The sequence below is a fragment of the Salmo salar genome, chromosome 18 (genome assembly GCF_965601325.2).
Source record: "Salmo salar chromosome 18, fSalSal1, whole genome shotgun sequence".
In the NCBI taxonomy this organism is placed as follows: Eukaryota; Metazoa; Chordata; class Actinopteri; order Salmoniformes; family Salmonidae; genus Salmo; species Salmo salar.
This window is the reverse complement of record NC_138308.1, coordinates 11,868,843-11,940,931: the sequence shown is the minus strand read 5'-3', so window position 1 is coordinate 11,940,931 and position 72,089 is coordinate 11,868,843. Positions and strand designations below refer to the sequence as shown.

Here is a 72,089-nt window from a genome sequence, read left to right as displayed (position 1 = left end):
CCTTGTAGACCGTCTCGGCGTTGTTGGTAATCAAGCCTACCACTGTAGTGTCGTCTGCAAACTTGATGATTGAGTTGGAGGCGTGCATGGCCACGCAGTCATGGGTGAACAGGGAGTACAGGAGAGGGCTGAGAACGCACCCTTGTGGGGTCCCAGTGTTGAGGATCAGCGGGGTGGAGATGTTGTTACCTACCCTCACCACCTGGGGGCGGCCAGTCAGAAAGTCCAGGACCCAGTTGCACAGAGCGGGGTCGAGACCCAGGGTCTCAAGCTTAATGACTTCATGAGTTTGGAGAGTGCTATGGTGTTAAATGCTGAGCTGTAATCAATGAACAGCATTCTTACATAGATATTCCTCTTGTCCAGATGGGTTAGGGCAGTGTGCAGTGTGATTGCGATTGCGTTGTCTGTGGACCTATTGGGGCGGTAAGCAAATTGGAGTGGGTCTAGGGTGTCAGGTAGGGTGGAGGTGATATGATCCTTGACTAGTCCCTCAAAGCACTTCATGATGACAGAAACGAGTGCTATGGGGCGATAGTCATTTAGCTCAGTTACCTTAGCTTTCTTGGGAACAGGAACAATGGTGGCCCTCTTGAAGCATGTGGGAACAGCAGACTGGGATAGGGATTGATTAAATATGTCCGTAAACACTCCGTGATTGACTGTAGACCCTGCCACATACATCTCGTGTCTGAGCCGTTGAATTGCTACTCTACTTTGTCTCTATACTGACGCTTAGCTTGTTTGACTGCCTTGTGGAGGGAATAGCTACACTGTTTGTATTCGCTCATGTTTCTGGTCGCCTTGCCATGATTAAAATCCACGGTTTCTGATTGGTTTCTGATTGGGGAAGGTTTTAATAGTCACCGTGGGTACAACATCACCGATGCACTTGCTAATAAACTCGCTTACCGAATCAGCGTATACATCAATGTGGTTGTCTGAGGCTATCCGGAACATATCCCAGTCCACGTGATCGAAGCAATCTTGAAGCGTGGAATCAGATTGGTCGGACCAGCGTTGAACAGACCTGAGCATGGGTGCTTCCTGTTTTAGTTTCTGTCTATAGGCTGGGAGCAACAAAATGGAGTTGTGGTCAGATTTGCCGAAAGGAGGGCGAGGGAGGGTTTGTATGCGTCGCGGAAGTTAGAGTAGCAATGATCCAGAATCCTGCCAGCCCGGGTCGTGAATTCGATATGCTGATAAAATTTAGGGAGCCTTATTTTCCGATTAGATTTGTTAAAATCCCCAGCTACAATAAATGCAGCCTCAAGATATGTGATTTCCAGTTTACATAGAGTCCAATGAAGTTCTTTCAGTGCCGTTGAGGTGTCTGCTTGGGGGGGATATACACGACTGTGATTATAATCGAAGATAATTCTCTTGGTAGATAACACGGTTGGCACTCCTGTCTCTCTCTAGGTCGCAAATGGAACAACTCAGCCTCAGTATAATCTGGCTCAAACCAAAATGGCTCAACACTACCATTCTGAAAATAAGTCAGGTCTCCAATTTCCTCTTCGTTTTTCGATCTGACATTCTTTACTCAAATTATTATTGTTTACATCCTTCAACCACGCCCACCTCGGAAGTCCCGACCTAGATCCCTACTCGCGACACGCATTCCTCTGCTTCCTAGATTTCATTACGAAAATAACAATATATATTAGTAAAAATCTGCCTACTGAAATAAGTTAGCTGAAAAATTGTGCAGAGAAAGTCATTAGAAGGACTATTGCGGTCATGGGAGGTCAGAACGGAGTGTTTGGGAGGTATTTATGATGGACTTTAACGTTGCATGGCGTTTCTATGGGGAAGGCGGGGGTAGAATCAGCTTATTACCTACGTCTAAATACTCAAGCAATGGACCTAAAAACTGCCTGGGGTGCTGACAAACGACCAGGAAAGTGTTATAAAGGGCCCAGAAGTGTTTTTGGGTGAACTTCCCCTTTAAGTTTGCATGAACATTTGATATACCGTGTGGCATGGCCCAGTGAAAATGACCCCCCAGTAGAGAACACATGACTATTATTGGGCTGTCTAGTGTACTGGTGTATTACACCCATATAACTTTTAACTGGGGACAGTAAGGACCATGTGGACAGACAGACAGACAGACAGTTAGGCAGGCAGACAGACAGAGCTCTACACTATGGTCTGGTTCAGAAACATCCCATATCCCATACTGCCTAGGCACTTCATGTATAGATATGAAATTATTGGATAGGTCTATGCAATAGCCTATGGAAACAATTTAAATTAATCTCAGAAGCCAGGTAAGGTGGACCTACAACCATATTGCTTATTCCTATCGAATCGTTTCAGAACTACACAAGTGCTTAAGGTGAGGGGCCTATAGGGGTTGTTTCTGGCTGGGGCCTGTGTCTCCCTCAGAGAGGGGTATCAGAGTGCCTTCAGTGAGTGACTGGGAGGAATGCAGGTGGCCCTGGGAGCCAATAAACCGGGCTGCAGGAAAGAGGACACCACCAGGGGAGTCTGGACAGGAGAGGCATCCAGACAACAGCTCTGTAAATCCTCCAGCCCTGAAGCCCTGTCCTGCCAACAGCTGAGCCTCAAAACCCCAGCACCGGCAGGCCGCCACACGCCACTCTCCCGTAGCGACTTTCATTTTCTTCCCTTTTTTTGCTCTCCATCTTTTTCTCATTTACCCCCATTCCTCACTAACACTATCCAGCTAATTCTCGTTGAAAATAACGTGAACGAGATTCTAAGTAGTTATTTTAAGAGCTCAGAGGTGGTCTGTGTCTCAACATCTCAGCGCCGGTAGCCATGGTTACAGCACCTGTTCTAATGGAAACAGTTTAGAGCAGCTTTCCTTTTCCTGTCTCCCGTCTTCATACCACGCCCAGTCATCCGATGGCCGCCAAGCATCCAGAGTATTGATGCTTTATCCAAATCTCCCACCATGGTATGACCCAATGGCCTATGTGACAAGACCCCCATTTCTCATTGACAATGGAGATGGAGAACACATGTACACTCATTCACATAGGCACACGTTTGCACATGTATCTGCGAGCATGCATGACCACTCATATTCTATTTCACAACCATTACAATGCAGATTAGGCCGCTTGCCTTCTATGCACACATCATGGCTTTATTCGCTTTATTCAGATATTTTATTCCCTCCACACGGACACAAATGTTACACATGAATCAAGCCTATACTGTATGGACTGTTTTAACATGGTTCGGTCCTGAATTGTGAAGATATCTGGGTAGGTTTGTTGGGTTTGAGTGAAGTCATTTGACAAGAATGGGCAATATCTTTTCCTTAAGAGCTGACGCATTGGGATCTATAAATAAGTAATTACTTTCAGAATGTAGCCTAAAGCATGCATGCTACTCCTCCCACCACGAAGGCAGAATAACACATCACACACAACATTGAGTATATCACGTTTGATACAGTATATAATATGATGTGCAATGTTTTATCACGCTGTGAGTTGTTTGAAGGAAGGGCAGAGACAGTCATACATTTTAGAAAATGCCGATATCTCACTATGAGGATAAATTGCATATCCCGGCTGTGCATTATATCACAAGTGTTGAAATAGTTAAACTGACAAGCAAACCTCCTATAGTGAGAGAATGTGTGTGTACGTGTATGTCAGCGTGCATGCGTATGCTCGCATGCGTGCACGTGAGTCCATCTGGAGCCAGACTCTCCTCTCGTGGCCTCGTGTCAGTCAGTCGATTAATGGGCAAAAGCTACAGGTAACTGACAAAGTAAAGGAAACACTTGAGTAAATGAGGGATACAAAGTATATTGAAAGCAGGTGCTTCCACACAGGTCTGGTTCAAGAGTTAATTAAGCAATTAACATCCCATCATGCTTAGGGTCATGTATAAAAATGCCCAGTTGCCCATTATTTTGGCTACCATGGCTAGATGATCTCAGTGATTTTGAAAGAGGGGTCTCAAAAGGAGAACAGGGAGTTTAAAGTGTGTGTGTGTGTGTGTGTGTGTGTGTGTGTGTGTGTGTGTGTGTGTGTGTGTGTGTGTGTGTGTGTGTGTGTGTGTGTGTGTGTGTGTGTGTGTGTGTGTGTGTGTGTGTGTGTGTGTGTGTGTGTGTGTGTCTCAGTCAGTCAGATCTCAACCCAATTGAACACTTATGGGAGATTCTGGAGCTGCGCCTGAGACAGCGTTTTCCAACACCATCAACAACACCAAATTATGGAATTTCTTGTGCAAGAATGAGTTCAAGAAAATAGTTCAAGACACTTGTAGAACTTTATGTTGGTGTTTCCTTTATTTTGGCAGTTACCTGTAGCAGAGTTTGTGGAGATTTCCCACCATGCCAACCCCCACACCCTAACAGCTGGACTGGGGACAAAAACCTTACAGCTGGGAGGGGAAGAGTAATGTGTCAACACAGCTTAACACCAGACAAAACATAGAGACCAGGGAACATAAAAAAACAAAAAACAGAAGAGTTTGACAAGAAATTTGTGGGCATGTTATGGGTATTCAGAGGGGTTATGGTAAAAAAAAGCTGTACTGTATGTGAATGGGAACATTGCAGCCATTAATAGACTGTATGCAACCATCTGTAACAAGGACTGTTAATATATTAGCCATGTGACCCACTTGAGCCCAGAAAAGCAGCCGCCCTGTCATACACTTTTATAAAAAAAAAAGTGCTATCTAGAACTTAAAAGGAGAACCCTTTGAAGAAACATGTTTGGTTCCAGGTAGAACCCTTTAGGTTCCAAGTAGAACCCTTTTGAGTTCCATATAGCACCATTTCCACAGAGAGTTCTACATGGAACCCCAAAGAGTTCTACCTGGAACCAAAAACGGTTATCCTACGGGGACAGCCGAAGAACTCTTTTGGAACCCTTTTTTCTAATAGTGTACATAGATGACCAGAGAGCTCAGAGTGTAAGTACATGTCCATATTTCATACTATGAGCTTTTTCCTTTTTCATAATATTTAAAAATGTTCACATTAGGTGTTGCCAGAGTAGACTGGGATGTGTGTCCTCCATGGAGTTTATTTCCTTCTCGTCTCTCTCATTCTCTATCTGGCTCAGTCTCAGTCTCTTATTCCCCCTCCTCTCTCTCTTTCTCTTGCTCTCCCCCTGACTCCTTGCCTGGCTACCCAACCACACTGATCCGGCCAAACGCCATGCCACACCCTGTGTAGCAAACGATAGAGCAGGGAAGAGTTCCATTTGAGTCGTCGGGCAACCAGTTCCTCTCCTCTCTCTTTGTCTCCTCCAACTCTCTCTCTCTCGCTCCCTGCCCCCAGTCTCTCTCCTATCTCTCCCCTGACTCTCTGTCTCCCGCTGACCCCCAGTCTCTCTCCCCTGACTCTCTCCCACTGACCCCCAGTCTCTCTCCTCTCTCTCCCCTGACTCTCTCCCACTGACCCCCAGTCTCTCTCCCATGACGCTCTCTGTCTCCACCTGACTCCCAGTCCCAGTCCCTCTTCCACTGATTCCTATTCCCCCCTCTCTCTCTCTTTCCCTCTCTCCCTGACTCTCAGTCCCTCTCCTCTCTCTATGTGACTCAGTCCCTCGCCTCTCTCTATCCCTGACTTTCTCTCTGTCCACCGCTGACTCCCAGGTGACCCTGGACCTGCAGGTCTGGAGCCAGGCCGCCGTGGACCTGGGCCCCACTGAGGCCATGATGTCACCCCCAATGGAGAACAGGCAGCGCTGGAAAAGCAATGTAAAAAAAGCAGTCCAGTGGAATAATTATATGAGAGAGTGAATCAGTAAATAGCTTTTGGTTTGGGAAACTCAGCAAGAGAGCGAGCTTTGCCATATGCTAAATGAAAACAGGACTAGGAAAAAAAAACTCTGAGAAGTTTCTTGTGGGGACTAGATGTTTTTTATTTATTTTTTTAAGAGCAAAGCCTATCACCCTGTGTCATGGTCAACTGGGAAAATATCCATCCATTTCCTTCCTCTTTTCTTTAACTTCTCCATCCCCCTTCATCAACCACCCCACATCTCCTTCTCTCTCTCTCTCCTTCATGAGAGCAGTTGGCTGGTATGCTCGCAGCTCTTTCCTCACACTTTTTAATGGATATCTTCCCAATCAGGTTTTTATTGCAGGAAATTTCAGCACACCACATTGCGTGAGCCTGGAGGAGCGCGCCGTTCTTAGCTCCATGCCGTTGAGTGCCAGGGTGCCTTGGCTTGCTAAGGGGGAAGGGGAGGAGGAGTGGGATGGGATATGTGCCAACGATACATTTCTGGAGGATTTGATTTATTTATTTTCTTCTCAACAATATTGAAGTCAGAGAGAACACTTGCTGAACCATTGAGAAAAACAAAACAAATAAAGCCGGTCACAAGAACACAGACGGATTAAGTATTTTATTTCCCCTGTCAGAGGATTGGTAATCTCTTGTGGACAGACGCACATATCATAAATTGTATTGTAGACTGTGGGATGCCACAACTAACGACAACGTATTTTTTTCCGATGCGCAGTTTTTTTTGTCACTGATCACTTGGACGAATCACGATTTTGCAGGTGTTGGCATCTTTCAAATTTTGGAAGGGGAAATTTGGCCCCTAGATTTACTCGCAATTTACAAAGAGAGGGAGTGGAGCTACCGCCTGCTTCTGCTCCTCTTTCGATAGGTCGCATTCCACTGCTTAGACATTGCCAGATCTTACAAAACATGGATGGGTATTTTACCCATCAGTTTACCACATCATATGTTATAGCAATCTGTCAGTCGATGACACAGTTGATGACGTGAAACGCACCCATTGGTTGATGCATGTAACATCTAAGCAGTGGAACACGACCAGAATCTTTTCGTACACGTCTCCCCCAGAACTGAAACGAGCATCTGACGCAATTATGTTCGATTTTAGTTCTGGGTTTTGGAGATAAAGTGATTGGTAGCACCATGGCTTCCTTTAATGGGATTCCTCACGACGATATTCCCCAGACTCTGGTTTTCTTTGTATGCAATCCAGCTGTTCTACCTGAAGGCTTCCTTCTCACCTCTCTCCCTTTAATCTTTCCTTTTCACCAACCTCCCGGCCAGGCTTTTCTCTGAAATAAGGCCAGTGGGAGGTTTGTGGTTTAATTGCAATAATATTTGCTGTACTCCGCAGCCTCCCCAGTCCTATTCTCGGGCATTATTTTTAGCTTAAGCCCAGACTTCTGTCATTTCCTGTTTGAGGTTCAGGCCCTTGCACACTTGGTTCAGCCCACAAGTATACACACAGCATCTGAGCTGAGGCTTTGACGCTAACACCATTCTCGACACCGAACATTATGTTTTAAAACACTTTTTTTTTTTTTATTGTCACATACACTGGATAGTTGTAGTGAAACGTGTTGTTTTACCGGGTCAGCCATAGGGTTAAGTGCCTTACTCAAGGGCTACATCAACACATTTTTCACCTCGTCGGCTCGGGTATTCAAACCAGCAACCTTTCGGTTACTGGCCCAACTCCCTAACCACCAAAACACCATATTTCGCCAGGAAAATATTAGCACAACACCACCTATCACATTCCATTCAATTAGCAATGATCCATCATTGGTTCATTTGGAGAGTGAGAAGCACATGGGAATGTGTCTCATCTCATTTTCTGGCTCTTCTTTCACAATTCCAGTAACAGAGGAATCTTTACGGACAGAGCAATTCCCCAACTTCTGGCTCTGTTCCATGTAAAGATATAAGCCCAACTCCCTGTGCGATAAATCATTGGGCAACATGAACATTGTGGTCCTAAATAACAACAGCACAACACATTTACTAGCGTTTTGGAACAGCTTATTTAGTACTACACAAACGAGCATAGAGCCTAATATAAGGTTATGTCGACAAGCCAAGGTGACGTGGGGCATGACGACTTAATGGATGTGTAAGTGGTTAGGGTGTGTTCTGCTTTACTTATGAATGTCCTTATTTATGTCCTTATTTACTGGTGGACCTCTTAAGGGGTTACATATCATACTCAAACCAACAGATTTGAAAGGAGCTTAAACTCCCATGAAAAGTGTTGAAATGGTGGCAAGTCCTGTAATGACAGCTGCGTGAGTCACAGGAGTCCCCTGGGAGGTTAGATGGGGAGAGGAGGAGAGACGCTGTGGTCAAGCCCCGGCCCCCCTCACTGCACTGGAGAACAGAGGATGAAAAGGCTCATGGGCACTCTGTGGTTTCCCTCTCTGATTCATCCTTCTGGGAACATGCTGTGGGAAAGGAAACTGCAGAGAGCCTTTTCTCTCTCTCCTTAGTCTCATTCAGACTCTACCTGCCATCGCTGTCTGCCTGCAGTGAATGCAGGAAACTACACCCCCTGGCTTAATTTTATGGTTTCCATTATTCTTTTGAATTTGTAGAATGAAATGTGTTGTTTGAGTGTTCACACAGCAAATCATCCACAAATCTGGGCATCTCCACCGCACAGCCCATGCAGCTCCACCACAAGGCTCACACTGCTCCACCACACAGCCCATGCAGCTCCACCACAAGGCTCACACTGCTCATGTGGTAGTTCCACCACACAACCCACTGTTCCACCACAAAGCCCATTTAGCTCCAGCTCAGGGACCCACACTGCTCCACCGCAGGGCCTTGGCTTTCTCAGGAAAGAGAGATGAAATATAATGGTGGTATGTTAAGTCTGCAACACAAGAGAGGGAGCGAGGAGGATCGAATTTGTCTGAAGTCCATAAAGACATATATAGAGTGAGATCCTGATACCAGTATTCTAAGTGAGAACACACCGGGGCCATCAAGAGGCAGGGAAGCTTGGGGTGAGAGTTAGCAGAGCTCCTGGGCTTAGGGTTTACAGGAAGGCCAGCCAAGCAACAATGATACATTAGGCTACACTTGGAGAGAGGGAGAGGCAGAAAAAAAAGACAGCGAGAGAGAGGACAAAAAATGTAAAAGAGAGAGCAAAAAAAAGAGAGCAAAAAAAGAGAGCTGGAGAGATGCAGTTTGTGGTAGGGTAACTGAACCCTGCAATTAGTATGCATTTTAAATCAAATCAAATCGTTATTTGTCACATGCGCCAATTACAACAGGTGTAGACCTTACAGTGAAACGCTTACTTACAAGCCCTTAACCAACAATGCAGTTACGAAAATACCAAAAAATGAAAATAAAAAAATAAAAATGTAAGACATAAGAATAACAAATAATTAAAGAGCAGCAGTAAATAACAATAGCGGGCCATCTACAGAGGGCACCGGTGTCGAGGTAAGTGAGGTAATATGTACATATAGGTAGAGTTATAACAGTGACTATGCATAGATAATAAGAGAGAGAGCATCAGCGTTCCAGAGGGGGGGGGGGGGGCAATGCAAATAGTCTGGGTAGCCATTTGATTAGGTGTTCAGGAGTCGTACCGCTTGCTGTGCGGCAGCAGAGAGAACAGTCTATGACTAGGGTGGCTGGAGTCTTTGACAATTTTTAGGGCCTTCCTCTGACACCGCCTGGTATAGAGGTCCTGGATGGCAGGAAGCTTGGCCCCAGTGATGTACTGGGCCGTACGCACTACCCTCTGTAGTGCCTTTCAGTCGGAGGCCAAGCAGTTGCCATACCAGGCAGTGATGCAACCCGTCAGAATGCTCTTGATGGTGCAGCTGTAAAACCTTTTGAGGATCTGAGGACCCATGCCAAATCTTTTCAGTCTCCTGAGGGGGAATAGATTTTGTCGTGCCCTCTTCACAACTGTCTTGTGCGCTTGGACCATGTTAGTTTGTTGGTATGTGGACACCAAGGAACATGAAGCTCTCAACCTGCTCCACTACAGCCCCGTTGATGAGAATGGGGGCGTGCTCAGTCCTCCTTTTCCTGTAGTCCTCAATCATCTCCTTTGTCTTGATCACATTGAAGGAGAGTTTGTTGTCCTTGTACCACACGGTCAGGTCTCTGACCTCCCTATAGGCTGTCTCATCGTTGTCGGTGATCAGGCCTACCACTGTTGTGTCATCAGCAAACTTAATGATGGTGTTGGAGTCGTGCCTGGCCGTGCAATCATGAGTGAACAGGGAGTACAGGAGGGGACTGAGAACGTGCCCCTGAGGGGCCCCCGTGTTGAGGATCAGCGTGGCGGTTGTGTTGTTACCTACCCTTACCACCTGGAGACAACCCTTCAGGAAGTCCAGGATCCAGTTGCAGAGGGAGGTGTTTAGTCCCAGGGCACTATGGTGTTGAATGCTGAGCTGTAGTCAATGAATAGCATTCTCACATAGGTGTTCCTTTTCTCCATGTGTGAAAGGGCAGTGTGAAGTGCAATAAGATTGCATAATCTGTGGATCTGGTAGTGCGGTATGCAAATTGGAGTGGGTCTAGGGTTTCTTGGATAATGGTGTTGATGTGAGCCATGACCAGCCTTTCAAAGCATTTCATGGCTACAGACGTGAGTGCTACGGGTCGGTAGTCATTTAGGCAGGTTACCTTAGTGTTCTTGGGCACAGGGATTATGGTGGTCGGCTTGAAACATGTCAAATCAAATCAAATGTATTTGTCACATACACATGGTTAGCAGGTGTTAATGCAAGTGTAGCGAAATGCTTGTGCTTCTAGTTCCGACCATGCAGTAATATCTAACAAGTAATATAACCTAACAATTTCACAACAACTACCTTATACACACAAGTGTAAAGGAATTAATAAGAATATGTACATAAAAATATATAAATGAGTGATGGCCGAACGGCATAGGCAAGATGCAGTAGATGGTATAGAGTACAGTATACACATATGAGATGAGTAATGTAGGGTATGTAAACATTATATAAAGTGGCATTGTTTAAAGTGGCTAGTGATACATTACATCAAGATGGCAAGATGCAGTAGATGGTATAGAGTACAGTATATACATATGAGATGAGTAATGTAGGGTACGTAAACATTGTATAATATAAAGTGGCTAGTGATAAATTGATTACATCAATTTTTCCATTATTAAAGTGGCTGGAGTTGAGTCAGTATGTTGGTATGTTGGTAGCAGCCACTCAATGGTATGTTGGTAGCAGCCACTCAATGTTAGTGATGGCTGTTTAACAGTCTGATGGCCTTGAGATGTTGGTATTAGACTCAGACAGGGAGAGGTTGAAAATGTCAGTGAAGACACTTGCCAGTTGGTCAGAGCATGCTCGGAGTACACTTCTTGGTAATCCGTCTGGCCCTACGGCCTTGTGAATGTTGACCTGTTTGAAGGTCTTACTCACATCGGCTGCGGAGAGCATGATCACACAGTCGTCCGGAACAGCCGATACTCTCATGCATGTGTCAGTGCTACTTGCCTCAAAGCGAGCATAGAAGTAATTTAGCTCGTCTGGTCACTGGGCAGCTGCCTCCCATTGTAGACTGCAACAGTTTGCAAGCCCTGCCACATCTGACGAGCGTCAGAGCCGGTGTAGTACGATTCGATCTTAGTCCTGTATTGATGCTTTGCCTGTTTGATGGTTCATCGCAGGGCATAGCGGGATTTCTTATAAGCTTCTGGGTTAGAGTCCCACTCCTTGAAAGCGGCAGCTCTACCCTTTAGCTCAGTGCGAATTGCCTGCAATCCATGGCTTCTGGTCGGGGTATGTACATACAGTCACTGTGGGGGGGACGTCCTCGATGCACTTATTGATAAAGCCAGTGACTGATGTGGTGTACTCCTCAATGCCATCGGAAGAATCCCGGAACATGTTCCAGTCTGTGATAGCAAAACAGTCCTGTAGCTTAGCATCTGCTTCAACTGACCACTTTTTTATTGACCAAGTCACTGGTGCTTCCTGCTTTAATTTTTGCTTGTAAGCAGGAATCAGGAGGATAGAATTATGGTCAGATTTGCCAAATGGAGGGCGAGGGAGAGCTTTGTACGCATCTCTGTGTGTGGAGTAAAGGTGGTCTAGATTTGTTTTCCCTCTGGTTGCACATTTAACATGCCGGTAGAAATGAGGTAAAACTGATTTAAGTTTTCCTGCATTAAAGTCCCCAACCACTAGTAGCGCCTCCTCTGGATGAGTGTTTTTCTGTTTGCTTCTGGCGGTATACCGCTCAATGAGTGCAGTTTTAGTTCCAGCATCGGCCGGTGGTGGTATGTAGACGGCTACGAAAAACACAGATGAAAACTCTCTAGGTAGATAGAGTATCTCATGATAAGCTGTAGACCACACTATCTCAGGTGAGGCAAACCTTGAGACTTCCTTAGATGTCGTGCACCAGCTGTTGTTTACATATATGCATAGACCCCTGCCCCGTGTCTTACCAGAGGCTGCTGTTCTGTCATGCCGATGGAGTGTATAACCTGCCAGCTGTATGTTCTTAATGTCGTCGTTCAGCCACGACTCTATGAAACATAAGATATTACCGTTTTTAATGTCCCGTTGGTAGGATATACGTGCTTTCAGTTCATCCCATTTATTTTCCAGCGATTGAATGTTAGCTAGCAGGACAGAGGGCAAGGGCAGATTAGCCACTCGTCCGTCGCCTGATTTGATTTAACCTTTATATAACTAGGCAAGTCAGTTAAGAACAAATTCTTATTTTACAATGATGGCCCACCCAGAGGAATTAACAGAAGGACATGCCCACTAACATTTTCCAGTGTATCTGCCAGAAGGGGGAGGTCAGTACAGATGCTCACTGTTAACATGTGGTCTGTCTTTTCTTGGGAAGACAGGGGAGGGAGAGGGGGTTGGGTGTTGGTGACGAAGATGGAAGGGGGAAATGTGGGAAAGAGGTGAGGAAGGAGCTAGCTGGGTGTTCACTCACTGACTTGGCAGGGTGAGCGAGGGGGAGAGAATCAGATTTTGGTTCCCAGATATTGGACAGGTGGGAACTTTTTTACTGGGGTAGGTGTGAGGAGGTTGGGGATCACTTTGCTCTCAAGAACCCAAGGTGGCATTCTGCCAAATCCTTAGGGTCCTCAGCCATAAGTAGCACCCACAGCTGGGACCATGTGAACTATAACCTTGACGCTTGGTTTTAACGATTAGAAACGTATTAATGCTTGCTTGCGATACGGTTTTGGAAACATCTAGCATTCTACTTTCACATCACATAAACATTATTCCACAAATACAAAATATACACTTACTGTACACTGTTTTAAACACTTTTACAACATTTTTATGGCATGAATCAATCAAATGTATTTATAAAGCCCTTTATACATCAGCAGATGTAGAAACTCAGCCAAAAACCCCAAAGAGCAAGCAATGCAGATGTAGAAGTATGGTGGCTAGGAAAAACTCCCTAGCAAGGCAGGAACCTTGGGAGAAATACTGTATGGCCGTGTGGGAACCCTAACCCTAACCTTATAATGATGTGTGTAGTAATTGAACCTTTTGTTTTTTGAAAATTATTTCTCAATGATACGAATGCGAAGGTCCTTATGCTTCCAAAACTGTACTGCAAGCGATGTGTTTAAACGTTCAGACCGAGCGTCAGGACTCTTAACAAACCCCCCTGTGAATAGCTAGCGTCTATGAATAGGCTAGGGATCACTAAGCGAAGTTATTACATACAGTAGCTCGATTTACTAAAGAATGGTTAAAAAGATAAAGAGCATTAGGATTCAATTAGGGGAAAATCAAGATAGTGCTCAAATCTAAGTACCAAAGAAAGACAAAGTTGTTGAATATCTTTCGCCACTAACACTTTTCGAATTACATTTGGATGTGTAGGCTACTAACCCTGTAGTCCCTGCACAGTCTTCTTTCTCCAGATGACGGTGTCGATTCAATAGGTCTGTTGTTCTGGGATCAGGCCACAGGGCTTTAGGTTTTCTCAGAGAGGAGAGGCACAGCTTCTGGCCCTGCCCCCTCAGCCCAGCCACTGGGAGGAGGTGATCTCTGGAGGAGGTCTAAAATACTGTCTGGGGATTTATTTCTGGTATGAAATATGGATGGGAGCCTATGTGCATGTGTGTGTGTGCGGCTGGATGAAGTCAGCGGGAGGTCACAGGTTACTTTGCCGCCACAGACTTGGAGGCTGTCCAATGTTGGAGAGACTGGCACGCAGCAGGATCTCTCTCCCTTTTCCCTACTGTTCTTTCCTTCCTAGTACTGTTGGCCTGGTTGCGTGCAGATGCCATGTGAGAGCCACGTGGTGTGTATCTCTATTGAGTGCTGGACTTGTGAAGAAATGTGGAGCTGTGAGCTTGACAAGTGAAATACATTTTAAAACGTAAGTGGTTCAGGAGCGAGGGAGGAGTTAGATCAACAAGCAGGCATTTGATTATGACATCTATTTGGCATTAATGGAAGCACAGTTAATCTCTCAGAATTAGATATCTCAGTGCCATTCTACAAAGTTGATAAGAATGTGTACTTAGAAAGGCACTAGAGCATGGCTCTTTAACACTGTTTTCTGGAGAGCTACCCTCCTGTAAGTTGGGAGTAAAAACCTACAAGTCATATGCTACGCAAAATGTATGGGTCTTTTTCTAACAGTGAAATGCTTACTTGTGGGTCTTTTTTCCAACAATTCAGAGTTAAATATATATATCTTTTGATATATACAGTACCAGTTTGGACACACCTACTTATTCAATGTTTTTCCTTTATTTTTACTATTTTCTACATTGTAGAATAATAGTGAAGACATCAAAACTATGAAATAACACATATGGAATCATGTAGTAACCAAAACAGTGGGATACAATCAAAATATATTTAATATGAGATTCTTCAAAGTATCCACCCTTTGCTTTGATGACAGCTTTGCACACTCTTGGCATTCTCTCAACCAGCTTCATGGGGTAGTCACCTGGAATGCATTTCAATTAACAGGTGTGCCTTGTTAAAATTTAATTTGTGACCAAGTTACAGTTACGACTTAAATCGGCTTGCTAATCTATGGCAAGACATGAACATAGATGTCTATCAATGATCAACAACTGACTTGACAGAGCGTGAATAATTGTTTTAACAATAATGTGCACATATTGTACAATCCAGGTGTGCAAAGCTCTTAGAGACTTACAGCTGTAATCGGTGCCAAAGGCAATTCTAGCATGTATTGACTCAGGGGTGTTATGTGAATACTTATGTAAATTAGATATTTATTGATTTTCATTTTCAATAAAATGTGCTAACATTTCTAAAAACATTTTTTCAAGTTGTCATCGTTGGCTATTGTGTGTAAATAAATACATATATTACATCCATTTTGAATTCAGGCTGTAATAACAAAATGTGGAATAAGTCAAGGGCTATGAATATTTTCTGAAGGCACTGTAGGTAGGGGTAAAGTGACTAGGCAACAGGATAGATTGACAGTAACAGCAGCATATGGGGTGAGTTTGTGTATGGCATCAGTAGGCATGTGTGCACATGTGTGTGTGGGCGTATGAAGTGTGTGTGTGTTTGTTTGTTGGTTGGGGTGTCAATGTCAGTATGTATGAGTGTGTGTGTGGGTAGAGTCCAGTGTGTGTGCATAGAGTCAGTACAAGAGAGTTAGTGCAAAAAATGGTTAATGCAGGTAGTCCGGGTATCAATTTGATTAGCTATTTAGCAGTCTTGTTTAGCAGTCTTATGGCTTGGGGATAGAAGCTGCTCAGGGTTTTGTTGGTTCTAGACTTGGTGTACTGGTACCGCTTGCCATGCGGTAGCAGAGAGAACAGTCTATGGCTTGGGTGGCTGCAGTGGTGGGGCAACACTAAACTATACATGAATTGTACTATAACTTTGCCAACAAACTGTTAGGGCCTACATAAAACTGTCTCAACAGTGAAGCATTCCTTTCAGCACCATGGATTGAATCCTTACCACTGCTAGGGCTGTTACGGAGACCGTGTAACCGCCACACCGGCAGTCATGAGTCATGAGTTTAGTCACGGTAACTAGGCTTCTCCAAGCTCTGATGCTGCTGATGGTCATTAGTAGCCTACCAAACTTGCTAGCTGCCTGGTACTCAGCATTCTATTGTCCTCTAATCACTCTGAACATCAATGCAAATGTGATGGAAAATCTAATCAAACACTTCATGAGAGCCCATGAGCTCATGTTGTGCAACAATTCTATAGGCTATGCAATTGTGTGAGAAAACAGAGTTTTGATGGCCTCTACTAAAAATAGGATGATCCCATCAGCTTTCTATAGGCTAGGCCTACTATATTTATCTCTCAACTTTCCTAATATTAAGCACATTGCTTCACTTTACAAAAGTATAGCCTATCTGGCTGGCATGAAATTTTACCACAGAGAATAGCGTCCTCCATTCACTATTTAAGTGCATAGATGACATGTATTTTTTTTCCCCTGCTCCTGTTCCGAGACAGGTTCATGATAATGGTCCTTTCTAAATCAAAACTAATTTCACACATATATTATTTAGTATATGTAAAGGCAAAATTAAATCAAGAATAATCTGATGGGTAACAATATTAGCCTATCACCTGTGAATGATATATTATCACTTGTGAATGATGTATTATCACTTGTGAATGATGCCCAGCTTGTGTGCAGTAAGGCAAGAAACAGCTCATTCATTTTTTTTGCTACTTTTTCAAATCATAGTCCCTCAACTCATGTGGTCTAGCCCATAGGCCTATATGTTTTGATAAGGTTTGCATCACAACTACAGTGGCCAAATAGTTTAAGATTAAGCACATGAATCTGCTTTACAACCGGTGTAGAACATAACTGGCATACATAGGCAGTGCCAAAAAATGTTGATGCGAGTAGTGGTATTCATTTGGGATCTATCGCATCCCACAACTGTCCCAGACTGTTTGGAATATTTATTTCTCGCACAGAACGACAAGGTGACCAATAGAATAGGTCAACTTTTGTACTATGGGGGATAGTAGATTGACATAGGCTAGTGCTTTTGCTGTTCGTTATGCCTACTCATCTTGTTGGCTGACGAAAAGTAAATGTGGACAGTTACATTTTTGTCATTTAGCAGACGCTCTTATCCAGAACGACTTCCAGGAGCAATTATGTTAAGTGCCTTGCTCAAGGGCACATCAGCAGATTATTCACCTTGCGGATTTAAACCAGCGACCTTTTGATTACTGGCCCAACGCTCAAACCGCTAGGCTACCTGCCACCCCAGTTCTTCTAACATCTTCAATATGTACCTCGAAATTTGATAAGAAGGTCGAGCGCAGTTCCATCCCTGATGTGTCTGTCTTCATTTGTAGCCGACTTCGGAGCTGAGATTGATGACTGTGAGAATAACCAGATCACGTGACGGGCATTGGATAATAAGAATTTAAATATCTGAGAGAGCCATGTGAGTGAGAGGTGCTTCGGAACACGCAGCCAGGAGAAGGGAATTATAATTATTATATTTAGCCCAAAGAGCACAATGGCCACTGGCCACACTAGGGGGATACCACTGGGAAATTTGAGGCATTATCAAGTGCTTGTCAAAATGTGAATGAGAGACTGATGAAGTGTGTGCAGCCTGTGCAAGAAACAAAGCAGAGCTCATGCTTTTCATGCTACTTCAAATCATCATTAGTCACATCATGCAGCCTTAGAATGTATTAAAAATCAAAACAAATAGCCAAACGTTTGTATCACAACTAAAGTTACATAAATAACTAAATTAAGCATGTAGGAGGACCAGTTTCTTTGTTAACAGCTCAACACAGAATAGTGCTGTGCGCACTCCCTCAGAAATCGTTTGGAGAAAACATCCTTTCTATTTTATTCAGCTATGCTCAATTGTATTCTTCATACTATAAATAATATGAAATATTGCCACGGAATTCTAAGAAACTCTTGTCTGCTAAATGAACTAGTGTAGCCCACAGCCATATGGCATAGCCAGATCAGGGCCTAACATAAGGACAACTCAGAGTATGCTATTCTGTTCTTCTGAAATATACCACATTTTCTTCATTTCACGTTTCTTTAGACCTGTCTAAAATAAATAATGTATTTATTGTGATGGTGTAGGATATGTTAAATGGATTTATTAGACTTTTTAAAATGTACATGTTCCAAAGGTCTGCATCAGTGGCTTGTAGGCTATGTGTGGAAGCCAGGAGATGCTAAATGTGTTTATGTTAATTAACGGTCAATTACCGTGAGACCGGCAGTTTGCTTGACAATCACCAGCTGAAAAATGTGACTCATTTCAGGAAACTAGGCTTATGTCGCGCATCACTACTTCACAGGAGAGACATTTTAACTTGTATTTTTAGCAAAATGCGTTTTTTGGCAGAAATGCCTTCTGGAACAATCATGTACGTTAATAACAAACTTGTATGCCATCCGTAAATAAGAATACAATTGTTAAATTACGAGCCAAGTTGGTTTAGCCATGGAAAAAGACTGTCCTGCAAGCAGTGATTGGCTAAGATAACGGATGGGCTGGACATGCCGAGAGATGAGTTTGGATTGGTCTGCCATGTACAGTAGCACGCTTCTGGTCAGTATAACATGAGCTGGTCAGTATGTGTAGGTAATCCTTTGTAATGCTGCTTTTTTTAAAGATATCCCGTAGTAGAACTGCACATCGTTGTCGATAAACTGTATATTGATAACCAAATGTTCAGAGACACAAAGAATACTCCATGGCTTTTCAAAAAATTTCAAAGTTCTCATAGAAGGGGGAAATAATGGAACACACAATACTAGACATGGTAGGGATTGTAATAAATCCAACAAATAGATAGAAAAGCAATCTTCAAATGTAACTAATTGGAAGACAAAAGTACTAATTCAACATGGTGGAGATAAAAACTCAGCAGACAGAAGGCACAGTATGTGGGTATGTGTGGATGGATGGTGTGGTGTGTGTTTTTGGTGTTCGGGAAAGTTTGGCGTTGAGTGAGTGAGAAAGGAAATGGTTGCATATCCCAGAACCAATGTATGTGTGTGAGCAGGGGTTGTGAGGGAGCTTTCAATTTTGTGCAGATGAGGGATATACACTTTATAATGAATTTTACATCTCATTTATTTATTTATTTATCTTATCACGGTGGAACTGCATTTTAAAATAAATTATACATCTCATTTATTTATTTATGGTCCCATCTTGATGGAACGGTCCACAACCCTATACCCTAGAGTAACCTGAACAACCCAGACACTAAAGAGAAGTCCCTATCTGTTTTATGGGCCTGCTGTAAGCTGCCTATATGTGGTCAGAGACCTACTAGAGAAGCACGGCCCCCTCAAGATTCTGAGCCTGCCTGGCAGGGTTGGTCCTACAAAGCCAGAACCCCTTGATGGGAGAGAATAATACAAACGGAAATTCTCAAAGCTGCTAATGAGTACCTTGACGACCTTGTACCTAGCCGGTGGGGATTCCGATGGGGTGCCCCCACCCAGGCAGTGGCAGTGCTGGCAACACTAGCTGCAGTAACCCATGGGGGGGTCACACTCGGACATTCAGAGGGGGCATATTATTGTGGCCCTGGTGGCACAAAATCATCAAAGGTCTGACTGCATGGAGATGCTTGGGAATACGGTCACAAAAGGGGACCACGTGTGGGCGTTTCAGGGGAAGGGGGTATATCTGACCTCCATCATCTAGGATGTGACGATGGTTAATCAAATCTCCCCATTTTTGCCAATTTTTGCAGGCCTTCTCATACAGCTGCAACTGTATATGCATTCGTAAATCAAGACCTTTCTTGAGTTGGGCTCTGGGATGGTGCAACTGTTGAGCATCTGAGTGTATGGTTGTTTGTGGGCGAAAAGGGTTGAGTGTGTATTAGTATATGAGTGTTTGTGTGTGTGTGTGTGTGCGTCTGTATCCCACAACTGTTGTGAGGGAGTAAAATATGTTAGGGACAATATAGGATGAATAACAATAATTGTTTGCTAAAATAATAATTGCTTGCCAAAATATAATTTTTGTAATGGCAATACTGGTAAGAGGTAACAATCCTTTGCTTAAACTGCCTACATTACTACAAATATGAATAGCTAATTATGGAAATTAAGATAAACAGGATTTCTTAAAATATATATATATTTTTTAATAGCTTTATATAATACAAATCGAGGTGAGGGCGATGGAAATGCTTCTGATCTGCTTCTGTTCTGTGAGTGGCACTGTGTGCTCTTTTAGAAAGGTGGGTCCCGGTCTCTCCGGGGCTATGGGATGCGGTGGGGTCGGGGGTGGTCTGCCGGTCATTGGCATGACAACCCAACTCGGGATGAGGACGGGTTCTAGCGGGTGGAGAGTGGGGACCAATTGGAGGTTTACTTAGTAGCAATGCAAATATCATGGTACAGCTATATAGACACTCAATCATCATGTTACTTTTTAAATGGTATGTTTACAAACATATATTTTGATAAATAGAATTGAAACTTGTCTCATTATGGTAAGTGGTGAAATAAGTATAGCCAGTTATAATTGTAATGGCTTAGCAGATAAGAAAATACGATCAGTATTTACCTGGCTAAAAGAGAAGGAATATAATATCTACTGTTTACAGGAAACTCATTCAACAATTTTAGATGAAGTTTTGTGGAAAAAGGAACGGGGGGAAAAATATATTTCTCCCATGGGCAAAGAAATTCAAAAGGGGTGATGATATTAATTAACAGTAATTTTGATCCAAATGTGCAAATTGTCCAAACAGATCCTCAAGGTTGATGGATGATTTTAAATATGTTATTGGACCATAAACAGATATGGCTTATTAACCTATAAGGTCCAAATAATGATGATCCACCCTTCTTTGAAAATATATATAATAATTTATCAACTCTACAAGCAACACAAGACTCTATTATTATGGTGGGAGATTATATAACGGTTTTAAATACCTCTATGGACCGTAAAGGAAATCACACTACAAACTATCACTCTCAGGCACTTAAGGAAATCATGAATGTCATGGATATATTGGTATTAGTGGATATATAGAGGCTTAAATACTCTGACCTAGTGAGATATACTGTACGTGGCGGAGGCTTAATCAAGCTAGTCGTCTTGATTACTTTCTTATGTCATTCTCTCTGGCACCAAAAGTTTAAAAAGTGTTGATGGGGATAGAATGCGGTCGGACCATCACATAATTGGCATATATATTACTCTTACAGAATTTCCACGTGGGCGAGGATATTAGAAATTTAATCAAAGCCTATTGGATGATAAAAACAAGTTAACTAGGACAGAAGAATTTATAACAGACTTTTTCCGAAATAACATAGGTACAGCAGATTCCCTTATTGTACGGAACACTTTTAAATGTGCCTTTAGAGGCCGTGCAATTCAGTACTCATCTATAATCTTTAAAACAAAAGCAATTTAGGTCAAAATAGTCAATATTAACAAAGTAAATTGAAGGACTAACAGTACAGATAGATGGCAATAGAAACTGTGCCATAGAGGCTCAGAGTAAGTTAGAGGAAAAACAAAAAGAAATGGAGTAACTTATTCAAGAAAGATCCAGTGTAATATATAATAAAAATAAAGTGAACTGGATGGAATATTGGGAAAAATGCACCAAATTCTTTTTCAATCTTCAACATAGAAATGCTACCAAACATTTTTTACTGAAACGTGTTACAAATGATGGAGTCACTCATGATTCACCGAACAATATTTTGAAAGAGGAAGTACTTTAAGCATATGTTTTCGTTTCAGTCTCCTCCATCTCCACTAACCGAAGCTAATTGTATGGATTTTTCCCCCTATTAATAGAGTAAAATCAACATCTGTACAGAAAGACTCACGTGAAGGCCAAATTACAGAGGAGGAACTTCTTGATACAAATAAAGCCTTTAAGTCAGGGAAAACTCCAGGACTGGATGGCATACCAGGGGAGGTATACCAAACTTTTTTATATATACTCAGAGGACCATTATTAGCATGTTTTAACCACTCCTATTAAATAGTAGATTATCAGACATTCAACAAGAAGGTCTGATTTCATTATTACTGAAACAGGATCCAAGTGATATAAAGATCCAGTCCATTTAAAAAATTGGAGGCCTCTTTACACTTCAGTGTTGTCATGTAAAAATTCTAGCTAATTGCTTAGGGGATAGAATTAAAAAGGTTTTGTCAGATATTCTTAATCCTAATCAGACAGGTTTTTTCATGGACGATACAGTGGAGATAATAAGACAAGTACTGGAAACAATATAACACTCTAAATATCTGGGAAACCAGGCCTGTTTTTCATAGCTGACTTTGAAAAGGCTTTTGATAAAGTACGACTGGAGTTTATATATAAATGCCTCAAATATTTCAATTTTGGAGAATCTCTTATAAAATGGGTTAAACTTACAGTATCTCACAAAAGTGAGTACACCCCTCACATTTTTGTAAATATTTGAGTACATCTTTTCATGTGACAACACTGAAGAAATGACACTTTGCTACAATGTAAAGTAGTGAGTGTACAGCTTGTATAACAGTGTAAATTTGCTGTCCCCTCAAAATAACACAACACACAGCTATTAATGTCTAAACCGCTGGCAACAAAAGTGAGTACACCCCTAAGTGAAAATATCCAAATTGGGCCCAAAGTGTCAATATTTTGTGTGGCCACCATCATTTTCCAGCACTGCCTTAACCCTCTTGGGCATGGAGTTCACCAGAGCTTCACAGGTTGCCACTGGAGTCCTCTTCCACTCCTCCATGACGACATCACGGAGCTGGTGGATGTTAGAGACCTAGCACTCCTCCACCTTCCGTTTGAGGATGCCCCACAGATGCTCAATAGGGTTTTGGTCTGGAGACATGCTTGGCCAGTCCATCACCTTTACCCTCAGCTTCTTCAGCAACGCAGTGGTCGTCTTGGAGGTGTGTTTGGGGTCGTTATTATGTTGGAATACTGCCCTGCGGCCCAGTCTCCGAAGGGAGGGGATCATGCTCTGCTTCAGTATGTCACAGTACATGTTGGCATTCATGGTTCCCTCAATGAACTGTAGCTTCCCAGTGCCGGCAGCACTCATGCAGCCCCAGACCATGACAGGCCCATCACCATGCTTGACTGTAGGCAAGATACACTTGTCTTTGTACTCCTCACCTGGTTGCCGCCACACACGCTTGACACCATCTGAACCAAATAAGTTTATCTTGGTCTCATCAGACCACAGGACATGGTTCCAGTAATCCATGTCCTTAGTCTGCTTGTCTTCAGCAAACTGTTTGCGGGCTTTCTTGTGCATTATCTTTAGAAGAGGCTTCCTTCTGGGACGACAGCCATGCAAACCAATTTGCAGTGTGCGGCATATGGTCTGAGCACTGACAGGCTGACCCCCCACCCCTTCAACCTCTGCAGCAATGCTGGCAGCACTCATACGTCTATTTCCCAAAGACAACCTCTGGATATGACGCTGAGCACGTGCACTCAACTTCTTTGGTCGACCATGGCGAGGCCTGTTCTGAGTGGAACCTGTCCTGTTAAACCGCTGTATGGTCTTGGCCACCGTGCTGCAGCTCAGTTTCAGGGTCTTGGCAATCTTCTTATAGCCCAGGCCATCTTTTTTTCAGATGCACAGAGTTCTTTGCCATGAGGTGCGATGTTGAACTTCCAGTGACCAGTCAGTATGAGGAAGTGTGAGAGCGATGACACCAAATTTAACACACCTGCTCCCCATTCACACCTGAGACCTTGTAACACTAACGAGTCACATGACAACAGGGAGGGAAAATGGCTAATTGGGCCCAATTTGGACATTTTCACTTAGGGGTGTACTCACTTTTGTTGCCAGCGGTTTAGACATTAATGGCTGTGTGTTGTGTTATTTTGAGGGGACAGCAAATTTACACTGTTATACAAGCTGTACACTCACTACTTTACATTGTAGCAAAGTGTCATTCCTTCAGTGTTGTCACATGAAAAGATATACTCAAATATTTACAAAAATGTGAGGGGTGTACTCACTTTTGTGAGATACTGTATGTATAGTAACCATAGGTGTAAAATAGTAAATAATGGCTACATCTTAAAAGTTTTAAACTGTCAAGAGGAGTAAAACAAGGTTGTCCACTATCGACATATCTATTTATTATTGCCATCAAAATGTTAGCTGTTAAAATTAGAACCAACAATCATATTAAGGGATTATAAATCCATGGCTTAAAAACAAAGGTGTCATTGTACGCTGATGATTCATGTTTTCTTTTAAATCCACAATTAGAATCCCTCCACAGCCATATGGAGGATCTAGATACTTTTTCTAACCTCACTGGATTAAAACCAAATTATGATAAGTGAACTATAATACGTATTGGATCACAAAAAAATGCAACTTCTACATTACCATGTAGTTTACCAAAAAAATGGTCTGACGGGTATGTGGACATACTCGGTATACATATCCCGAAAGAAAGAAATGATCTCACTCCAATAAATGTTAATAGAAAGTTAGATAACTTAGATAAAAATAGATAAGATATTGCTACAATGGAAAGGAAAATACCTGTCTATTTGTGGAAAAATCACCCTGATTAACTCTTTAGTCATATCACAGTTTACCTATTTGCTTATGGTTTTGCCAACACACAGCAACCTGCTTTTTAAATTAGATGAGCAAAAAATATTCAATTAAATTTGGAATGGCAAGCCAGACAAAATTAAAAGGGCCAATTTATATAATGTATATGAATTCGGAGGGCAGAAATGATTAAATATTAAAGCATTAGACCTCTCACTAAAGGCATCATCGGATGGGGCCACAGTGTCTTCTGATCCCTCCTGTCTCAGCCTCCAGTATTTATGCTGCAGTAGTTTATGTGTCGGGGGGCTAGGGTCAGTCTGTTACATCTGGAGTATTTCTCTTGTCTTATCCGGTGTCCTGTGTGAATTTAAATATGCTCTCTCTAATTCTCTCTTTCTCTCGAGGACCTGAGCCCTAGGACCATGCCTCAGGACTACCTGGCATGATGACTCCTTGCTGTCCCCAGTCCACCTGGCCGTGCTGCTGCTCCAGTTTCAACTGTTCTGCCTGCGGCTATGGAACCCTGACCTGTTCACCGGACGTGCTTGTTGCACCCTCGACAACTACTATGATTATTATTATTTGACCATGCTGGTAATTTATGAACATTTTAACATCTTGACCATGTTCTGTTATAATATCCACCTGGCACAGCCAGAAGAGGACTGGCCACCCCTCATAGCCTGGTTCCTCTCTAGGTTTCTTCCTAGGTTTTTGGCCTTTCTAGGGAGTTTTTCCTAGGGAGTTTTTCCTAGCCACCGTGCTTCTTTCACATGCATTGCTTGCTGTTTGGGGTTTTAGGCTGGGTTTCTGTACAGCACTTTGAGATATCAGCTGATGTACGAAGGGATATATAAATACATTTGATTTGATTTGATCAGTCATACAAAAAAAATGTTCTCTAGTAAATTAGTAATGTCTCACCCCATATTCAAGAATGACCTTTTCCCCTTTATTCAGATTGCAACTGCTCACGTTCGGTTATTTGAAAACGAAATCATCTCCAAAATATCGTTATTTTTTAAATAAGCCATAGAAAGTTGGTTGCAATTTCAGTTTGAGCCACCTGAAAAGACAGAACAAATAATACAACAAATATTGTGGTTAAACTCAAATATACTAATTGATACAAAAATATATATATATTTTCTAACATTAAAAATATATATAATCTTTGTAAATTATATCCTAAATAGGACTGGTGGAGTTATGTCACACATGCAGCTAACACAGACATATGGCAATGTCTGCTCTAACCAAAATTACAACCAACTAATTGCAGCATTACCACAAAAATTGAAGAGGCAAGTGAAAGAGGGAAAATTTAAGGAACTTTTCTGTCGACCCTGCATTAAAGACCAAAATTGGTAGCTTGTTTTTGGTCACAGGTCCAGGAATGGCTGAAGAATTGCAACATTTACTTAGAACTAACGCTGCAGATAGCAATACTGGGTGATTTGAAAAGTCATAGCCAATCCACCAATAATATCATAATAATTTTAACAAAAATGTTTGTCTTTAATTTACAATCTGTAGAAACTATGAGAATAGAAAGGTTCAGTACTTTTGTGAAGCATCACAGTAGAATTGAAAAATATATGGCAAATAGAAATCCAATATGGATGGTGTTAAGAGATAAATTGGAGGGGTTGAATGGAGCTGAAGGATGGGAAAGAACCAATGTAAAATATACGGGGTCTGTAAAATGTATATAGGTTCAGAACTTTTATGAAATAGAACAGTTACAAATATATGGCAAATAGAAATCAAACTGGATGGACATCAGAAATAGAGGAAGGCCAGCACTAAAAACTAACAAAATATAGCTACTGTAAAATAGATTTTGTCTTTAAAATGTGTATAGTATGTATAAGCTGGAAGTAGAAGCCTAAGTGTTATTGTTTATTAGTTTACTCCAATTTTGGGAGCGGTGGTAGGGTTTGCAGGGAATAATAAAGGAAGGTATATTAAAAAAAAAAAGTGTGTATGTGTATATATGTATGTATATATGTATGAATGTTTATATATACACAAAAGGCGCTTTGTGGTCTGATTGTGTTCAGATCTGTCTGACCACTTCAGGTGGTGGTCAGGGATGAATTGTGTGCGGACTTCTCCTCAGTCTGGACACAATCAGACTACCGAAAGCGCATACAGTGGGTGATGTCATCAGCACTCCTCCCACAAGTCTCCAGAAAACGTGTGTTTTGGAACCGAGGTAACTTTTCATTGATGGTGCTTCCAACAATAACTGCTTATTCCAGCTCAATGCGCTCAAGAGAGATACGTGTGTATATTGTGGAGGCTAACACTAAGACTCTCTACTGATGAGGTGTCTCAGGTTGAACCGAGTCAGAGCCCAGCAGGTAGAGGTCTTGTGGGTTTGGCCCAGTGCTCACCGCTAGAATCCCCACCTCGTTCCAGTAGTGTCTTGGTTCAGCTCAGGATTCCACAATTTATTGGAAATTCCCTGAGCGCCTTGGGGTATTTGTGGCTGAAGGCTGAAGCTTTTAAGGGCCTGAGGCGGGTTTACAAGTGAACTTGATGTTGGCATTGGTAGTGCAGCACATTTGTTGGGGATCTGCCTGCAGAAAGGCGCTGCTCAGAATCACTGATCTAAAATTCACCTTACATGCCAAATAACCACTCATTATGTGATAGAGTTGAGCAAATCTGTGTAGCACCTTGCTCAGGCTTATCTCCTCAAACATGCTGAGTGTTGAGAGGGATTGTGAGCTTTGTGCATGTTCAGGTATTTATTATGTATTGAGCTCTGAGGTTTTTCAACAGGTTCAAGCTTTTGAGTCAAACCCTGCAAGCCTACATCCTGTGCTTGCTTGTCCCTCTGGGCGAGCTTCAATTATTTATACGTCTCGGCTAGCTAACTTGAAACCGATAACCCACATGCTATTTATACTTCATTTCAAGGAGCAAATACTAAACTCTAGGGTCGTGCTCGCGTCTCCAGTCAGCTACTGGTAGGCCCTGCTGGGAAAGGGAGGATGAGGAGTGGAGAGGCTTGCCCTAGGTGGGCCGGACCAGACAAGAGCAGCAGCCAGGCCTGAGCTGGGAGGAAGGGGTGGGACTAAGGATAGAATGCAGAGAGGGGGGCAATACATGCAGTATTAAGTAAGTGGGCTGGCTCCAGATACTCCTACTGATCACTGTCCCCAGGTCACTAGGCTAACTCATATCCAACCGACTCCACAAACCAAATCCTGCCTGGGTCATCACCCTCATTTAAGTTTGAAGGTAAACTTGACTAGACTACTTTAAGAGGTTAGGAAACAAACACATTTTGACATTTTTGTGAATTATCCCTTTCATTTATGGTAGAGAGAACGATGAAAGGTAAGAAACTGCGGCACAGTGAGAAAGAGAGAAGAATGAGAGATCTGAAATCAAACACGGCCCAATGTTGATTACGCTTAACAGTTTTATTTGGAATATTAAGACAATGAAGCATAAGCCAAGCACCAAGAGTGACAGCTACAAGTGTCGCATCATACGGCTCTTTAAAATGAACAGGTTATAACGGAAAAAAACAACTGTCTGAATGGTGAAGCAGATACACAGAATAACAAAGACACTGAAATGTGAACATTTACACTCTCCAAGTCCTTCCTGACAACAGTAAAAAAATGTTTTAATAATAATGGAACGGCGATATTCGTCTGACCAGAGTTTATTTTTTTTTTAAAGTCTGTGGCAGTGCCTGCGGCCCCAGATTTGAAAGGGCTCTTGTGATTGGTCAGAATGAATAAGGCAGTCTGGGAAAACAATGGTGCTGTAGAATGACAACCATTCATTGTCAAGTCCTGTTGCCACGGCACCCACATCCACACAGCAACCGATGTGCACATACAGCATTAAAGTGACAGAGGATTGCGACCATTGTTACAGTACACTCCATTGCATATAAGGGAGAAGAATAATGAAAAATAATAATTCTTTAGTCATACATCTTTTCATTTTTTCCCCTCGTTTGCATATAGCATTTTTACCCAGCTTTCCAAAAAAAAAATAGGGGAAAGATGAGAATAAAACTTGTATTTTTCCTCTAAGAGCTGAAACCTTGATCCAGGCCAGGGGTCTTGATGTGGTCAAACAGGGTTGGCTGGTGATATGACCTGCCTGCCTCAGATTTATAATAAGAAGGTTGAAAAGAGATCCTGGAACTAGCCTAACATTGGGCCTGCCTGAGAATAGGTGGACAAGAGGCATTGTTCATAGGGGGGGTACCCCTCACAGCAGACTCCACATCCCCTCCACCAGACCCTCTCTATGTGGTCCACACACACACACACACACACACACACACACACATACACACACACACACGTGTCTGCAACTCAACAGAACATAAATCTGTCCTCCAACATTGCTTGTGATGTATGAACACAAACGAAATACTCCATACTCACACCCATATCTCCACCTTGAACAAATAAACACAAACACGCGCACAGACAATTAAAGTGCCATTACTTCAACAAATCCCTAGACCCCCCCCGCCGCACCCCATTCCCACAGCAGGAAACCGGGCCTTCAATGGTACATTGTGAGACTAAGGCGCTACTCTCTTTTAATGCTAACTTTAGTCTAGCTCCCAAACAGGGCTGGGGCGGCCGCAGAACGTGGAGGGGGAAGCAGCCACCAGCACAAACAATAGCCCCTAAGTCCCCTCCACATATCCCAGCAGCATCAGCAGGGTCATGTTGAGGATGTGGTCAGAAAAAGAGAGGGGCACCCATTAGGAAATACAGTGGCCCTTTTAGCGCACGGTAAATGTAGATCCTGGCGAGGTACATTTAGCCAGTGATTAGTGCCAGTTGGCCATAGCCGTAGCATGATAGAAAGGTGGCAAAGAGTAGGTGTGTGTGCGCGCATGGGTAAGAGCCTGGAGAGTGAATTTTTAACAGCTATCCCATACAAGATGTCAGGGTGATAGAACATACAAGTGCACATGCAAGTGACTTATATGTCAACCTATTTTTTTCTTATTCAAACAGTCCTCCACAGCCCTTCATAGATCATACAAATGGGTGATTTTCACATGCAATCTCCAAGCTTTCTGAAAACAAAGTTAGAGGGAGGGAGGGTTGGATATGAAAAAGAGCATTTAGTTGATTTAACTATCACCCACACGCCTCAATTATACCATTGACCCTTGACAGTGACACACTTTCCTGTCCTTCTGCCTCCAAACCATAACACATACCCACACATCACATTACCTTTCATTAGCACACTGATAGTAGCACAAAAGGGCTTGGAAGAGGCCAGAGCAGTTGCAAGACTGAGGTGTAAGGTGATGGGGGCTTGTCTCTGTTTCTACCTGGTAACATCGCCTGCCCTGTAGGCTTAAAATGTTTGTTCAGTTGAAATAAAATTCAGTATGGTAATTTTAAAGAGCCCTAGAGACATAGTGGCGAGCAATACTACTAAAAACAATACAGGTTGTGTGCAACACCGTTGAATAACAGAGCTTTGGTCACAGACACTCAGAGATGGTCATGAATAAGCTAATCATATGCATTCATTGCATTTTCATTCATGATCCTCCCCCTCTGATAACACACAACGCGTGTTGGGTAGTTAAAATAAACATCTTCCCTGCCATTCAGAGAGACGGGATTCCAGTTACCTATCCAACCAGGATAAAAATCACTGATATCACACCGATAATTTGTAAGAATTATATTTGTATACATTTGCAGATAGTATTTCCATATACAGGTACTCCTCGTTTCTTATCTTTTTCAGAGCGTTCCATAGATTTTACAGACTCGTGCCTATGTGACGCAATAAGGGGGGCCGTTCTAAAACATGTCCAGTGTAGAAGCCCTCCAGGACCTGACGCTGCCTTGCCCAACCCATCCAGCCACCTATAAAACCCAATGACTTTTGGAAGTGAAGCCAATAAATGATTCTAGACAGCAGTGGCGGCTGTTGGGAGGAGCTATAGGAGGACGGGCTCATTGTTATTGCTGAAATGGAATAAATGGAACGGTATCAAACACCTCAAAGATACGGGAACCATGTCTGACTCCATTAATTCCATTCCAGCCATTACAATGAACCCGTCCTCCTATAGCTCCTCCCACCAGCCTCCACAGCTAGACAAGGGAGTAGTGTATTCACTTCTAGCTAGCTAGCAAACACTGACAATATTTTCTTGATGAAATAGAAATGTGAAAAATGTAAATATATATATATATAAAAAATATTGAATGTGCACCAATGAACAGAGAGCTCTTCATCCCCTGCTCCTCATCATTCCTTTTCCTCCTCCTCATCCTCCATTTAGGGCTACATGAGTGGGAAGTGCTGCTGGAGTATTCTATGCACCAGGCTCAAGAGTTTAAAGTAGATCAGGAGGTTCTATGAAAGGCACATAGGTTACGCTTTGTTGTATTCGTCTTCCTGATGCAAGCTCACAATATGCTGGGTTATTACGGGCATCGCTAGCAGCAGTGACAATGCGCATATCAAATGCAGCTCCTTCGGGTACTAATACTATAAAGCGGGACTGTGGCTGTAATGTGTAAAGCGGAGTCAAGTTAACTGTAAAATGTCAATGGTATGCGGAGGGTGCAGATGCCACAGAGAGAAATAAGTGACACCATGAAGGCAGAACACAGGTCCAGAAACAAACCAGACCCTGAGACAATAACCAGTGTGTGTGTCTTCAAAAACTGCACGCACAGTTAAAGTGCCTGTTCTGTAGCCAGTTTGAGCCACTGGCAGACAGGTGTGAGAAAACAACCACCAGGACAAATATCATTAGTATTGTTCCATTAGAAGAACCGTACACCTGTGCCAACACATTGGTGGTGGGAGACAACGATTATGCTTCGAGAAATGACAGTGAGGATATCTAAAAGCCAAGGACTCGCAGTGACCACACACACTGCTGTGTATGCCTCGTTCCCTACAGGTGTACGGAAGCAGGACGCTGTAGCAGCACCTTTGGACCTGGCCGCGTTCCACATTGCCCTTGGGGCGAAGACCTACTGGACAGCACCCTTAAACAGCACCTTATTTCAGACATAGGCCTACTCAATGATGCTTGATGATGGCTGGGTGTGTGTCTGTATGACACTGTCCACCAAGCGGGCCCTAACGAACTGCAGTAGGAGTTTTAGTTGCAGCCAACCCCCACCCCCCTCTCTCTCCAGTAAAGCCACTGTCAACTCCACACCTCAAGCCTCACGATGCCCGCCAGGCATTCTTCTAGTCGCTTGATCAAGCAACAGGAAAAAAAAGGAAGGATAGAAAGTATGAGTGAACTGTACAACATAGCTAGCTAACCATGTGGGCCTAGATAGAGACTGGGGAGAGGGGGGAGGGGGGCCATGCAGGCAGCTCATGCTGTGGGATCAGGCAGACACTTGACAGAATGAAAGAGGAGAGAGGGAGACCAAGCATGAAGGCTTGTGCTCTCCCTTTCAGAATCTGTTCAATAGTAAAAATGTGCTTGCCAGACAGCATTATACTGAATATAATAGATTTGTATTCCATGTGATGTAAGTAGTAATAAGTAAAACAAAGAGATTAGAATGAATCTTGGATAGATCACTTTACCCAACTCCTCCCCTCCAGTTACCCCTCCCCGCCTGACTGAAAAGTGCCATGTTCAGTATTACCTCTCCTGATTGGCTGGGAGTTTTTCCTGTTTTGACTAAGCCCGCGGCTGCACGCACAGGCCGCCAGAGCCCCGCCACTATTTGATCTTGAGTGGCGGCTCCCTCTCCAGCCAGCGCACACGCACTTTCTGTTTGTAGTGATACTCCTTGAGGAAGTCCTGCAGGGCCGGGGGCAGTGGAAGGCCGCCGATGCCGTCGTACGTGGTCCGGGGGCAGATGGCGGCGCGTGCCAGGTGCTGCAAGCCGAAAGGGAAGGCCCGGTGGAGTGGCGCCGTGAGCAGCGGCTCAAAGAACATGCAGGCGCTGGGGTCCTTGTAGTGCTCCAGTAGGCCTGTGACGGTGGATGAGTGGAACACGCAGGGGTCGTGGGCGTCGAAGCTGAAGTTGTGGTTCCACTGCTCGATGCGGGCATGCAGCGAGCGGTTGTAGCGGCGAAAGCTGACAGAAAACAGGTAGTCCTCCTGGGCCGAGTCGCGCAGCAGGAAGGTTCCCTCGGGCCGTCCATCCAGCAGCGCCTCCGCCTCATAGCGGTCCATCACGCCCCAGTAGCAGGGCAGTGCAGTGATCTGCAGCAGGTCCGGTACCAGGCAATGGATGTAGTCGATCTGTGTGTGCACCTTCCATGGCCCAGGCTGGTTCCGGCTCAGATTGCCATCCCCAGACGCGTGCCGCTGCTTGGGCCTCAGGGCCTGCAGGCATAGGGTAGTTGAGTCCTCCTCCGAGTCACAGTCAGCCAACTGGGCTGTAGCCCCCCCGAGCACCTGCACCGATACCCCCCCTCCTGAGCAGCAGGCCACCGCGCCCCGGGCCTCCCCAGAGGCCTCTGCAATGCCGGGGGCCATCTTTGGTCCCAGTTTGTACAGAGAGGAGCCCTGTGCCAAGGCCTCCAGGGTGTGGATCTGGGCGTTGGGTGGGGGGTCCACTCCCTCTTCAATGCTGAGCCTGCGGCGTTCGCGCAGACGCTCCTCCTCGTCCTCAGGGGAGGGGTGGGCGGTGTCGAAGGCGTCAAGCAGAGCCGTGGAGGAATGCGGGCTGACGGGCGCTGTGTGCTGCTTGATCAGGTGCCACTTGTTGGCCAAGTCCGAGCCCTGGGGGAAGGGACAGGTCTCCAGCATCAGCTCTGTTAGGTGGATCTTGCGCTTCGAGATGGTGGGGGTCTTGGAAGAGCGCGAGCGACGGCGGGGCAGGGGGAGACACAGGCCCACTGTATCGCTAAGCCGCTGGCGCAGGGAACGGGCGCTCAGACTGCAACCCCCGCTCCCAGAGTCCCCCATTTCCTGGATAGAGCTGACTCCGTAGCGACGCTCCCTCCGGCCAGCGGCCCCGCGCGCACGCCCTGACCGCCTGTCTGTATCCATGGAGCTCTGAGTCTTAGTGGAACATGAGTGTTTTTTCTTGCCCCCCCAAGGTGCATGGCGTGAGTATGAGTCTCTCCGCGCCACAGGGACTCCTCCACGACCCCCCCTCGCATCCTCATGGTCTTTGCTGTCTATGGTGATCTCCACTATCTGGGGGATGTCCGACACACAGTTGTGACGTCGTCCTCCAGTAACCATGGGGAGCGGCAAGAGGCTTCGGGACAGGCTAGAGGCCCGAGAAGCCTGGGCCTCACCTGAATTGCCACCCCGTTCCAGGTCCACCACACAGTGCATACCGTCCACCTCCACCACGCTGTTCTCTGTACTGGGTCCCGCACCGTCGCTGTGGAAGAGGGTCTGGCATCGGCTCCTCAGGTTGCTCCACATCTTGCCCACTTTCTCCATGGATAGGAGACCAAGACCTGCCAGACAGATGGACACATCAGATTAGACCAGTTGTAGGGTACAGGAATCTCACACAATCCATGACCTACATTACTATACAATTGTAGAATGTAACCTAAAAAAAGTACATTTTTGTTAGGCCTAAACAATTTCCATCCAATTGGCGACAGATTTCCATGTGAATACTCTGGAATCCGCATTAAGAAAATATGCAAATTCTCACACCAGTGATGCGTTTTCACCAAATTGACTTGTTGCAGATAAAAATCAGTGCGTGATGACGTGGTGCACACATCCTTTTTTTGCTTAAACGGTTGCGTTAAATAGCAAATGTGCCTACTCTGGTCTTGGCACCTACGCTCTAGCCAACAGCTCACAGATACAGTGCGGGTAAGCTGTGTGGGTTGTCTAGTCTACACGATGAGATTATTATGGATAAGACACTGGATATATATTGGAAAGCAGCATCAAGCTCATCAACGTGCACTTTCACCACCATGTCAAGTTCATCATAACTTATTTCATATGTAGCCTAATAAACTGCATGCTTTCCCGAGTCGTAGTGGGAGGACCAAACACCATATCACCACATGACTCCAAATTTACTTCGATATGATGGTTATTCTATCAATATTTGAGCATAAAGGCGTTTCTACCTCAATTTCCCGCATAATTAATTTTAGACACAAAAAGATCCCACCATGTAGAACGAACAAACTATCTGTTGGTATTTATAAAATTACACTGAAACTTAATGTTTCTGTCTCAGCTGTCGTGATCATTTTTATACTATATGACTTGAATAAAAACTGTGGATGGAAACGTGGTTACCGTAGCAATTCTGCAAATTCAATGGTAGTGATCCTAGAGACAACATTTGGGTGTGGGGGAAATTGGGTGATTCTTTGCACGTGGGATTTTTGCACAGGGATTTCTTGTGCGTGAGAGAAAGAGGGCTAGTTGGAGCAGTAAAGTGAGTGAGGAGTTGCCAGGCAGACGTGCAGGGACACAAGGCCACGGCTGTAAACTAACACAGGGATCTGCCTGCACCCAGCTGATCTGCTGGTATGTACCGTATTACAACGTCCGTCTGGACCTGACCAAGAACTTTCCCTTTCACAACAGTGTAGACAGCCAGCACAAACACCCACACAAACACTAAATTCATCAGTGTGCATGGACAATACTAGGTTCTTGAGCGCAGTGACCCCAAACTGCCTTCAAAATGGTTTGCCTCTCCAAGATCATGTTTAGGCTAATATAATCTACTTGTGGCAGCCAGCTCTCTTCCCTCCTTACCAAAGGTAATGGATCTCTTTAACTTCTTATGGCTGGGTGGCAGTATTGAGTAGCTTGGATGACTGACGTGCCCAGAGTAAACTGCCTGCTACTCAGGCCCAGAAGCTAAGATATGCATATCATTAGTAGATTTGGATAGAAAACACTCGGAAGTTTCTAAAACTGTTTGAATGATGTCTGTGAGTATAACAAAACCTGAGAAAGAATCCAACCAGGAAGTGGGAAATCTGAGGTTTGTAGTTTTTCAAGTCTTTTCCTATCCAAAATAGTGTCTGTGGGGTCATATTGCACTTCCTAAGGCTTCCACTAGATGTCAACAGTCTTTAGAACCTTGTTTCATGCTTCTACTGTGAATGGGGAGAGAATAAGAGCTCTAAGAGTCAGGTGTCCCAAAATAAGGCATGAGTTCAGCCATGCGCACGCCCGTGAGAGGTAGCTGAGTTCCATTGCATTTTTGAAGACAAAGGAATTCTCCGGTTGAAACCTTATTGCAGATTTATGATAAAAACATACTAAAGATTGATTCTATACATCGTTTGAGATGTTTAAACGAACTGTAATAGATTTTTTGAGTTTGTCTGGCCTGCGCGTCGTGAATTTGGATTTGTGAACTGAAGGCGCGAACAAAAAGGAGGTATTTGGACATAAAGGATGGACTTTATCGAACAAAACAAACATTTATTGTGGAACTGGGATTCCTGGGAGTGCATTCTGATGAAGATCATCAAAGGTAAGTGAATATTTATAATGCTATTTATGACTTCTGTTGACTACAACATGGCGGATATATTGCATGGCTTGTTTTTGTGTCTGAGCGCCGTACTCAGATTATTGCATGGTGTGCTTTTTCGGTAAAGCTTTTTTGAAATCTGACACAGCAGTTACATTAAGGAGAAGTTTATCTAAAGTTCCATGCATAACACTTGTATTTTCATCAACATTTATGATGAGTATTTCTGTAAATTGATGTGGCTCTCTGCAAAATCACCGGATGTTTTGGAGGCAAAACATTACTGAACAGAACGCGCCAATGTAAACTGAGATTTTTGGATATAAATATGAACTTTATCGAACAAAACATACATGTATTGTGTAACATGAAGTCATATGAGTGTCATCTGATGAAGACCATCAAAGGTTAGTGATTAATTTTCTCTCTATTTCTGCTTTTTGTGACTCCTCTCTTTGGCTGGAAAAATGGCTGTGTTTTTCTGTGACTAGGCGCTGACCTAACATAATCGTTTGGTGTGCTTCCTAGTAAAGCCTTTTTGAAAATCGGACACTGTGGTGGGATTAACAACAAGATTATCTTTAAAATGGTGTAAAATACTTGTATGTTTGAGGAATTTTAATTATGAGATTTTTGTTGTTTTGAATTTGGCGCCCTGCACTGTCACTGGCTGTTGTCATATCGATCCCGCTAACGGGATTCCAGCCATAAGCAGTTAACACTGCATTTCCTTCCAATTGAACACATTGACTATTGACTTTAAACCTTTAGTAATATAATAAGGAGGTCAGAGACCTGGCCGTGTGGTGCCAGGACAACAACCTCTCCCTCAACGTGATCAACACAAAAGGAGATGATTGTGGACTACAGGAAAAGGAGGACCGAGCACACCCCCATTCTCATCGACGGGGCTGTAGTGGAGCAGGTAGAGAGCTTCAAGTTCCTTGGTGTCCACATCACCAACAAACTAACATGGTCCAAGTACACCAAGACAAAAGCTATTACCCTCAGGAGACTAAAAAGGTTTGGCATGGGTCCTCAGATCCTCAAAAGGTTTTACAGCTGCACCATCGAGAGCATCCTGACTGGTTGCATCACTGCCTGGAATGGCAACTGCTCGGCCTCCGACCGCAAGGCACTACAGAGGGTAGTGCGTACGGCCCAGTACATCACCGGGGCCAAGCTTCCTGCCATCCAGGACCTCTATACCAGGCGGTGTCAGAGGAAGGCCCTAAAAATTGTCAAAGACTCCAGCCTCCCTAGTCATAGACTGTTCTCTCTGCTACCGCACGGCAAGCGGTACCAGAGCGCCAAGTCTAGGTCCAAGAGGCTTCTAAACAGCTTCTACCCCCAAGCTATAAAACTCCTGAACACCTAATCAAATGGCTACCCCAACTATTTGCATTGCCCCCCCCCCCTCTACGCTGCTGCTACTCTCTGTTATTATCTATGCATAGTGACTTTAATAACTCTGCCTACATGTACGTATTACCTCAATTACCTCGACATTGGTGCCCCCGCATATTCAGACTGTACCGGTACCCCCTGTATATAGCCCCACTATTGATATTTACTGCTGCTCTTTAATTATTTGTTATTCTTTCTCTTACTTTTTTGGGGGTGTATTTTCTTAAAACTGCATTGTTGGTTAAGGGCTTAAGGGCTTGTAAGTAAGCATTTCACTGTAAGGTCTACACCTGTTGTATTCGGCACATGTGACAAATGCAATTTGATAATACTGCAATATATGCCATTTAGCTGACACTTTTATCCTAAGCGACTTAGTCATGTGTGCATATTTTTTTTTTGCATGGGTGGTCCTGTGAATTGAACCCACTACTCTGGCACAAGTGTCATGCTCTACTAACTTAGCTACAAAAGGACCTCTAGTAGTGGGAGATCTCATCTGATCTCCAAACTGCCATGGTGTACTCCCAGTTTCCCTCCCACCCTCTCACATTTGCAGAGATACCATTGCGGTCCTGTGTAGCTCTGTTGGTAGAGCATAGTGCTTGTAATGCCAGGGTAGTGCGTTCGATTCCCGGGACCACCTAAACGTAAAATGTATGCACGCATGACTAAGTCGCTTTGGATAAAAGTGTCTGCTAAATGGCAAATATTATTATATATTATTGCCCCAGTTACATAACATAGTTGCCCCAGTTAGCCTAGATGAGCAGAGCAGGCTCTACAGTCTGCACTAGCGTCACCAACTAGGCCTAGCTTCTTACAACAGTGTAACACATATACAGAGTAAAACCTCTGTTTCAATAGAGATACAGGGATTTTGCAGTCAGCTGCAACGGCGTTAAGATGCCAGAGGAATCAGGCCCAGACTCAGCACATGACTGATTACGTTGATTTACAAAGGCCTATCCCCCCTGGCCTACAGCAGCCTATGACTGTTGCTAATGCCACCCATGACATCCAGAGCTAAAACCAGATGATTTCTCTTAACATCTATTTTTAACCAAGGACTTTTTTCAGGACAACACTGATATTGAAAGCTGAAGCTACACTTTGCATGTTGTCCATGATGAAAATATGAGTAAATCCAATGGCTCTTTCAAATATCCACGGTAGCAGAGAGCAGGATGTGCCATTTGACGGAGAAGCCTTGCATGACAGAATGGATGCTCTTTCTCGTGAATGTCCCGGCCCCTCATTATCTCAACCAATCGTGGTTGTGGAATATTCTGTATTTTCTCCGTTTCTAAACTGTTTTGTGATTTCACATTTTATTTATATTTACAGATTAGATACACGTTTGTTATTACAGCACATAAAAGTTTTTTTTTTTTTTTTACATTCGAATGCCTCTCCTGTGAAGTAGTGACATCCGTCAATACTCCCAGCTTTCTGAAAAGGGTAAAAAAAAAAAAAAAAAAAAATATTTGAGTACTTGAAAAAAATCATCCGAGTACTCGAACAGTCAAAAATGTCAAATGCCTATCCCTAATTTGTAGGGGCCCTATAAAATCTGTTATTTTCTGCCTCATTCCGTTTTTCCAAATGTCACCCTTTTTTATAGAAAAGTTCTAAGTCCACAACTGCTTAAATTCCATCAGGAGACCACTTTTGTGGTATCAGAAAAATGTGGGGTATAGTTAGGCCTACCTTTTAATGCAAGTGAGCACCAGCAAGAGACCGTTGTTTGGTTAGCGGTGTTTCTGGAGTGCTCATGTGATTGCAGATTTTTGCAAAACGAATAGCCACTGGATTGATACAAACTGTGGGTTTGCACAACCAAAGAATTTTTGCACAAATTGTCAGAAACCATCTCAGGGAAGTTCATCTGTGTGTGTGCTCATCGTCCTCACCAGGGTCAAGACCTGACTGACTTCAGTGGGCAAATGCTCACCTTCGATGGCCACTGGCACACTAGAGAAGTGTGCTCTTCAACTGTACCGGGCAGATGGCAGGCTATGTATGGCATCGTGTGGGCGAGCGGTTTGCTGATGACAATGTTGTGAACAGAGTGCCCCATGGTGGCGGTGGGGTTATGGTATGGGCAGGCATAAGCTACAGACAATGAACACAATTGCATTTTATCGTTGGGAATGTGAATGCACAGAGATACCCATGTCACAAGGACCTGTATACAATTCCTGGAAGCTGAAAATGTCCCAGTTTTTTCATGGCTTGCATACTCACCAGACATGTAACCCATTGAGCACGTTTGGGATGCTCTGGATCGACGTGGAAGAGAGCCTGTTCCAGTTCCCGCCAATATCCAGCAACTTCACACAGCCATTGAAGAGGAGTGGGACAACATTCCACAGGCCACAATCGAACCCGGACGATGCTGGGCCAATTGTGCTCCGCCCTATGAGACTCCCGATCACAGTCAGTTGTGATACAGCCCAGGATCGAACTCGGGTCTGTAGTGACGCCTCTAGCACTGCAATGCAGTGCCTTAGACCGCTGCGCCACTCGGGAGGCCCAATTCCTATCATTTGTATCTACAATGTTTGTTTGGTTACGGTAATTTCTGTTAATGCATTCAATATACTGCATTATTATTCCAGTCTTTTACCATTCTCATTATTGGAGTAGACATGTTGCTTGCAGAGCACACAACCTATGCTACACTTGTGAGGAACAAGTTTCTGTTTATTTCATTCCATTTACGAGTTGTCAATTTAGTCATTGTCTTTGTTTAGAGTAAGGACGCGCACCTGATTACGCATAGAAGTAGGCCTATAGGCTACCTGGCCTGCGCACAAATGTAGGCATATAAAATGTGCCCATTTGGGGATCTGATAGTATTTCTGATTAGCTTAACGTACCACCAGTAATGAGCTGTGGAGCTTCTAAAAGTAATGTGTTCTTCACCTCAAACAGCAAGCAAAGGAAGTCTGTTTTTACATCCATAGAGAATGACAAAAGTTCCTCAATATATTCTAAATATCTTTACAGCCCACTCCTTTTCGATAACCACTCAGCGTGAAAGGGAAAAATGTCATGCTCTGATCCAGTGGAAACTTCATAAAATAGGCCTACCTGATTACTTCTTATCCCTTGCACAAATAGCCTACAACTGTTTCTGTCCAGAGCTCACTGGCCCGGGAAACTTGGAGTTCAGACCCAAGTTAATAGTTGATACAATATTTCAAGTTGGTTGCAGACAGGCCATGCGTAGCCAATGTGATTTATAAGATATTTGTTTTTAAATCAGGATATTTTCTACCTGCAGGCTGCAATGTTTTTATTTGTTGGCTTTATGTAGGCTATTTTTACATAGTTGGCAATGGAAGTTACAAACCTAAAAAGTATCATTTTCATGAAGATTTGGATAGAATTTTGATTTAACCACATGACAATGATTGAGATACGAAGACGTTATTATAAATTCAATTAAAATGTTCCACAAAAAAGTGCATTTGAAAACCATAACTGGCACGCAGAGCGGTAGAAAATGGTAAGATAAATTGGCATTCCACATGAGAAAGTTTGCCGACTCCTCGTGTAGCCTATTATCGGCCACTTCAGGAGAGTAATGGCAGAATCTGCAAAAGCTAGCAGGAGTGGGAGGATGGCCGGGTCAGGTTACGTTTTTTACTTCTGGTTGTCTTGATCTCTGGCTCCCTCGAGTCATATGTGTCTTATTTAATCAAGCAGTGTCCTTAAAGCATACGACAAGCTCAATAGATATAGTTGATTTTATTAAAAACACACTTGAACTCTGAAGCATTTATTTGGGCTGCAATTTCTGAGGCTGGTAACTAATTAACTTATCCTCTGCAGCAGAGGTAACTCTGGATCTTCCTTTCCTGTGGCGGTCCTCATGAGAGCCAGTTTCATCATAGGGCTTGATGGTTTTTGCGACTGCACTTGAAGAAAGGTTCAAAGTTCTTGACATTTTCCGGATTGACTGACGTTCATGTCTTAAAGTAATGATGGACTATTGTTTTTCTTTGCTAATTTGAGCTGTTCTTGCCAGAATATGAATTTGGTCTTTTACCAGAGGGCTATCTTCTGTATGCCACCCCTACCTTGTCACAACACAAATGATTGGCTCAAAAGCATTAAGGAGGAAAGAAATTCCACAAATTAACTTTTAACAAGGTACACCTCTTAATTGAAATGCATTCCAGGTGACTACCTCATGAAGCTGGTTGAAAGAATGCCAAGAGTGTGCAAAGCTGTCAGGACAAAGGGTGGTTACTTGAAATATATTTGGATTTGTTTAACACTTTTTGGCTTACTACATGATTCCATATGTGTTATTTCATAGTTATGTCTTCACTATTATTCTACAATGTAGAAAATAGTCAAAAATAAAGAAAAACCCTTGAATGAGAAGGTGTGTCCAAACTTTTGACTGGGACTATATATGGAAAAATACACAATTTAAAATTGACAAATTGATTGGTCAAAAGAACAGACGACTTTCGGTCAACCAATATTTTTGTTGGGTCGGGGACAGCCCTCCTAACCAATTCTAAATGGCACTAGCAGTTCGCAAAGTAGCTTAAGTGGAAAATAGACGGGACGCAATTATTCCAAAACTGCAGCTCGTTGTTAGAACACATATTTTCCTACTTCAATCAACAGTCCATTTGTGATCAAATTGTAGTCGATCGTCTCATTGCTGCAACTCCCCAACGGGCTCGGGAGAGGCAAAGGTGGAGTCATGCGTCCTCCGAAACATGACCAGCCTAACCGCGCTCCTTAACAACCAACAGCTTAACCCGGAAGCCAGATGCACCAATGTGTCGGAGGAAACACTGTTCAACTGACGACCGTGGTCAGCCTGCAGGCACCCGGCCTGCCACAAGGAGTCGCTAGAGCGCAATGAGCTAAGTAAAGCCCCACCGGCCACACCCTGCCCTAACCCGGACAACTCTGGGCAAATTGGGCGCCACCTATGGGACTCCCTGCCACGGCAAGTTGTGGCCCAGCCCGGGAATGAACCCGGTTCTGTACCAACATCTCTAGCAATGCGATGCAGTGCCTTAGAACGTTGCGCCACTCGGCAGGGCCAGTTAGATATGTTTTTATAGGCATTTATTTCTGTAGGCCTAAGGGGTGCTTTTGTGCGCACTCAGCACGTGTGTGGAGGGAGCGGTCGGAATGCAATTGAGTGAATGAGACACAGAGGGGAAAGGGACCTTAGAGAGTAGAACAGTGTGATGCTTGGTATATTTTCTGTTGTGCCCTGGAAATGCACATGTAGAAATGGAACACTTGAGTCAAAGCATAACAAAGTGGTCTTTAAGATAACATTTTACTTGCCGGGCAGCCACAAAACACATTCCATCAAATAGTTTCACAGTATTTCAAAAAAATTTGATCTCTGGTTAAAGATCGAGCTTTGACGTCCGTTCAAGTACTCCATTACTCATGCCCATCCCTACTAATAATGACGATCACACAAATACACACCCGTCACTAAGTGGGGGGAGAGAATCAACAGTGAACAGTGTGTAATGATCATAGGCCTAACTCATAAGGTTGCTCATGGCAGGCTAAATGGTGAGGGGGAGGGAGGGACGAGGGAGTTTCAAGCAGGACATTCCTCCTTAAACTGTAGCTGTAAACAGCCAAGATTGGAGCAGGGGGCCTGGGTGTGACATCACTCATTCTTTCATTGTAATTGATCTAGTGTTACAGTCGGTCTCCCGTCCCCGACTAAGTCGTGGATAAGGGTGCGAGTGGGGGTGTATTGTGTGTTGGGTTGGAGGTGTTCCCACTATTCTCTCAAGGGGTGGTGCCACTTCCCCTCTCTCCACAAGAACTTACGGACTTTACACGTTATCTCCCTTCCCTCCTTCAAGACATGGACCTTGAGGCCCCATTCACCCTCAACCATGTTAACTGAGTGGTCAAAAGTTTTAGTTATGATAACAGGCATTTGCAATTACAGTAACCTATCCATCATCGGTTCTCACAAGACTTACTTAACTCACTAGCCTATAAATAATGTACAATTCATTGAAAAAAACAATCCAGCTTTGACAGACATGATATAAGGACTTAGTCTAAGATTCAAACAGCAAGGCCATTCACTTACACGCCAGGTTCAGATATGCACAGAAATTCCCTCACATAGTAATATCAGAGAGATGGCCTCTATTATAACAGTCCAACGCAAAGCAATCTACAAAAGGTAAGAATCATCCCACTCAAAGCAAGACTAACTAAGAACCTATGTGCATGTGTAACCTTTTGTGTGAGCTAATCTGTGCAGAGTACTGGGTTTGCATGTGTGGACCTAGTTCAATTCCATACACAGATTGATTGGGAACGGTTAGGCCTTTCACAAACAAACAAGGCTGTGGTAAAAAAAAATTGGACACTGGACAATGCAGCTTTCAGCAAATGCACTTAATAGGAGAAAGGTGCACACCCTCCTTTTCCTTTTGTCTTTCCCTCCAAATGGACTGGTTGGTAATGTGAAGCAACATCAACTTTCTAAGGAGGGCCATGTTTTTCCATGTGGTTTGGCGGATTTTATCCTTACGAAGTCTAATCACGTCCACGAAAAAAACAAACAAAGGTTAGTTTACAAGACAAGAGTCATTTGAGGATTCACATTCCAACATTTAAAAAAAAAATGTAATCATGCCCAAGAATAGCTAACTCATGTGGTGTTTTACACAGAAATTAATATTGTGATTGTGCAACTTTAACGGTGGTTATGTTGGGCCGGTGACAAATCTGAATTTTGGTATCTGCACGCACTGCTCGGCACATAACCTTTAAAATCACAATAAAATCTAGGCAAAGTTTTTGAAAACATCAGAAGGACATTAGCCTGTCCATTCATCCAACATAGCAGAGGTGTAACATGTAATGAGGAGTGTTTCAGAACAATATGAAGGCGGTGGGAACTAGGATGAGGCCTCGGCTACATACACTGCCACCATATTGTAATGTGGTAGAATAGTTTTACAGGCCTAAAGAGTTGTATGACCTTTATCTGCTTAATGCTCCTACACAGGGTAGCCTATATGCTGCTGTCGTTAGGCTAACACGGAGCGAGTGACCAGGGAAAAATGACGAGCGCTGCCAGTGTGTGGTATGGGGTCAGTTAGCTAATCTGCATCCATCCTGTGTCCTCATTAGCATGGCTCCATTCTGATTAGGCATCAAAGAGACTCGGGTGAGCATTCCAAATGCAGCACCCAAAATAATACAGCATGTGTGTGGCTAGTATAAAAAGATCCCTAGTGGTAGGCCTATATGAACACCTTCCCTGTGTACCGTGCCTGTGCCGCATCTCAGTGCAAATCAATGCAAAGCTAACAAGATACAAGCCTAAGTTGCGCAAGAGAGATGAGAAGGGGAGAGAGGGTTGCAGAGAGCAACCTATTGAGAGAGGTGACGACAAAACACAATCAACGCCACAACAATCGCCCTCTTAACACAACTAAAACTGCAGCCATCTGCAATTCCAGCTTTGCCAAATGACTGAGCAATCCAATTTCACATAATACACACCAATAACAGCCCACAGAGCACCATTATGGATGGGTCATGCTACTTCAGATAGAGCAGGGCAATTCCACAATTAACAGAATGGTGCTGAGACTAAGATTCCTCGCTTAACATGTATGCCAAAAAAACCTGATTGATTTCAGTTTAACAAACCATACAACTCTATGCACAATGACAACTTTAAACAATTTACACTGAATTGTACAAAAACAAATTCACTGGGAAGAACTGTGCAGATGCAAAGTTTGGTAACAGAATTTCAGTAAAATCTCCCTCAGTCTTTTATGTGTCCACATTTTCCAAAAACTCTTCAAATAACTGCTCCGAATTAAGATTCTATGATGCCTGCTGAAAGAATGGGGTGTCAGCTATAACATGACACATTCAAATTCCTGTTAAGGTTCCACCTCGAAGACTGACGCAGGCTGCTAATACATACAGGAATTGGGGGTGGGAATGTTGTGGTGATTTCCACGTGAAGCAGGGAAATAACAACAATTATAAACACGGATGCGTCAATACCTTCAGGCTATGCTCAAACCCTACACCCCAACCCGAGCAGTCCTCAGGTCTCTTGGCCCTCCCACCCCTACGGGAGGGCAGCTCCTGCTCAGCCAAGTCCAAGCTCTTCTCTGTCCTAACACCCCAATGGTGGAACCATCTTCCCCCTGAAGCTAGGACAGCAGAGTCCCTGCCCATCTTCCAAAAACATCTGAAACCCTACCTCTTCAAACAGCATCTTAAAAAATCTTCCTCCTCACCTCGACCACCCCCAACCCCAAAATGTAATACCATTTTTTTTTAAATACAATTAAATAAAAAAATTAAAACACTTAACCGACACTTACACTTGAAACCCAACCCCCCCTTCTAGCTCTGACTCTACTGACAGCTATGTTAGAGGAAAAATTGACTTTCTATGCCTGTAATATGTGGTTGTCCCACCTAGCTATTTTAAGATTAATGCACCTTAGCCTAACCCGAACCTTAAATTAAGACCAAAAAGCACATTTTTGTTTTCATGAATTTGTACGATATAGCCAATTTTGACTTAGAGGCTGTTTTATCTAGTGGAAGCCCAAGTGCAGGCTACAGAGAAAAGTTGTTTGGTTCTCAGACGACTCGCGAATAGGAAGAACTTTACAGCAGGTGTTTCTGATTAATAAAGGTTGCCATGCTGGTGGATGGTAAGAGTTAAATAAAACCCAGCCCTGAAACGAAACGTAGGCTGAAAAGAAGACACGTAAATACTCACAGAAACATCCGAAGTCACACATTTGGATTTGGCACTTAAAGCCCAAATACATCATACTTTGACTAAAACGATGACTTATTCACTTACATCATTGTGCAACATCAAGGGTAAGCTCTAGCCACTGTCTTTCAGCTCGAAAAAGTGGATTTCTACTGGTGTGGGTGTTTACATTTACAGAAGGCAGAACAATTTCTCTAAAACTAAATATAAAAGTGTTGATATTACTTCAACATTGTGTTTTGATGTATTTCTAATACCTTTTAAGACTTTTTCTGGTAGATGTTTTCTAAGACCCATCTGTTTGACCAGAAATCAAAGCCTTTGCTTATTCCTAATTTTTAGGATGTAAAATGGCTGTTAAAAAAAATAGACTCTTAGCTTTCATTTGACATGCTCCTATGAACTTAACATGTTGGTGCTCATGGGTCCTTTCACATAGAAATTACCAGAAGTAAACAGCAGCCAGGATCAGAACTTCCCAATGAATAATGTGCCAAAACTATATTTTAGTGATGTCTGACCCATCTTGAACTTGCTACAATTAGTGTAGGTATGCCATCGAATAAATAAACAAACAAATCTGGAAGATTATCAAAAACAGTCAAAGTGTAGATGCTGGTGCACTGTCCTTATCTGGTTACTATTCACTACACGGAAATCAACTAGCCTAAACTGACAATAAGTGCAACTCTTGCCCATAGAAAACCCTGGCTGCAATTGAACAGGACTGGGCTACTTCTGCTTAACACACCCATTCTCTGGGGATCCTAGTGATCTAAGGGAGGGTTCGAGAGTGGACAAGATTATGGGAGGAAGCCTTCTCTCTGCCCAGACCAGAGTAAATTAGATATTTTTGGTGCGTTGCTTTTAGAAAGTCCTGTGGGATGGCCAAAAGCCATGGCGGGTCTGTTCTGTTCAAGGCACTAACAGAAGACTTTTAGAAATGATAAAAAACCTATCTAACCAGACAAGGGGCTAATAAAGTTAGTTAGGCCTACTTGTTTAACCAGAGTTATGAGAAATGCTAAATATCAGACGGATATTTTATTTATTGATTTGATTTTGATCTAAAAGCATGAAACACACCGACTGCTGATAGACTGCAGATAAGCACTTATCACAGGAGGCCATTCCTTCTCTTGCTAGTACAAAATATGTACCTGGAGCATACCGAGGAGCCTGCCGTTTCTACTTGTAATGTTATTTTGTAATGTTAGCTTGCTAGCTAGTTAGTTGTAACACTAGCTAACATTTACTTGCTAGCTAGCTGAAATTCTAGCTAGCTAGCTATCGTTAGCTTGCTAACTGAGCAAGGCAGTCACAAACTTCATATGAAACGAATGGGGTGGTAAGTGCAGCAATGCACACAACACTAAATCCTTTACCAAGCTAGCCATCTGGCCACTGTAGCTAGTAACAAAACTAAATCACAATGGATCTGTTTTCATGAAACAGCTGCCTATAGCTGACTGTCGAGAGTCAATGCAGTGTCTTTACTTTACCTAGCTAGCGAATCATGCTAACCATTTAGCTAACGTTAGTCAGCTAGCTAAAAATGTATCTATGGGCTGTATGCGATTATTAAGAGCGAATGAAATATAACATGTACAGTGTGGTCCCATATTTTATGAGCTGAAATAAAAAATCCCAGAAATGTTTCATATGCACTCAAAGCTTATTTCTCTAAAATGTTGTGCACAAATGTGTTTACATCCCTGTTAGTGAGCATTTCTCCTTTGCCAAGATAATCCATCCACCTGACAAGTGTGGCATATCAAGAAACTGATTAAACAGCATGACAATTACACAGGTGCACCTTGTGCTGGGGACAATAAAAGGCCACTCTAAAATGTGCAGTTTTCACACAACACCATGCCACATATGTCTCAAGTTTTGAGGGAGCTTGCAATTGGCATGCTGACTGTCGGAAGGTCCGACAGTTTTTGCCAGAGAAATTAATGTTAATTTCTCTACCATAAGCCACCTCCAACGTTGTTTTAGAGAATTTGGCAGTACATCCAACCGGCCTTCCAACCGCAGACCACGTGTAACCACGCCAGCCCAGGACCTCCACATCCGGCTTCTTCACCTGTGGGATTGTCTGAGGTGGGGGAGTGGGGGTGCTGAGGAGTATTTCTGTCTGTAATAAAGCCTTTTTGTGGGGGAAAACTCATTCTGATTGTCTGGGCCTGGCTCCCCAGTGGGTGGACCTGGCTCCCAAGTGTGTGGGCCTTTGCCCTCCCAGGCTCACCCATGGCTGCGCCCCTGCCCAGTCATGTGAAATCCATAGATTAGGGCCTAATGAATTTATTTAAATTGACAGATTTCCTTCTATGAACTGTAACTCAGTAAAATCTTTGAAATTGTTTCATGTTGCATTTATACTTTTGTTTACTATAGTTTGTCATCTTGCTAGCTAGTTATATAGCTGTGGCCATCTGCCTAGTATCAACAAGGGCATTCTACAACAAAAGCAACATAAGCACAGCTAGCTAACATTGACTAGACCAGGGTATTCTACTCTTACACTACAAGGTCCGGAGCCTGTTGGTTTTCTGTTCTACCTTATAATGAATTACACCAGTCTAAATCAGTCCCTGAATAGTAAGGAACAATGAAAAACACAGTTTAACTGGCTTCGAGGTCCATGTTTGAGGGGACTAGACATAAACAGGGTCCAATACTGCGACCAAAATAGTAGCATTTGAGACTCTGACTTGGCAGTGCGACACATTTTTTGCAATGGTCACATTAGGTTTTGATTCACCATTATTCAAATAGCAATGTGCAATTGACCAAAAATTGACCAACTTTCTGAAGAGGCAACAACGGAATGGGAATGCCCCTCTGTGTGTGTCAGGGCTTGACATCCGGGCCAGTCGATCGTCCCCGTCAGTGGCCTGCTTGGGCCAGTGAAAGAAATATTGTAATAATGCTATTTTTAATCTAGGCTATATAATTTATTAAGAACAGATGGATTCCAGAAGCTGTTCATTCATTATGTTGACTATTTATCATGCACGCTGCACACATAGCCTATAGATAATCTGTCGGGCAGAGAGAGCGCGAGCTCTCAAACAGCTGGTTGGTGCGTGGAGTGCAGACTGACAGCGGTAGGGGTATGAAAGATTTTCAAAGTTAGGATATATACCAGTAAAAGCTAAGGCAAGAATGGGTATGCAAACCAGGTATTTAAAAAGTTCAGAATCTTAGTTGAATTTTTGCCATGCACAATTCAGTCATCATGGATTAGCCTACCTCAAATCTGACATTCCCTGTAGGCTCTTTGGCACATGAAAATTCTTTGAGGTTTTGGTAGCCGATTTAGAAGTTCTCCTGCTCCAATAAAATTATTCTGTGATTTCATTTCTGATCAGTTTGAGAGAAGTAGGCGCTTTCATTTCTTTCCCGCCATTTCAATTGAAGGGTGTTGTGCTAGTCTGTTGCATTTGTTGTGGTAAAATCATGTGCAGTTATTATGAGCAAGAAAACATTGAATATTGGCTTCAATTTGATTTTCCATACAAAGCGTTCCAATACAAAGAAAACCCTGTTTTTAGTCGGTTTCTCGTTTTTAAACATGATACAGTAACCCCTCAATAACTATTCAACATTTATAGTTAAATAAAAAAAATCTAAAATGGCGAGTGACTAGCTACTAGGCTTGGGTGGTATTGATCTAATTGATCATTAGAAAACCCTTTTGCAATTATGTTAGCACAGCTATGACTGTTGTTCTGATTAAAGAAGCAATAAATCTGGCCTTTAGACTAGTTGAGAATCTGGAGCATCAGCATTTGTGGGTTCAATTACAGGCTCAAAATGGCTAGAAATAAAGACCTTTCTTCTGAAACTCGTCAGTCTATTCTTGTTCTGAGAAATTAAGGCTACTCCATGCGAGAAATTGCCAAGAAACTGAAGATCTCGTACAATGCTGTATATCTAACCAGAATAGAACGAAGAGTGGGAGGCCCCGGTGCACAACTGAGCAAGAGGACAAGTACATTAGAATGTTTCATTTGAGAAACAGATGCCTCACAAGTCCTCAACTGGCAGCTTCCTTAAATAGTACCTGCAAAACACCAGTCTCAACGTCAACAGTTTAGAGGCGACTCTGGGATGCTGGCCTTCTAGGCAGAGTTGCAAAGAAAAGGCCATATCTCAGACTGGCCAATAAAAAGAAAAGATTAAAGATGGGCAAAAGAACACAGACACTGGACAGAGAAAGATTGGAAAAAAGTGTTATGGACAAGTTTGAGGTGTTCAGATCACAAAGAACATCATTCGTGAGACGCAGAAAAAATGAAAAGATGCTGGAGGAGTGCTTGACACCATCTGTCAAGCATGGTGGAGGCAATGTGATGGTCTGGGGGTGCTTTGGTGGTGGTAAAGTGGGAGATTTGTACAGGGTAAAAGGGAGGATTCTTAGTCAAAAGCAAAGTTAGGGACACAATTATTATTTAAATTCAAAATCATTATTTATAACCTTGTCAATGTCTTGACTATATTTCCTATTGATTTTGCAACTCATTTCATGTATGTTTTCATGGAAAACAAGGACATTTCTAAGTGACCCCAAACTTTTGAACGGTAGTGTACTTCTGAAGTTTTTCAATAAATTTGAATATTTGTGGCTACTTAAGTTAATAACTGCAGTCAACTTAAGCAATACGTTAGGAGATTAAGCAGATTGCGTTCTTCATTTCACATTATGAAGCTTACTGTAGTTCCCCGGAACAGTCGAGCCAGTCACGTGTTTGTAAATAGCACAACGGGAGAAAGCAGGAACTGGTGAGTCCATAACGTTCTATATATTTTGGCCAGTCTCTGTTGGCTTTCTGCCAGAAGTCAAAGAGATCTGGATGAGTTATCTGTAACCTACGGACAGGAATACCCTCCTTAGAGGTGACAGCTTTCATCCACATCCACTTATTAAAAGTCTCCCCATGAGTCAATTCAGTCGTATCAGAAGAATATGCAGCTCTGATGCTGCTTATCTAAAACAGACAACGGACCTCAAACAAACATTTAAGGAAAAGGGGTACAAAGACAATTGTGTAAAACATACCCATGATCATTTTAAAGTAAAAGCAGAACATGTCCCATCATGCTTTACCCAATACTCACCATTGGGGAAGGCATTTAAAGGACATTATCAGGAAGCACCGGTACAGTATTGATACTGACCCACAATTGAAGCCCATTTTTAAATATCCCCCACATATGGTTTTTAAAACACCTCCAAAAGTGAGAGATATTGTGGTTAAATCGGATTACCCACCAGAGAAAAGGGAAACTTTTTTGGACAAGGTTCCTGAGGGTAATTACAAATGTGGCCAATGTGCTCAATGCAGCTTAAAGTACAAATGTAAGTAATTTACCCACCCCGCACAGGACAAAGATTTAAGATCAAGGGCCTGATTACCTGCATGTCCACCAATGTTATTTACATGTTGAAATGTCCTTGTGGTCTGTCTTACATAGGGAAAATCCATAGAAGCCTTAAGACACAGATCAGTGAGAACCGCAGCAATATACGAAACCTATGAGACAAAACAATCCGGTGGCTGCTCATTTTGTACAAGCTGGACATCCTATTAGTTCTCTGAGATACATTGGAATAGAAATGGTCAAGATGTCACGCAGGGGAGGGGACATTGAGAGGAAACTTCTTCAAAGGGAATCGTTCTGGATCCACAGGCTGAACACACTGTCTCCTCTTGGCCTTAATGAGGAGTTTGACTTGAAACTGTTTTTATAGTTTCAATAAGTCTGAATTGTATATATTTTTTTTTATCCTAATTGAATATTGTATGTGTATGTATATTACTATAAATATTGATCACATATTTTGATACATTGAATGTTAATACTGTGAAACTAGGTTATACATTTTTTACCTCCTTTTTACAAGTGATGTCACTGAGTACTGCCCCTATATATATATATAAATAAATAACCTTCCACCCCCACCTGGGATATGGATGCCTGATGAAGAACTAAGGGTCGAAACTTTGTAAATAAATATCACCTGGGAGCATGAGCAGCAGTGTGCGGCGTTTTCCTTTCTGTTTTCCATGAGTTTGCCTACAACTCCAGCACCTGTGGAAAGTACCTGGATGTGCGTATGTTCTTCAGCTTTTGTTGTCGGTACAGTTTTCCCCCTGTCTTCCTACTAGGGTTTTTTTCCCTCCTCCTCCGTTCTTCTCCCCTCTGCTCCATGTACAAACGCTGCTCTTCCTTCAGAAAAGCATGCATCACAACTTTGTTCATTTCTCACGTTCACTTTCACTCATAAAATGTCCACACTCACCGAAAATGACATTCGGTAGGTACTAGCAATGCTTGTATAACTTCACGAGCTGGATTTGCCAGACTTTGCTCCCAATTGGCGCAGCGGTCTAAGGCACGGCATTTCAGTGCTAGAGGCGTCACTACAGACCCTGGTTCAATTCCAGGCTGTATCACAACCGGCCGTGATTGGAAGTCCTATAGGGTGGCGCACAATTGGCTCAGCGTCATCCGGGTTAGGGTTTGGCCGGGGTAAGCCATCGTAAAAAAAAAAAAATCTTAACTGACTTGCCTAGTTAAATAAAGGTTAATAATAATAAATAAAATGTATGTTTGCTCTCGCTCGTTAGCATTTAGCTAACAGCGTCTATGTGTTCGCTATTTGTTTGTGACAATTTAGTAACAGAGGCACAATGGGCTTTTCTTGCGTTTTTACCACTCCTTGTGTGCTATGCTGGTAAAACCATAAATCCCAGGATGATAGAAGGACAGTATGACGATATGAAAATCTGGATACCTCCCAAGCCTACTAGCTACCACATGGACAGACTTCATCAGTGTGTTTGTGTGAGGAACATGCCGTCCATTGAGTCAAGCAATGCCCACATTATTCGGACACAAAGTGATAAATGCATGCAGAAAAGTATGCATTTGGGGGGGATTTTTTTTCTATTGGCTATTACAACAATTCAATATAAAATGTAGGTCCTTAAACTATACGTGCTTGTTAAACTCCATGAAATTTGACTTGCCAATGTCTGTATGAACCCTGTATAAGCTACTTGCTCAGCCCGCAAATGAAAGACAACATTTTCTGCTATTGAAATTATGTACGCATCATTCGCTTTCCTGTCAGATCTTGACCCGGGGCAGTATCCCCCCCAACCCCCCCATTCGGGCCTGTAGCTTTCATTTGGCACTGGCCTGGTGTGCCACTGGCAAATTTACCTGAATGTCTAGTCCTGCTGTGTGCGGTGCGCATAGTTCCTCGCTCTTTACCACTTTGTGTAGCCATTAGTGATGCTAATGACAGCGTAACTGTTTTGGGGTATATGGAATGGCAATTAAAAGTTAACGACAAAGTAGCCGATGCCTACCTGACAGAATCATGATTATCTGCGTCAATCCAGTTGCCATTCATTTCGAAAACTACATCACGTGCGCTATAGAAACTGCGCTAGCCAAACCACTGTCTGGCTGGTGTGCACCTGAATTAGGTTAAGTGTATCTATTAAGCGCACCAAAATCTAAGTTTAGACATTTCTAACATATACCGCCCAAACTTTTGTAAGAAAAGTGGATATAAAATTAAAGATGAACATCTTATGTGAAGTTTAAATGACTTTACTTACATATTTTATCAAATATCTTTGTTTTATTAAAATATGTGAAAAGTCCAGACTGGGCTTAATGGGTACTGAGTGTTCCCTTTAAGCCCATGGGTGTTCCACATAAGCCGGCCTCTTAAATAATACATCTTAATTCATTTCCACATGTTAGAAATGTACAAACTCACATTTCTTATGGAAACTGTGATTAATATAATCTTCTTTCTAAAAGAAACAGAACATTACTATTCATCATGAAAGTAGCACTCGTATCCACGGAGATCAATCTGGACTTAGACTTTTGTTCTTGCTGACCAGTACACACCCGATTCAACTAATCATAGACTTCAATCAAGACATGATTAGTTGAATCAGGTTTCTTATTGCTTGGTTAGAACACAAACATGCTGGCCCTTTGTGGATAAGAAGCCATGCAACAAAGACCATAACACACATAACTTCCAATTAATTATTGAAAGCTGATTCACATTTGCTGTACTGCAATTATATTCTAATTGCTTCAACTCGTCTTCCTAACGCCTATCTGAAGACAGTTTCAAATTTCCCTCTCTGTATATTAAAAAGGTACAGGTGCTGGACCAAAACATCTGAATCACCTGGATGAATGAAAGACAACAATATGACAATGCCCCTACCCAAAAGTGCATGAGTAGTCGCCCAATAGCCATCTTCTTGCCCCTCAGTTGTATTCATTTTTATCCACCACTTGTAGGTCTTCTATCCCTGAATACCCTCAACACTCAATCTCTCTGATCTCTCTCTGCATCAACACCTACCTGTCCACTCTAAAACGTACAGGGGTTTCTAATTGTTCCTAATCTTGGTAAAGGCGCCATGGCTATATGTACAGTATGCATAACTGTAGTTTGTGTTTTAACAAAATGAATCTGAAAAAAAAAAAATGTATGCTCATATTCATTGAATATTTGGGATATCAACACACTATTCCCATGTGCTTCAATGCAAAACAGTCTTAATAGGAGCATACTGGGCTTAATTTAATTGTAACAAGTTATTTATGCGGAAAAAGACAGAATAGCAACGTCTACCCAGAAAATATTTGGTAAATATACACTATAGACTACAATATTATGCAAAGTTAGTATTGGTTATATTGAACAATATTGTTTTGTCATTTACATTCTGTATAGAGGGAGTGCTTTTTGTGCTAGGTGTACCCTTAACCTGTTATGGCTAGGGGGCAGTATTTTCACGGCTGGATAAAAAACATACCCGATTTAATCTGGTTACCACTCCTACCCAGTAACTAGAATATGCATATACTTATTACATATGGATAGAAAACACCCTAAAGTTTCTAAAACTGTTTGAATGGTGTCTGTGAGTATAACAGAACTCATTTGGCAGGCAAAAACCTGACAAGGTTTCAGGCAGGAAGTGGCCTGTCTGACAAGGTGTCGTTCTTCTTGTCTCTGTTTATTGAAGAGTGAGGATCTTAGCTGTCCCGTGACACTTCCTACGGCTGCCATAGGGTCTCAGAAGGCGGTAAAAAGCTGAATCGTGGCTTTGCAGGCTCTGGCTGAAAAAAAGTAGCGCGTTTGGGTAGTGGCTGGTTACAGTACTGTGAGACTCAGGCGCGTGCCCGCGGCGACCGAAAGCTTTGTTTACTTTCCTCAGTTTAGCTAAAAGGAGATTCCCGGTCGGAATATTATCGCTTTTCTACGAGAAAAATGGCATAAAAATGGATTTTAAACAGCGGTTGACATGCTTCGAAGTACGGTAATGGAATATTTCGATTTTTTTTGTCACGAATTGCGCTATGCGCACGACCCTGATTTACCATTTCAGATAGTGTCTGGGACGCACGAACAAAACGCCGCTATTCGGATATAACGATGGATTATTTTGGACCAAACCAACATTTGTTATTGAAGTAGCAGTCCTGGGAGTGCATTCTGACGAAGACAACAAAAGGTAATGAAACTTTTATAATAGTAAAGCTGATATTGGTGAGTGCTAAACTTGCCGGGTGTCTAAATAGCTAGCCCGTGATGCCTGGGCTATGTACTTAGAATATTGCAAAATGTGCTTTCACCAAAAAGCTATTTTAAAATCGGACATATCGAGTGCATAGAGGAGGTCTGTATCTATAATTCTTAAAATAATTGTTATGCTTTTTGTGAACGTTTATCGTGAGTAATTTAGTAAATTGTTAGTAAATTCCCCGGAAGTTTGCGGGGGGTATGCTAGTTCTGAACGTCACATGCTAATGTAAAAAGCTGGTTTTTGATATAAATATGAACTTGATTGAACAGACATGCATGTATTGTATAACATAATGTCCTAGGGTTGTCATCTGATGAAGATCATCAAAGGTTAGTGCTGCATTTAGCTGTCTTCTGGGTTTTTGTGACATTATATGCTAGCTTGAAAAATGGGTGTCTGATTATTTCTGGCTTGGTACTCTGCTGACATAATCTAATGTTTTGCTTTCGTTGTAAAGCCTTTTTGAAATCGGACAGTGTGGTTAGATAAAGGAGTCTTATTTTTAAAATGCTGTGAAATAGTCATATGTTTGAAAAATTGAAGTTTTTGTATTTTAGAGGAGTTTGTATTTCGCGCCACGCCCATCATTGGATATTGGAGCAGGTGTTCCGCTAGCGGAACGTCGAGATGTAAGAGGTTAACCTCTATGGGACCGGCGGGACGAATTCGTCCCACCTACGTAACAGCCACTGCCAGCCTGTGGCGCGATTTTCAAAATCTTCAAAATCCTATTACTTCAATTTCTCAAACATATGACTATTTTACAGCCATTTAAAGATAAGACTCTCGTTAATCTAACCACACTGTCCGATTTCAAAAAGGCTTTACAACGAAAGCAAAACATTAGATTATGTCAGCAGAGTACCAAGCCAGAAATAATCAGACACCCATTTTTCAAGCCAGCATATAATGTCACCAAAACCCAGAAGACAGCTAAATGCAGCACTCACCTTTGATGATCTTCATCAGATGACAACCCTAGGACATTATGTTATACAATACATGCATGTTTTGTTCAATCAAGTTCATATTTATATCAAAAACCAGCTTTTTACATTAGCATGTGACGTTCAGAACTAGCATACCCCCCGCAAACTTACGGGGAATTCGCTAACATTTTACTAAATTACTCACGATAAACGTTCACAAAAAGCATAACAATTATTTTAAGAATTATAGATACAGACCTCCTCTATGCACTCGATATGTCCGATTTTAAAATAGCTTTTTGGTGAAAGCACATTTTGCAATATTCTAAGTACATAGCCCAGGCATCACGGGCTCGCTATTTAGACACCCGGCAAGTTTAGCACTCACCATAATCATATTTACTATTATAAAAATGTCATTACCTTTTGTTGTCTTCGTCAGAATGCACACCCAGGACGTCTACTTCAATAACAAATGTTGGTTTGGTCCAAAATAATCCATCGTTATATCCGAATAGCGGCGTTTTGTTCGTGCGTTCCAGACACTATCCGAAATAGTAAAGAAGTGTCGCGCGCTTGGCGCAATTCCTGACAATAAAATTCAAAGTATTCCATTGCCGTACGTCGAAGCATGTCAACCGCTGTTTAAAATCAATTTTTACGTCATTTTTCTCGTAGAAAAGCGATAATATTCCGACAGGGAATCTCCTTTTCGGCAAACAGAGGAAAAAATCCCAAAGGCGGGGGCGGTCGGGGTCACGCGCATAAGCTAGTGTCTCTTGATGGGCCACTTGAGAAAGGCGATAATGTGTTTCAGCCTGGGGCTGGAATGACGACATTCTCTTTTTTCCCGGGCTCTGAGAGCCTATGGAAGACGTGGGAAGTGTCACGTTAGAGCAGAGATCCTTAGTAAATGATAGAGATGGCAAAGAAGTTCCAGAAATGGTCAGACAGGCCACTTCCTGTAAAGGAATCTCTCAGGTTTTGACCTGCCATTTGAGTTCTGTTATACTCACAGACACCATTCAAACAGTTTTAGAAAATTTAGGGTGTTTTCTATCCATATGTAATAAGTATATGCATATTCTAGTTACTGAGTAGGAGTGGTAACCAGATTAAATCGGGTATGTTTTTTATCCAGCCGTGTCAATGCTGCCCCCTAGCCCTAACAGGTTAAAGGCCACCTGAGATAAATGTTACATTTACAAAAATGGCATCTATGTATAACAATGCAGGGTTCATTTAACAGTCAAATAAAACGAAATCCATAAAAAAAAAAATGTAGGCTGTGAATGCCTGAAATCTATTATATTGTTGTAGTTCACCAAGTTATGATGCTACTGTGAGACTAACATGCAGGCACTACTACTAGAATGAAAAACACATTTTTCAATTGGCAAGAAATAGTCATGAATGCTCATGAAATATGCCAACATGTGCATATTAGCACATTTATCTCTTAATTTTAGATAAAGTATGATCACTTATCTCAGAAGGTATAAAAAATAATCAGAAAAATATGTTTATCTGAGGTAGCCTCAACACAAATTTTTTGCAGCATTGAAATTGGCCACTAATGGGAAATGACACAATTGTCAATAACTTAATAATAAAACATCTGATTGGCTTAGAATAATTAAGTTAAGGATATAACAACCAGATTAATTAGTTGAAACATTAAAACAGCAGAATTTTTTTTTTTTTTTTTTATTATCCAAAAGATGGAAGTGGGCTTAATGGGTACACTTACCCGAAATGGTAACTACTAGGGATGCACGATATATCAGTAAGCATATTGGAATAGGATGATATTAGCTAAAAATGCCAACATCGGCCCGATGTCCAATTTAACGCCGATGTGCAAAACCGATGTCAAAGCTGACGTGCATACCTATATAACGTAGGTAGATGACGTATGACCCCACAAACAATATAGCGCTACACGTGCAGCACAGCATTCCTAACCTAGCCCACAATGTCTGCTGTGTGGATCGAAAAGTCAACAAGTCGAGCAGTCATTTGAAAGAGTAAGAACATTTCAGCGAGACAACTCAAAGGTGAAATCCATTAACTTGTTATGGATAGGGGGCAGTATTTTCACGGCCGGATAAAAAACGTACCCGATTAAATCTGGTTATTACTCCTTCCCAGAAACTAGAATATGCATATAATTAGTAGCTTTGGATTGAAAACACTCCAAAGTTTCTAAAACTGTTTGAATGGTGTCTGTGAGTATAACAGAACTCAAATGGCAGGTCAAAACCTGGAGAAGATTCTGTACAGGAAGTACCCTGTCTGACCATTTCTTGGCCTTCTTTCCCATCTCTATCCAAAACAAAGGATCTCTACTGTAACGTGACACTTTCTAACGCTCCCATAGGCTCTCAGAAGGCGCCAGAACGTTGAATGATGACTCTGCTGTCCATGGCTGAAAAACAGTAGCGCATTTGGTAAGTGGTCGATCTGAGAACAATGAGACGGGTGCGCGCGTGCACGTGAAGAGTCCATTTTCGATTTTGAGTCTTTGAACGGAAAGGACGTCTCCCGGTCAGAATATTATCGCTTTTTTACGAGAAAAATCGCATAAAAATTGATTTTAACCTGTTAGGGCTAGGGTGCAGTATTGACACGGCTGGATAAAAAACGTACCCGATTTAATCTGGTTACTACTCCTGCCCAGTAACTAGAATATGCATATAATTATTGGCTTTGGATTGAAAACACTCCAAAGTTTCTAAAACTGTTTGAATGGTGTCTTTGAGTATAACAGAACTCAAATGGCAGGTCAAAACCTGAGAAGATTCTGTACAGGAAGTACCCTGTCTGACCATTTCTTGGCCTTCTTTCCCATCTCTATCCAAAACAAAGGATCTCTGCTGTTACGTGACACTTCCTACGGCTCACATGGTCTCTCAGAAGGCGGCAAAAAGCTGAATCGTGGCTTTGCAGGCTCTGGCTGAAAAAAAGTACCGCGTTTGGGTAGTGGCTGGTTACGGTACTGTGAGACTCAGGCGCGTGCCCGCGTCGACCGAATGCTTTGTTTTCTTTCCTCTGTTTACCTAAACGGAGATTCCCAGCCGGAATATTATCACTTTTTTACGAGAAAAATGGCATAAAAATGGATTTTAAACAGCGGTTGACATGCTTCGAAGTACGGTAATGGAATATTTTGAATTTCTTTGTCACGAATTGCGCCATGCTCGTAACCCTGATTTACCATTTCGGATAGTGTCTGGAACGCACGAACAAAACGCCGCTATTTGGATATAACGATGGATTATTTTGGACCAAACCAACATTTGTTATTGAAGTAGCAGTCCTGGGAGTGCATTCTGACGAAGACAACAAAGGTAATCAAACTTTTGTAATAGTAAATCTGACTTTGGTCGGTATCTAAATGGCTAGCCGTGATGGCTGGGCTATCTACTGAGAATATTGCAAAATGTGCTTTCACCGAAAAGCTATTTTAAAATCGGACACCTCGATTGCACAAAGGAGTTCTGTATCTATAATTCTTAAAATAATTGTTATGCTTTTTGTGAACGTTTATCGTGAGTAATTTAGTAAATTGTTAGTAAATTCCCCGGAAGTTTGCGGGGGGTATGCTAGTTCTGAACGTCACATGCTAATGTAAAAAGCAGGTTTTTGATATAAATATGAACTTGATTGAACAAAACATGCATGTATTGTATAACATAATGTCCTAGGTGTGTCATCTGATGAAGATCATCAAAGGTTAGTGCTGCATTTAGCTGTCTTCTGGGTTTTTGTGACATTATATGCTAGCTTGAAAAATGGGTGTCTGATTATTTCTGGCTGGGTACTCTGCTGACATAATCTAATGTTTTGCTTTCGTTGTAAAGCCTTTTTGAAATCGGACAGTGTGGTTAGATTAACGAGAGTCTTGTCTTTAAAATGGTGTAAAATAGTCATATGTTTGAAAAATTGAAGTTTTTGCATTTTTGAGGTTTTTGAATAACGCGCCACGGGATTACACTGGCTGTTACGTAGGTGGGACGATTTGGTGCCACCTACCCTAGAGAGGTTAATATTAACCACATTGCTTCGCTTTCCAACCGGAGTAGCTTACCTGGCTGGCATGAAAATTGACCGTGGGAAAAATGTTGCTTTTTTTGGCTGTGTCTGGCGCAAACCCAACACCTCTCATCACCCCGAGAATACCATCCCCACGCATAGTGGTGGCAGCATTATGCTGTGGGGATGTTTTTCCTCGGCAGGGACTGGGAAACTGGTCAGAATTGAAGGAAGGATGGATGGCGCTAAATACAGGGAAATTCTTGAGGGAAACCTGTTTCAGTCTTGCAGAGATTTGAGACTGGGACGGAGGTTCTCCTTCCAGCAGGAAAATGACCCTAAGCATACTGCTAAAACAACACTCAAGTGGTTTAAGGGGAAACACTTAACCTCTATGGGCTAGGTGGGACGCTAGCGTGCCACCCGTGGTGCACTCCATCAACAGCAGGTGCATTTCAAGAGCGGCAAATTTGAATCCAAATAAATGTCAAAATTCAAATTTTTCAAACATACAACTATTTTACACCCTTTGAAAGATAAACATCTCCTTAATCTAACCACGTTTTACGATTTCAAAAAGGTTTTACGGCGAAAGCATAAATTTAGAGTATGTTAGGACAGTACATTTACAAGAGTTGTGTGTAATGTTTTGTCAATTCAAAGACAGGGTCACCAAAACCATAAAACCAGCTAAAATGATGCACTAACCTTTTACAATCTCCATCAGATGACACTCCTAGGACATTATGTTAGACAATGCATGCATTTTTAGTTCTATCAAGTTCATATTTATATCCAAAAACAGCGTTTTACTATGGCATTGATGTTGAGGAAATCGTTTCCCTCCAATAACCGGCAGTCAAGTCAGCGTCACAAATTAAATAATTAAAATTAGAAAACATTGGTAAAATATTATATTGTCATTTAAAGAATTATAGATTTACATCTCTTGAACGCAATCAACTTGCCAGATTTAAAAATAACCTTACTGGGAAATCACACTTTGCAATAATCTGAGCACTGCGCCCAGAAAAATACGCGTTGCGATACAGACTAGACGTCATGTTGGGGAGATCTAAAATCGAAAATACTATGTAAATAATCCATTACCTTTGATTCTCTTCATCAGATGTCACTTCCAGGTATCACAGGTCCATAACGAATGTAGTTTTGTTCAAAAAAGCTCATCATTTATGTCCAAAAATCTCCGTCTTGTTAGCACATGATCTAAGCCAGCCGGACTTCTCGTCATGAACGAGGGGAAAAAAATATATTTACGTTCGTTCAAACATGTCAAACGTTGTATAGCATAAATCATTAGGGCCTTTTTTAACCAGAACATGAATAATATTCAAGGTGGACGAATGCATACTCTTTTATAACGTATTGGAACGAGGGTACCCAACATGAACTCGCGCGCCAGGTGTCTAATGGGCCATCATCGTTCCATGGCTCTTGTTCGGTCAGATCTCCCTCCAGAAGACTCAAAACACTTTGTAAAGGCTGGTGACATCTAGTGGAAGCAATAGGAAGTGCCAAAATATTCCTCAGCCCCTGTGTTTTTCAATGGGATAGGTTTAAAGGTAATACAACACATCAGGTATCCACTTCCTGTCAGAAAATGTCTCAGGGTTTTGCCTGCCAAATGAGTTCTGTTATACTCACAGACACCATTCAAACAGTTTTAGAAAATTTAGGGTGTTTTCTATCCATATGTAATAAGTATATGCATATTCTAGTTACTGGGTAGGAGTGGTAACCAGATTAAATCGGGTATGTTTTTTTATCCAGCCGTGTCAATACTGCCCCCTAGCCCTAACAGGTTAAATGTCTTGGAATGGCCTAGTCAAAGCCAAGACCTCAATCCAATTGAGAATCTGTGGTATGACTTAAATATTGCTGTAAACCAGCGGAACCCATCCAACTTGAAAGAGCTGGAGCAGTTTTGCCTTGAAAAATGGCCAAAAATCCCAGTAGCTAGATATGCCAAGCTTATAGAGACATACCCCAAAAGACTTGCAGCTGTAATTACTGCAAAAAGGTGGCTCTACAAAGTATTGGCTTTGGGGGGTGAATAGTTATGCACGCTCAAGTTCTGTTTGTCTAATTTATTGTTTGTTTCACAATAAAAAATATTTTGTATCTTCAAAGTGGTAGGCATGTTGTGTAAATGAAATGATACAAACCCCCAAAATACCCATTTTAATTCCAGGTTGTAAGGCAACAAAATAGGAAAAATGTGAAGGGGGTGAATACTTTCGCAAGCCACTGTACCTACGGCCCAGTACATCACTAGGGCCGAGCTCCCTGCAATGGAAGGCCCAAAAGAAACACTGTTCTCTCTGCTACTGCACGGCAAGCACTACCAACGCACTAACTCTGTAACCAACAGGACCCTGAACAGCTTCTACCCACAAGCCATAAGCCTTCTAAACAGCTAATCAAATGGCTACCTAGAGTACCTGTATTTACCTTTTCTTGCACTAACTCTATGCAAGCATACTGGGCTCTACCCACACACATACTGACACCAGGGTTTCCTTCAGCTGGTAATAGCCGGATTTTGGCCAATCAAAGAAATGAAAAGCCGATAAATAAAATTGGCACCGGTCAATTGTCCGGGAGGGGGAAAAAAGCAAGCTTCCCATTTGTCATTCAAGTGCATAGACAACTAGGCAGGATTCAGCACGTCACACACCACTTTGCAATGAGCTGGAGGTAGTATGCATTTTGAAAACATACACTTCCTTGTTTGAAACGTGAACATTTTACTACATATTATGAGGCATGTATTACCTTGCTTCAAAGTAGCCTAGCCAAAATCCAACCAAACGTGAAGGCAATTATTTTATAAAGACGTCAGTATGCCATTGAAACCAGTAGCCTTTTCCCCTCATGTTCTATTAGTTTTCAAATCAACTTTCTTTCATTGACCAGTAGCCAAAGGCACAATTTTAATTGTGCTAATTGTTGCATATTAGATCTCCCCTCTTTCAAAATTTCTAACAGATATTTTCATGTCTGTCATATGAAACCGCTCACAATGTTGATTTCCCACTAATTGATTTATGGAACGAATCGCGCATAGCCTACTGCCTTGTGCACATTGCTGCACTAAATGTGAACAAATAGTTTATCAACACTTTGTATTTAACATTCGATTGCATGAGCCTCATTGCTTTTAATGTTTTTTGGATGTAGCCCAGGCCTTTCAGTTGTATAAATTTGGGATCTATCATCCCACAACAGTCCCAGAGTCTTTTTAGAAATGGCTACTTTTCTACTATGGGGTACAGTAGATCAACATAGGTTAGTGATTTTGCTGTTCGTTACTCCTCTTGTTGGCTGAGGAAAAGTAAATGTGGACAGTTAACATAAGCACCATAAAAATGTACCTTTATAATAAAGCATTCCATGCCTCCTCACATTTGCAGACTTACAGTGCATTTGGAAAGTACTCAGGCCCCTTTCCTTTTTCCACAAAAAAAATATTTAAATCCATTTTAGAATAAGGCTGTAGAGTAACAGAATGTGGAAAAAGTGAAGGGATCTGAATACTTTCTGCATGCACTGTGTGTGTGTGTGTGTGTGTGTGTGTGTGTGTGTGTGTGTGTGTGTATATATACACAGTTCCAGTCTCAAGTTTGGACAAACCTACTCATTCAAGGGTTTTTTATTAATTCTTACAATTTTCTACATTGTAGATTAATAGTGTAGACATAAACTATGAAATAATACATATGGGAAAGGGAGATACCTAGTCAGGTGAACAACAATGCCTTCAACTGAATCATGTAGTCACCGTTTCTATTTTTAAACAAATCAACATTTATTTTATATTTCAGATTCTTCAAAGTAGCCACCCTTTGAAATGATTACAGCTTTGCACACTCTTGGCATTCTCTCAACCAGCTTCATGAGGTAGTCACCTGGAATGCATTTCAATTAACAGGTTGCCTTGTTGAAAGTTCATTTGTGGAATTTCTTTCCTCCTTAATGCGTTTGAGCCAATCAGTTGTGTTGTGACAAGGTAGGAGTGGTATACAGAAAATAGCCCTATTTGGTAAAAGACCAAGTCCATATTACGGCAAGAACAGCTTAAATAAGCTGACATAAATGACAGTCCATCATTACTTTGAAACATGAAGGTCAGTCAATGCGGAACATTTCAAGAACTTTGAACATTTCTTCAAGTGCAGTCGCAAAAACCATCAAGCGCTAAATTTAAACTGGCTCTCATGAGGACTGCCACCGGAAAGGAAGACCTAGAATTGCAGAGGATAAGTTAATTTGACTTAACTGCACCTCAGATCACAGCCCAAATAAATGCTTTAGAGTACAAGTAACAGATACATCAACATCAACTGTTCAGAGGAGACTGCCTGAAATCAGGCCTTCATGGTCAAATTGTTGCAAATAAACCACTACTAAAAGGACACTAATAAGAAGAGACTTGCTTGGGCCAAGAAACACAAGCAATGGACATTAGACCAGTTGAAATCTGTTATTTGCTATGATGAGTCAAAAATGTTATTTGGTTCTAACCGCCGTCCGTCTTTGTGAGATGCAGAATAGGTGAACGGGTGATCTCCACATGTGTGGTTCCCACTGTGAAGGATGAATGAGGTGTGATGGTGCTTTGCAGGTGACACTGTCAGTGATTTATTTAGAATTCAAGGCACACTTAACCAGCATGGCTACTACAGGATTCTGCAGTGATATGCCATCCCATCTGGTTTGCGGTTAATGGGACTATCATTTGTTTTTCAACAGGACAAATGACCCAACACACCTCCAGGCTGTGTAAGGGTTATTTGACCAAGGAGAGTGATCCGGAGGTCTCCTTGGCGAGTGATCCTGAGGTATTTGACCAAGGAGAGTGATCCTGAGGTCTCCTAGCCTCCTGAGGTTGAAAAGGCGCTATTGCGCCTTCACCACACTGTCAGTTTGGGTGAACCATTTCAGATTGTCAGTGATGTTTACGCTGAGGAACTTGAAGCTTTTCACCTCCACTGCCGCCCCGTCAATGTGGATGGAGGCGTGCTCCGTCTGCTGAAGTCCACGATCAGCTCCTTCGTTTTAATGACATTGAGGGAGAGGAAGTCCAGGACCCAGTTGCACAGGGCGGGGTTCAGACCTGAGCTTGGAGGGTACTATGGTGTTGAAGGCTGAGCTGTAGTCAATGAACAGCATTCTTACAAAGGTATTTCTCTTGCCCAGATGGAATAGGGCAGTGTGATGGCGATTGCATCGTCTGTGGATCTATTGGGGCGGTATGCAAATTGAAGTGCGTCTAGGGTGTCAGGTAAGGTGGAGGTGATACGATCCTTAATTAGCCTCTCACAGCACTTTGTGATGACAAAAGTGAGTACTACGGGTCCATAGTCTTAGTTTAGTTACCTTTGCTTTCTTGGGTACAGGAACAATGGTGGACAACTTGAAGCAAGTGGGACAGCAGACCCGGATAGGGAGTGATTGAATATGTCCATAAACACTCCAACCAGCTGGTCTGTGCATGCTCTGAGGACACGGTTAGGGATGCCGTCTGCCTTGCAAGGGTTAACATGCTTAAATGTCTTACTCAGGTTGGCCACGGAGAACGAGAGCCCACTGTCCTCAGGAGTGTCCCGCGTCAGTGGCACTGTGTTATCCTCAAAGCGGCGAAGGTGAAGTTTAGCTTGTCCGGAAGCAAGACGTCGGTGTTCGCGACGTGGCTGGTTTTCCCTTTGGAATGCGTGATTGTCTGGTGTCTCTGCCACACTTCTGTTTCCACGAATCGAGGCCAAAGACAGCATGGCTAAGGTTGGTCTACAATTCACTGTGCTACACCAAACAGTACCTATCCTGTAACTCCCAGTAATGGATACCAAAAATATTTGGTTAAATCACATTATCTGGTGTAACAATTTGTAGCTAAGAGAACTGGTGTTCAGCAGATGAAGGGAGAGGTTGCCCTGATGAAATTGCCATTCCAAAGAAACATACAGTAAATTCAGGGAATACTTGTAAAGCTGTGGGAGGAGTGTTGTAATAATTAAATTGCCATTCAGCACCTCATGAGTCATCTGCTTGAAATCCAGCATAATGTCTAATCCCTCAACAGGGATACAGTTCTGCTACAATGACACATGCAGGCAAAGGAATCCACTACAGGAAGAAACCCAGGCACTACACAGTTTTGTCTGGTAGACAAAGAACAAAAACAATTATATTCTATTGTACAGTTTGAACAACAATTGAACCATGCCAGCATAACATCAACATTAGGGTAGACTATTTGTACATGCATACATGTACAACAATATCCAGCCTAACAGAAATAAATATGGCATAACCCTCAAACTTTGCCCAGTGACCAGACCGTATAAATGAGCCTAGGTAGGTAGATAGGTAGGCAGACAGTATCTAACTACAGCGTTGTCCATCAGGCATGCTTAGGCAAATATCATTATAGTAAAACAACCTTCAGTTTTAAAGATTTACAACAGTAAATTGTTGTATTATTGTTTCTCCTCACTGTTTGGTAGTAAATGTATGATATATGCAATACTTATTTAGATCTGTATGTAATGCTATCTTACATGAGATTGAAATGCATCCAAGGTCATAACCAATGTCAACCCTCGTCAATCATGTTAAGTAGCTAGCTAGTCATTTATTTACAGTTGCTGATGTTACACGTTTGCTAACAAGTTACAAATGGGAGGCGTGGCGCATAACAAGCTAGCAGGTGGGTGGCTAACTAGCTAGTCAACTCCAGCCATGCGCTAACGTTTGCTGGTAAACCTAGCTTTAGGTGGCTGGTTGTAACATTACAGCTTGCTGTTTATGTAGCTAGCCATATCTACGACTAAAAGGAGAATAGGTTTTACATATCGAGATACAAAAGATCTCCGATTGTAAAACCTCTATTTTTTGTCATAGATATGGATACTGGTAGTTGTTTAGCAAGCTTGCTACCTAGAAGCTAGCCAAGTTAGCAAATAATTGCATTTCCCCCCACTGTAACACAGTAGTATATTAGCCAGCAATACACAATATGGATTTAAGTAGATAAACTAAAGTTTAGTAACTAGATAAACTAAAGGAAAAATAACTTAACTAGGCACCGCATTTGTCATCTGCCTTCTTGGTCCTAGCATCAGCTGTAGCTGAGCTTCAAACATTAACAAAGAGTTGGATTTAGCTTTGAATCCTCTTCGCTATATTCCGGTTGAAACATGTATGGTTGAATGTCACTATGTAGCCAATAGAAGCTCCATCGTCAAATTCGTGTTGATGAGAGGAATTACTTGAAGCCATTACGTCTGGTCAGTTCTTTCAGTTTTGCCCAAAGGATTGTTGTTAGTTTCCACCTTTGTAAAAAAAAATTTTTTTTTAATAAATAAAGTCTGCCTTGGGGGAGAGATGGGGACCAGAGTACAAAGCACCGCCCAACACAAGTTGTAGTCTTTCATAGACAGGAAAAATGTGTGACCTGCTTGTATATTTACTAATGAATCCGCAAATAGGAACATCGCTGAATGACGTCTGATGGCAAACAAGAACAACCATATTTACATACACAAAAACGTATATATAAAATGGGCAAGATATTGTACAATCCAGGTGTGGAAATCTCTTATAAGACTTACCCTAAAGACTCACAGCCGTAATCGTCACCAAAAGTATTGACACAGGAGTGTGAATTTAAACATGTTTTCACTTTGTCATTATGGGCCATTGTGTGTAGATGGATAAAATGTATTTTTTTCCTCACCCATTTTGAATTCAGGCTGTAACAACACAATGTGGAATAAGTGAAGGTGTACGAATACTTTCTAAAGGCACTGTATATGTACAGTACATAGCTACCCCTGTACATCGATTCATACTGGTACTCCCTGTATATAGCAATGATATTCTCTACTCCCTATATAAAGTCATCTTTTTTTTACTCTTTATTCCCTGTCACTATTTCTATAATTTTTTGGTTTTATCTTTAACTCTGCATTGTTCGAAAAGGACCCGTAAGTAAGCATTTCACTGTTAGTATACACCTGTTGTCTATGAAGTGTGTAACAAATATGTGTGTGCTGCCAGTTGTGGGCTGGATTGAAACAAACCCAACCTTCATTTAAGTTGTGATGCAGTCACGATCACAAGTATCACAAAACTCTTATGGACGAAATTGACTATGACCAAAAGTATCCTATTTACACTTAGTGGTCAATTTAGACAGTAGAATAAATGTTTCTGACTCATATCGACGCAACCAGGGTGGGAAATTAACTTAACACAGTGGCTGGTGGATGCCCAAATTTTACCAGCCACTAAAATGTTTTACCAGCACCCTCACAAAAAAAAAACTGAGGATAAAATGACAGAAAACACATGCACACTTTGTAATGTTAAAACAATCATATATGCCATTTAGCAGATGCTTTTATCCAAAGTGAGTAACAGTCACACATGCATATATTTTTGCATATGGGTGGCTCCGGGAATCGGACCATACAGGACATTTATTGAATGGTTTTGAAATTGATTGAAAGTGATTTCAAAGAACAACACAGAACATGGACAGACAGTGAATATCAGAGTGTGTTCTATACCTGTTCCAGCAGGCAAGGTCTACATCTTTCTCTCTTGTTTGAACCTATGCTGTACCCCACCCCACTTTCACCACTGTAGCATTGAGATTCTCTCTTCCAGAGCTGACACAAACACATTTGGTGGGGAAAAAACTACTCCCAAATGCTCTGTGATGACCACCTGCCAATGTCTCTGGTAAGAATAGCCATTCTGACAGCCAATACCAACATCTACCAGCATTTGGCTGGTAATTTCCCACCCTGGATGCCACATATGCTGTTTTCTGATTAGTTTTTTTAGTGGCAGCTGATCTTTAAAGATGTGAGAATAAAACATGTTTTATTTCATTTTTAAAGGCACCCTATCTGACCACCTTGTCCTGAACACAGGCGTCCCACAAGGTTGTGTCATGTCACCTCTCCTGTTCTCCATATACACTAATGAAATGGCATGCAACAACCTCATCAAATATGCGGATGACATGGCTCTGGTTGCTTGCTTGGAGGGCAAGTCTAGCTCGGAGGGCAAGTCTAGCTCAAGCTACTCCCAGTTAATTGACTGCCTTGTGAAGGGGATTGACAATAGCTTCCTTGACCTCAATGTCACCAAGACTAAAGAACTGTGGCTTGGAGGGTAAGCTGGGGAACAACGTAAGTCCCTCTTTCGAGCACGTCACCATGAAAGGCTGGGACGTGGAACAAGTCACATTTTAAATACTCGGGGACAATTTAAGACCACAAACTTATCTTCCAGGAAAACAATTACCTCATTAACAAAAAGGCAAGTCAGTGTCTCTTCCTACTTAGGAAGCTAATAAGTTAAAGCAAGCAAACACACACTGATCATGGTGTACACCTGATAGTGTTCTCATTTTCAACATCTCTTCCTGGTATTGGACTTTCTCAGTCAGGAACAGGAGTAAACTAGCACAATTTGTCAATCAGGCCAGCAAAACTGTTGGCAGGAAAGAGCCACAACTCCAAGAAGTGTAGAGAACACCACAAGGAAAGCCCTCCAGGTCTTCGACAACACCCACCGCACGCATCCTTCCAAATGCAGTGACAATCCTAAATAAAGACTGATGGACTGACATGTACATGTTTAGTGTGTGTAATGTGTATGTTTAATGTCTGCTTTTACCCTTTTACTGTAAGCCAGATCGCCTAAGACACATTTCCATTCTGTGCAAACTTAACAGACAATCAAGTTCTCTTATCTTAAATAATATGCCTACATAGCCTTGGGATAGGCTAGCCCTACAATAAATCAGACGTTTCAGGTTACTGCATGACAATGACAACGGTGGAAGACATACTAGGACACAGATATGGACACAATTACAGTAAGCTACTTTCTTGGACTCATTATTGTGACATAAACATGAAGTGAAACACTTCATAATAGCATTAATTAGGATATGGTGCTTGCACAGAACGACATCATCTATAACGTTATTATAATTTGGACCATTCACCGCATTGGTAAGGTAGGCTATAGCGTAACAACCTAACGTTAGCCTAATTTACAACATTATAATTGTTGAATATTTTCTAGGTTGTGAGGTTAGTATTTGACATGCTAATATTTAGGCAATCATAAACTAATAGTTTAGCATTGCATGCGAGATAGATGAGATAGGGCCATTTAAACCGATGTAGCAGTGCCAAATCGAGGCCTATCATCGGTCAGACAGCACTGGTTAACTGTTAAACTATCTACAGTAGCTAGTTAGCTACTGCTACCACTGGACGTTGACAATAGTTGGCATTACATCATGACCTGGCTGTCAGTAAGGATCTGTCTAATGCGATATGTTTTTGACATGATGTAGGAGTTGTGATAATATACCTCGGTGGTATGGTAACATTATGCAACAAAAAAAACTTCACCGACAGATCACCACCTTCCTCCAAAAAAATGGCTGCATTTCGCAAATAACGGTGTCTAGCTAACGTCAACTAGCTGGATGCTAACGTGAGCTTCAACATCGAGTTGGTCTGCTAGCTAATTAGCTAGCTAGGATGATCAAATCTGTTACCAAATTACACAGACAGACATATACAATACAGTTATTTTGCGACATAAAGTAGCTAAATGACATGTATTCCGTAATTAATCATGGTTATTAATATTCTCAACTTACCCTTTTGTCTTTTATAAACACTACTCAACAGTTCTCTTTGTCTGCAAAAAATGGCTATCAAGATAAGTCAGGCACATATCCCCCTTGAGCTCCACGGTGTCGAACGAAACACAAGAACGTACGCGGGCGCTTTTCAATGTCATTCTGAATGGTCTTTCTTATACATAAGACAATGTATACGTTAATTAAAAACTCTAAAATTATACATAAAAGTCAGAAACCCTGTTCTGTCTCTTGGCCGACACTTCTCCTCGGCCGTGGTGGTCGTTCCTGTTCCTGACAGCCAATGCGGTCGCTAAGCAAAGCCGAGAAAAGAAGGGGCGTTCAGTGTTGATTGCAGGCGGGTAGAGAATGGCAACATAGAACTCCAATGGGGGAAGCAGGACGAGAGCGAGCTTCTGATGCTGGATACTGCAGGGAAAGTCCATGCCTGTGGCCCAGCATGACAGGCATTGCATCTCGCCAATGACAGCAGAGTAGAAAATCAAGTAGTGGCCTGTTGGCATTTACTTGGAAACGTGGAGAGGCTGCTGTGAGCCCCGGGTGTCTCGGTTGATTCGTGTCAATTTGCTCGAGACAAACAGCAGGTTATATTGGAGGGGCCTGGGTCGAAGAAGTTCCTCATGATCATTTCAGCAGCTAATGAGAGACTGGGCTGCTCTCTGCCTTAAAGGTTATTATGTTGGGATAGTTCCACCTGCCAAATCCTGAATTATTTAATTTACTTTGTACCAATGCATTCAACAATGGGCTATGCTATTTAACTTTGATTTGATTGATGTAGGCCTCTAG

The 72,089-nt window shown here is 42.4% G+C and overlaps 1 protein-coding gene across 1 annotated transcript; it reads right to left on the bottom strand.

Annotated features, from left to right (window-relative positions):
- Positions 1–27,752: 27,752 nt before the first annotated feature.
- socs5b (suppressor of cytokine signaling 5b) lies at positions 27,753–71,866 on the bottom strand. Its single transcript, XM_014154143.3, has 2 exons — positions 71,298–71,866; positions 27,753–33,759 (listed from the first exon to the last, which is right to left on the bottom strand). Exon 2 carries the CDS (start codon positions 33,740–33,742, stop codon positions 32,057–32,059), a length of 1,686 nt encoding a protein of 561 aa, XP_014009618.1. The 5' UTR covers positions 33,743–33,759; positions 71,298–71,866; the 3' UTR covers positions 27,753–32,056.
- Positions 71,867–72,089: the final 223 nt, after the last annotated feature.

What these genes read in the sequence shown, in the direction of transcription:
- socs5b (XM_014154143.3), bottom strand. Translation starts at nt 33,742, where the DNA reads ATGGAGAAAGTGGGCAAGATGTGGAGCAACCTGAGGAGCCGATGCCAG.